Raw genomic sequence first — 69,773 nt, 5'->3', positions numbered from 1 at the left:
ACCTTATCATTAATGAGTCAACATTCACTGTTAATAGCCATTGAACACTTCCAACAACCTTTATAAATGTAAATTTTTAGATATTAATGGTCTCTACCAACCAATGACTCATAACACCATTAATACTAGATTTAAATTATACAAACAACTCATATTGACTCTATTAAAGTCAATGGGTTCAAACCCATAGTTCATATAGACTAAAAATCATCATTCCATCTCAAACCTCAACATCAATCTTCATTAAAATGGAAGAAAAAGGAAGGAAAAGGGTTTTGAAACCATACCTTGGGTGATTAAAAGCTCCACAATGCTCCCAAAAATCCAAGTCCTTAAGCCCTAGTAAAGAACCCTCAAATCTTTTATTTTCTCCTTCCTCTTCTTTCTAATTTTTTGAGTTCTGATATAGTCATTTATCAAAAAAATTGGCCATGCACCGCGATGAAAGCACCACACGTTATGACACATGACACAAAAAAGTCTATCCTCTGTTGCTTACCCTTTGTTCACCATAGCGAACATGCTACATGCCATATCATGTGCACAGAGGCTCCCACTTTAGCTTTTCTCACCTTTTGATGCACAGGTAGCCTGACTTCATCAGACCTGAATTTAGAGTTAAAATTATAATCAAGTGCACATTTTAGAATCCTCTGACCACACACCATATTAATAAACTTAATTATTCTAATTAAACTTAGTTAATTAAGGTTTAAATTTCTAGAATGTTACACCGTTTAGGTGTTGGTGTGTGGAACTCACTCTTTTTTCCTCTTCCCTACTCATAACATTGTTCTAGTTTAAGGGAGGCTTGAAATTGTGTGTGTGTGTGAGAGAGAGAGAGAGAGAGAAGGGGCCTTTAAATCAAGCTAAAATTTTTAGCCTATGAGAATAAGAGGTAGATGCTGTGTTGTATTTTTATTTTTTTTATTGTTGATGATGTTGCTATGGGTGTTTGACAGAAAAGGGGCCTTTAAATCAAGCTAAAAATTTTAGCCTATGAAAATAAGACGTAGATGTTGTGTTTGAATTTTTCTTTAAGCTTACTTGTTTGATGGGAATTTGGCTTGTGTTGAAGAGAGGAGATTTAGGAAACTTGAAAAATTCAAGTTTCAATAAGGGAAACATTGGTTGGAATTTTGAAGATGAAGAAGTTAGGTATTTGTTTAAACATTGGTGCCCACAAGATGTTTGTTAAAATATGTAGAAGGGTTGAAATGGAGTAGTTAAATATATTCAATGTATTAAAGACTAAAATTTGCAATCAAAACTATGTTTTGCTCTCATACCAAGTTGAATATTGTTATGAAATTGAATCCAAAAAATTTTTTTAAGAGCATGTTGATGCTTGAAAGTTGTATGGTTGACGATTTATAAATTTTGGTATTTGTGTAAGATTTGATTTTAGAATGCACATAAAGTGTTTGATGAAATGTTGGAGGAGAAATTACATTTTGATTTAATTGAACAACTAAGTATAGGTAATGAGTCATTTACATTTTAGTATAGAAGTTATTCAATTTTTCCATTGCAAGTTGGGATGTAAGTGTTGGAAGGTGATATAAGATTTATGAAGATTGTTTATTTAATTATTTCTTTTTGACCTGTAGCTTATTGTATTTATTTAAACCTTCAAATATATTAAAATAAATGCTATGGATTCAAGTTATTAGATGTTGGGAAGAGATTAGTGCATATGTAAATAAATGTATTATTTATTTAAAGTATGTTTTAGTGGAATATTATAACTTTGTGTATTGGAAAGAATTGTGGAGGAAATGAATGTTTATTGGAGCTGTATGAAGTAGTCAACATTAAAGAAGTTGTTTGTTTGGTTTTTTTTTTTTTTGGTCTAGGTAATAGAGTAGCTAGGGGAGATTGAGAGAGATATACTTTAGAATAAACAAATTATTATTTTAAGCTTAGATAAGTGAGTAGCGTCTCGATTAATTTACCAAAAAAATTTTCTTTATAAAAATTTATTAATGCCATTTTTTATTGTTTTGTTGTTAGTAAACCAAATTTAGCGAGGAATGTTTCCTTTATTGGATAATTTTGATTTAATTGATCAATTTGTCATGTGGAATTACTCCCCTGATCCTATTTATAAGCCACTTTCAATATATTTCACTAGTATCAAGGAAAACATTAAAATTTATTAACTTTATCTTAAAAATTAATAAGTTTTCAACTTTGTCCCTATTAAATAAACACATTTCAATAATATATTTTTTCTCTCTAACATTTAATGGAGGGTAAAAAAAATTTATGATAAAATTTAATGACATGACTTATAAATAGGACCAAAAAATTTCTCTCTCTCCGCCCTATAAATAGGACCAGATGAAGTATATTATGTTGAATCAATAAAGTATTTACACAAGTTCAAATGAATGATAAAGTCATGCATGGAATTTGTTAATGAAATTATAAAATGTTAGTTATGAAAATTTTTATGTATGTTTAAAAGTTAATTTTAAAAGAAAACTATATGCATAACACTGATTGCTAATAATATTTTATTAGTCCATAGTATTATGATTAATGACTAATTAGTTTAATTTTTGTGAGATTTGTTTTCACATTTATCATTTGTGGGTCTTGTACCTACACCTATTTCATAATTTTAGCTGTATTTTGTTATTTATTATCATAAACTATTTGTCCACGTTTATCTCTGTAAGCCACATTTGCTAGTCCTGCCTTATTTCCAAGGCATGAACGGTAGCAAAGCACATTAGTAAATGTCTACATGACATGTTCGTTTGATTGAACCAGGCCCATAGTATTCTTCAACAGTTCAACGGACAGTAACCTGGTCTTGCCATCTATGCTAAGGAAGGTGGTGCTGTTCTGGTTAAGGTGGTCAGATAGGGCTACTTGAATTACTGATTCAACATCAATCTTTTGCTAGTCAAAGTAAAAAAAATCAATATTTTAATATTTTTATTAAATTTTCTAATCAAAAAAATTAGATTATCCTATCTACAGAATTTTTTCACACGAAAACTAATAAAAGTAGATATATGAAAGGGAGAATTACACATAAACTCTACTAACGATAATTAATTACTTTTAGATTCATTGATAACTGATCTCAAGAGAAGAAAATGACAACCGAAAGTAATTCTCTCTATATGCAAACATATTAGTCACAGATCTTATCAACATCTTCATGATTGATTTGGATTATAGTTTTTTTATAAATCAAACTAACTTCAGAAATTAAGAATTTTCAAGATTTTAAAAAAATTTTGGTTTTAGGCATAGTGTCAGATTGTTGAGGACGGGCTGGGCTGATGGGCCAGCATAAGTAACCCAGTGCCTAAATCAACCAGGCCAAGTTTATGTGTACCACTTTACCCTCACCGGCCAGAGAGGTGCACTATTTGGGCATGCACACATCCTCTGGCTCAGGGCCACTGTCAATGGAGCCACAGACACCATGCCTAACTAAGCTTAGGGCTATTAAAAAAAAACTAAGCTTGGGGTTCCTTACCCTTTTCCAAAACCCCGCATGGAACAACAAATTATCTGATTGGGTTAGTTCTACCACCTTTTCCTTTTTTCCCTGCTCAATGGTCAAACGGACGGAAATCACAACTCATAAATCTCATTTTACCTTAATTTGCGTCAGGTGAATGGTGCAAATTAGATACATAAGCTCTTATTAATGAAATCATAGAGTGGTGGAAATTAGATACACAAGCTATTATTAATGAAACCATGAAGTCAGGGTTTGGCCCCAAATGTCTCTGATGCTCACACCATCAACAGCCACTTCGGTCCCCTGTCCAAGGTTGTGCTTTGCAAGGTAAAAAGCATTTACCTACTAGCCCTATGGAGAATTTAACCTGCCATCTCCTCTATACAAGGGGATCACTTTGTCACTGAGGTAGTGCACCAAGTGCACTTACCCTTCAAACTCGTAAGAGAAAAGTTTCTCTCAAAAAAAAAAAAAAATGGGCCATCTTACTTCTGCTCATAATTGATTTGATTTTGTTATGGATGGGTCCAATAGATATATTGGGCCCAAAACTTATTTCAATGGGCTTGAAGATAGTGGAAGTTAGGGCATGAATCTGGCAGTAAAAGGATGGAGAAAACCCGCGGATAGGCATCAAACAATTTTGTTGAAGCTTGTTTCCTCCAAGTCTCCTTCCCTTCTTCCTGAATATTTCTTCCTCTTCTGCGATATCTCTTCTTCTTGTTAATTTCCCTGTTATACAACTTTGACTTTCCAGAGATGTGCTTCATTTCATTAGTAGAGACTAATACATGTAATTTTCTTGAGAAATTTATTTGTGTTTTGTGTTATTATATTGATTGAAAAGGGTGATCTTAACATAGGTGCTTTATTGAGTGCCCTAATGGTAGAACACACCAATTGGACTGACCACTTTGACCAGACCATGGCATACCTGGGCCGAAACCTTTTGGAGATATCTTGCAGCGTCGAGCTCTTGATTCAACGTTCAGCCACTGGATTTTTATTTCATTAGAAAGCTGAGATCCGGTGGTTCCTTTTCCCTTCATAAAGTAACTGGTTTAAGCAGTGTAATTTTATATTTATAAAAATACATAATTCCCATGGTTTGATTACTTCGTTCTCAAACATTAGATATGCACACGATACAGTAATTAATCTCTACAAAAATTAAAACCTGTATGGATGTTAACTCTACACCCAAAAAAAAAAAAAACCAAGCCACAATGGGTCCAAATTATTTAGAAAATATTGTCTGGAAGATGGAGGAACGTGGAGACGTGGAGTGCTATGTGCAAATATGGTAATGTTGTTATGAAAATTAAGGGATGAGTTAGAATCTAACATTTAGTACCCTTCAATACATTACAAGGCATTAAAGGACTAATGATTAGATTTAAAGTTAAAAGAATGAAAGAAACCTTGAATTCATTAATTAAAAATATGTTATACGATTAAGGCGTTCTAAAGGCAAATGAAGTTTTAAAAGATCTAAAAAAGACTATTAATATATTAGACTTAACCTGAGCTACTTAGGCTCATAAGTTCAACTAGTTTAATTAATATTCTTTTTTAAGTTTAAGAAATTAGTTTATTTTATTTTAAAATTAAATTTAAATTTTAAAAAATTAGTTTATCTTGCTTAATTTTAAATAAGAATAAAATATACCCATTAAAAATATGATCCATCAATTTGAAATATTAAATCAATTAGGATTGTGTCATTTAAGTTTTTAAAAATTTATTTAAAGAAATAAACCATTTATATTTTTAAGACGTGATTGATTTATGAATTAATTTTTTTTAATTATAAGAAAATTTCAATCAATATTTTTCTATAAGATAATACACCATGAGATTTTAAATTATTACTGCAAACTATTTCCATATCATGTTAAATGTTGATAATTTTGATGGGAGAATGGGGAAAAAAAAAAAAGGAATAAGAGCGTGGTAAATATGACAGCCTCGAAGTGAGTGATATTGGAATATCTTAAGATGACAGTACTGTTTGTAGTGAGTGTCAGTCATCCAAAAGGAATATCTCACGGCCTGGGTTTTTGCAGTTCGCACCTGCATCTGCCCGGCCAGAAAACGATGCTAATTAAGACCCGATTAGTTCCCTGCCCCTCCTGCAAAGTCAAAATGATGCTCACTTTCATTTCTCTCCTCAAAGTCAATGCATCAACGCCACCCCTTCGAACCCCGAATCCTATGCATCCCACTTCTTCACTCACCTCTATACATCACATCATTGTACTTTCCCTTCCCTCCTCAAAATCTCAGATTCATGCTCATGATATTCCACATCTCACTCTGTTCCATTCACTCGCCCCTAAATGGGAACTGCATCAGTAAATAGGCAATATATATATATATATATATATTAAGTACATAACCATAACCAGGCTGATGCATTCCACAGGATATACATGGAGATCTAATAAAAAATGGGACTTTCTACAAATCCATCCAGGGAATACTACCACCCGTGTAGTATATAGTCTAGGAAATTTCATTACATTCAGCTCTTGACCTTCTTTATCTGACCGCCAAAATCAAACACAACGGATCCGGGGAACAAAGAATCGATCTCTCTGGACAGATCGAGCAGGATCACCGGACGCGAAGCTCTTCGTTTCCTGGATGGAAATGATTTCGGCTTTCTCGGTGCAGGCGGACACTGCGGGATCTCCGATATCTTGTGAATGGCAGACGTCGGAGTCTTGAAGCCCTCATCACGGCCTTCTTCCTCGAACGACGATGTCGTGGGAATTTTGATCCTCAGAGGAAGGGAAGGACGTCGACGTTTGTCGTTGCGGTTCTGATGAGGGTCAGCGTCTTCTGATGGGCCCGGCACGGTCTCATCAGGGGAAGATCTTAGCAAGACGTCGAAGCGTTCCATGTCGCAGAGATGTTTGTGGGAGAGAAAAACTTGGGAATTGGGGACGATCATGAAGCGATGGAAAAGAAGAAAGGAGAACATGAATCAAGAGGAAATAACAGAGAGGGAAGGAGCAGGGAGGGGAAAGAAAAGAAGGAAGAGAAAGAGATGCATGGCGGATAGAGGGAGGACATAAAGAAACGAGGAATGGCGCATTTTGAAGAGAGAGAGATTATTAGATTCCCAACGGCGTTTGGATTTTAGCAAAGACGCAACCCAATTTCATGTGTATATGACCTCATGACTTGCGACATACGACAAAGAGAGAGAGGGAGGGGCTTTTGATTTGAAACCCCAATTCGGCGAAGGATCGGATGCAAACAAACCCTCGCACTCGCACGGGGAGTCGTCTCTCTCTCCCTCTCTCTGTAGAATTGGAGTTAGGAAGAGTGAGAAAGGGCATGGGTCCATCATCCATGGGACTTCACTCCGCCGGTCAGCCCTTAAACTAACATTTTATTAAAGGGTAATGGTACATTTTTGAGAACCACCGACCGCTTTAAATTATTTGATAAAGTATTTTTCTTTTCAAAGTAACTAACACCTTAAAAATATAAGACGTTATTTTTAAAAAAATTTCTTAATAAATAAATCACTAAAACACACTATTAAATAAAAATAAAAATATAAAAATAGTGTAAGTTTAAAAGTAAGTAACTATTTTATTGAGATAAAATTTGCTTAAAAATGTCTTTCATATTTTAACAGAAGAAATATTTTTTGAGAAAATTGATAAAAAGACCTGATTAGACTAGAAATTATGCTCAAGGACAAAATTAAATTTAAGAACCAAGCTAAATATTTTATCTATAAAGCAATTAGTTTAAATGAATGCAATGCCCTAGTACCTTTAGCCTGGATATTTCCTCACTCTTTATCACGTTAACGCATGGCATTAGAAATCCATTCTCGCTCTTGACCGGTCCACCTTCCATTGTCAATCCTTCTCTTGAAGTTGTCCCTTGTCTTCCTTGCCTTCCGCCTTGTTACTCCTTCTTCCACCATCGCTACTCTTTCTCATGTCATCCATCATTCACATATATACTTATCATTTTGCTGTTTGAATGCTAGATCTACTTATGCTTGACATTTAAATTTTGCTACTGCTAACTAATGCTTTATCCTACCACAATCGCTGCCCAAAATCGATCCTTTTGATTTGTTGTTGATGGTGATACCTAGAATTGCTATTTTTTACATTTAATTCTCATGGAATGCAATTACTTTATATAGACAGATGCATCCTTTTCCATATCTTCCTCTTCAAACATATCTTCTAATAACAACATAGTTCTATGTATTAATAAACTCAATTTTGTTTTGGAGTGGGGAGTCTTATGTGGTTGGTTTTTATTCTTTTTTTATCTAGTTTAAGGATTTTGTTTAATATTTTATTTTCTCTTAACCCTTAGGTTGATTAATGAGTGACTGAAACATTAAAATTCAAAAGTTAATGTAGAGTTGTTCAATAAAAGTAATAACTTATTTTATTTTTTTATTTTAGGGGGTATATTTCTCATAGGTATGCAATAGAACATAAATGTGGTGTGGTTGTCAAAGGACCAAAGTTGAGTGGAAACATATCAGGAACCACTTACTTTTAAAAGTAGAAGCTTTAGATGATTTTAAAGAAGCAAGCCATATTGTAGTTGATGTTAATGAGTTGTCCAAAGAAATAATTAAGATTCTAGTTTCACATCCTATGAATGCTACGTGTTGTAAAAAGGAAGAACATAGCTAGTGTAGTCCTTTTAAGAGGTTGTGATATTTGAATTGAAGTTTGTTATTTAAAATTTTATCATATTTTGTTCACTTAGCTGCCAAACATGAAAGTGTTGCTTAATGGAACCAAAATCTACAACATGATCTATTTGCATAGCCTACTACCTCAGTAGAAGGCACTTAAAGTGAATTATTTTGAGAAAATACTTAACAATATTTAAAACTTGAAAATAATTATGGTGTTGACTATTCTAGTAGAAGTATAGTTGATGTTTTATACCTTAAAATTTATGTTTTTCCGTGCTTTTAATCACAAACTTGATAAATAATTGGATATTAAAACACATGATATTTCATCCCAAATAAAAAAAACAATGTAACATATCTGAAATTGCAATATAAATTTTATCAGTTTTTATTTCATTTGATTTTCTTACTTCTAAGTAATTCTATTTTACACTTCATATCAGCATGAAAATCTCACCATATGTATAGATGATTTTTCTTCCATTATTAGCTTTTGCCTAAAATGAGGGGCTAATTGTGATTGTCTTAGGACTAACATCACAATCTTATGCACATACTTTAAAAAAGTACTTATACTTATTGGTTTTGGTGCATGTCACTCTCGGAGATTAAAAGCAAAAGAAAAATCTAAAATGTGGAAGTGTGTGCATATCTATGTGAAAGTGCCATTGTCTATTTATTATGTGCTCATTTTCTTTTTTGATAGACATGAAACTGAGCTTGAAATTAATTTTAAATATGTGTTTGATGTCCTTTGATTTCCCCTCAAATTTCCATTTCTTTTCAACTTTAAGTGCCACATGGATGTTTAAGTATGTTTCATGTTCAGTAATTTTGTGGACATTGTATATTAATGCTTGAATGGCTTACTTGTGATGGATATTAATTTTCATTTCAGGCATAATGTTTTTGACGCACCAAAGCATAAGGTTTTGATTGTGAAGGAGAAAAAAATAAGTTCAAGCTAAGAAGCTCTTATATGTATATCATAAATTAAGTGAGCTACAAGGAATTACTGATTAGGGGATTCCCTTGGAATATTGAATCAAATTGTGATTGTACTTTAAAGTGTACTTATGACTACCCCCTTATTTATTTATTTATTTTTGTATAGGGTAGGATATAGTTTAACATGGGTATATCATTGTTCTTGACCCCTCATGGTATATTTTTTAATATAGGATGACTTATGATCTTTATTTATCATTTTAATTATACTTAACAGAAAGATAAACTAAACCTAATGGAATTAATGTTCTTTTATTGAAATTATTGTTGTTCATTCTCAATCTTTACATTTATTTGTTTTTTTGAGAATTCAGTTGTCCTCCATGTTACATTTTAACATAGCTTGCTATATAATGTATAATAATTAAAAAAAGATAACTTATTGTGAGTGTTTCCTTATTTATTTTTTGTATAAGGTAGGATGTAATTTAACATGGGTATGATGTTGTTCTTACTCCCTATAATATATTCTTTGATTTGGGGTACTGGATCTAGAGGGTGCAAGATTTTGGCTTAGAGTGTTAGGATTCTGGGTTGGATGTGAATGTTCTGGTTTAGGTACAAGAGGTATGACTTAGATGCAAAGTTTATGGCTTAGAGTGTAAGGGGTATGGCTTGGATGCAAGAGATCTGGTTTAAGTGGTTTAAGGTGTAAAACTCCTAGTTTAGTCATTTTCATGTAATTCATAGTCATTTTTATATAATTCAGGGGTACTGACAATAGTGTGCTCTCTGTGTTTAATTTACACGTAAATTATTTCTCACGCATGCTCATGAATTTCTTCATATATTGATTTACATATAATCCGTAATTATTTTCATGCAATTAAGGAGTATTGATAGGGTGTGCTCTCTGTGTGTTTGACTTACATGTAATCCACTAGTGATTACATGTAAATCATTCATTAGTTATACTCATGAGTTTTATCACATATTGATTTACACGTAATTTATAGTCATTTTTATATAATTCTGAGAGATTGGCAATGGTGTGCTCTTCATGTGTTTAATTTACATGTAATCCACTAGATCCTCAAGCATGCTCACAATTTTTTTCCATATTGATTTACATGTAATCCATATTCATTTTTATGTAATTCTAGGGGATTAACAAGGGTGTGCTTATGTGTTTGATTTGCATGTAATTTACTAGAGATTACATATAAATTATTCCTCAGGAATGCTTGCGAATTTTTTTCTATATTGATTTACATGTAATTATTTGTCATTTTCAATTAATTACAAGATCATTGACAGTAGGTGTTCTCTGTGTATTTGATTTACATGTAATTCACAAGATATTACATGTAATTGTCCAAGCCATAAGCTTTACACCTAAGTTAAAATACGTGCATCCTAAGCCAGATCCATTGCACCCTAAGCTAGATCTCTTATACTCAAACCAAAAGCCTTGCACCCTAAGCCAGACCCCTTACACGCAAGCCAGACCCTTTGCATCTTAAGCCAGCAGTCTTGCACTCAAGTCATAACCCTTCCACCTTAAGCCAAAAGCCTTGCATCTAAGTCAGAACTCTTGAATCTTAAGTCAAAATCCTTCCACTCTTTAATTGTTGAGTTTACATGTAATCCTTGATAATTACATGTAATCAAGGGGTGTTGATTTTTTTTGGTAACCCTTCACCTGCCGATTGGAATTCTAAGAAAAGTATTGTCACCTGCTAGAGCTTCAGCCACCGGATTTTGTGAAATGTGATATATATAAGGGCAAGTATATAAGTCTTGTATATAAGGGCAAATTGATAAATTTAAGACATTGTATCAATAGTAAATTGACAAAGATCAGGAAAATTAAGAGGGTAAATTGATCCCGCAAGATGTGATAATCATAATTAGGTCCTAAAGGACTTCTTTGAGATTAAATTTTTGTGTGAAATTACTTTAACACTAATCAACAACTAATTTTATATGGTTCACAGGTTTAGTATAAGTATTCGTAAGTTTAGTTTTACCAATAACTAAAGCGATTTAGGAAGTCAAAATTTTCTATCAGTAATTTTTTTCAATAAGCAAAGTCCAACTAATTTTATATTATTTACAACTTTGGTATAAGTATTTACAAGTTTGATTATACCAATATCTAAAATAATTTAAAAAATTACAACTTTTTATTAGCAAAATCTAACTACTTTTATATAGCTTGTAAAGTTTGATATAAGTATTTGCAAGTTTGATTTCATCAATGATAAAATAATTTAAAAAAATCATAAATTTTTAAATTATAGAGGGGTATTAGAGTAATTTTAATGGAGATTTAATCTTAAAGAAGTCCCTTGAGATCTTACATTTTGCAAGACCAAAATGTTATTTTTCTATTTTAGAAAGATTTATATGTCATTCTCTCATTAAGACACTCTCTATATAATTATAACTTTTTAAAGTTTTTTGGTCAAACCTTTTTAATTAATATTTACATCTTATCATTTATCAAATTTTTCAAGACTAGCTTTTAATTAAATTGATTTCTTAAAACCCAAGCATTATTTTTCTGTCTTTCCAATTTCACAAAGTCCCCTCTAACGCATATTTTTTCTATGTATTGTCAAAGTAATTAGCATGGAGTGCGTGAGAGAACAGTAAGAGATTCCTAATACGAAACAACAAACTAAAACATACAATATGTGAAAAATTTGAGTTTTTCAAAAATAAAAAAAAAGGACATAAGTAGTAAGAAGTCAAACATCGCCTCTTGTTTTAGCTATGTGCTAAAAATTTAAATTAATTTGGTCTTAAATTTAAAATATGTTCTCATTCTTATCTGTATCTTAAATTCGTATCCTAAATCATAAAGTTTATATATGTATAGTTATTATTGAAATGACATCAGACTGAACGATAGCATAAATGGCGCAGATCTTCGGTAACTTCCCTTATTTTTTCCAGCCAAGGTGTTAATAAATTAAGAATCATTGTTTGGTTACTGGAAATGATGCGGGAATAAATAGACTAAAGAAATAAGGATAAAAATGAACTAAAATATCTTACCTTAATAACAAGCATCTTAAAACTTAATATCATATTATTTATATATATATATATATATATATAAAAGAGAATCACAATATTTTTTATAAATCTTATGAATCAAAACTCTCAACTTAATGAATTAAATTATCATTTTCTGCTCAAGAACATGGTTGATTTATCTCCATGTCTTAATCATTTTATTTTTATCTTTTTGTTCTTTAAATTCATTTCATTCTTTTTCTTTCTAGCAACCAAACAGTCTTTAAATGCTGAATTAGATAAGATTGAACTTTTCAAATGTTTTTGATACCTTCAGGTTTGTGTAAAGCGGCTCTCACTACAGCTCATGGAGATTTGGATTTTGATATACTATCTTCATTATTAGAAGATGATCCTTTCAGAATTGCCCCGACTCTGTAACTAATTAAGGGGTGAATATGATAACTTAACAAACAAATAAAATAGTAATAAATAAATAAATAATATAGGTCGATGGATTCCTTTTCCCTTTCACTCGGCAAAATTGCTTTGCCGATGCTGCCTCCTGAAACCTGAATGATCGGTCTTTAAAAAGCGTCCACACTTTCCTTAAATGTTCCCCTTTATATTCACATGGACTTCACTTGCCTCAATATCCATATTTAAATTAATGCCGGTGTGGTTACTTTAACCCCGGCACTCTCAAAAGCAAAAACATGCCCCCTTTTCTAACAATATGATGACGCATTTATTCAAATAGATTTCATTGTGTTTTGGAGGATGATCATTCTTTAATTTTCCCCCCTGATTGATAATTATCTCTCTATGTAAATATAGATCATTTGTTTAAGTGGTCTAACTTGTGTCGAGGAATATACAGGCACAAAGGACTTCAATAGTAACAACATATTGCAGGCATTTTGTTTTATTTATTTCTTTTTTTTTAAGAAAGAATATATTGCATTTTGTCTGAAGACACACGCATGTCCATGTCATATGTGTGGTATTTGGACAGATGGAAACCTCCAAGACTTGTTCAACAAGTTGACATCAAGCATGGATAGTATATATATAAATCCACCATGCATATGATAATTAAAACAGCGTCAAGTCTTTGATCCCTTACTATCACTAGTAGAAAAAATGGCCTTATTCTTAAAGCAGGTAGAAAGAAAACGATGTAAAAGAAACAGAAGTGGTGGCATTTTTGTAATTAATTGACAGTGTAGTTAGACTTTTTAAGTCTGTTCTTAATTTAACTAGCATAAAAAAAGAGTTTTACATCTCCTCTTTAATCAATTGATGTAGATGGTAGAGTCCTACGCAAAAGCTTTAGTTGTGTTCATTTTTGTCCTTGCGTCCTCTTCTCTCAATTGTCAGGCACCTATCATAAACCCTAGATCATCACTGCCCAAATCATTGACCCCTCTAGCCCCGCATCCTCTTCTCTCATTTGATGCCCACAGAAACCAATAAAACACTGCAACTATAGGGATTGTAATTATAACTAGTAATAAATCAAAATCAATCCTATAGAGAATTAATTAAAATAATAATTAAGTATTAAATTTTTAAATTCATTCACGTTAAGTTACTAAAATTTGAGAGTGGTTTTAGAAGAATTCAAATCAAAATATCAAAGTTCACAATTGAAATAACTTTCAATTTACAAACAAGTTAAAGTCAACTAAAAGAAGAGTGCTTTAGGGTCCTAATCTCTTATTTGCTTCATAATCCTCTCATTATTGAAATTTAGTTTTGATAATTTAGGAATATAAATTAATCTAAAGTATCTTCCGATTACTAAGGAATCTAATTAATCCAATTAAAGCAAAATATCACTTTAATTAATTAATTACATTAAAGACCCTAATCCATGAGGATTACCTAGGTCTATTAGGTACATTCATGTTCTAATGGAAAAATTAGCTAAATTAATTCTAAACTACTAGTTCTCAAAGTTTAATTTGACTTTCATCTTCTAAAGTTTTGTCCAAATGCTTGAATCTCATCTAATGGTGGCCAAACACTAAATAAGAACAAGATAGCTCAAGAATAAGTTATTAAAACTTCATTATTTTTCAACAATTAAACAGTAAATCAAAGGTCATTTACACAAATAAATTCATAGCCATCTAGAATAATAAGTATTTAACTACATAGAGCATATATGAAAACAATGACATCAACAAAAGCTTTGAAATTCATAAGCACAAGGAAGAAGAAGAAAAATTGATTAATCACTATTGTAAATGTGTTTTCTTAACTTTTTCTTTAACCCAAAGCTTCAAAACTCCAAAGCCTACTCTTCTAAGGTTGCCTCCAACTCCAAGGGTTCAAAAATGTCTGTTTTGGCTCAACCATTTGGGTCTTATAGGTTTTTTCTAGACAAAAAAAGAAACTATGCATCTTTAGATTTTTGACAAGCGTCATGGCCCTCTTTTTGAAGTGTTGTGGCATCAGAGAGGTATCCAATGTAATTCCACCGTGCCATGGCACCATAATTGTTGTGCCATAGCATAAGAGACACAACACTCTTGACTTTGTTCTTTCAATATTAGTGCTTTGGCATAGAAACTTTCATGCTATAGCATCAATGAGCCTCCTTCTCCATGCTCTCTTCTTCTATAACTTCTCCTCTTCCGTACTTAAGCCTTTAGTGTTCACCTATTCAAATCAATTTTTATAAGTGAATCACTTGCTTACTTAAATTTAAACAATCTTAAATCATTTTTCTTGAAAACATTACAGTAACATAATTAACAAGTCTTCAATTTAGCATGGAAATACTCCTTATTTTCTTTTATGACTCCCAAAAATGTAACAAAAAATACCATAATTATAACCAACAATAGGGAGTCATCATGCAACGATGCCCTTAACTTTAAAGCTCCGTGGTCTTCCTTCCTTCCTCTCAGTCAAGGTATGGTGTTGGCATCTACTCTGTTTAGCTTCTCAACTACACAGTCTCGCTCTCTCCTCTAGCTTGCATCATGTGCTAGTTCCACCATCCTCCTCCTCCTCCTCTCACGGTCTTCCTCTCATTTTGCATCTTATCGGTGTTAATCTTGTTAGATTCTATCTCAGACATAAGGTCTTGTTCTTTACGGTATATTATATTTGTAAGCTTTCCTCCTCCATCCTTCTTAGTCTTGCAGTTGGCTGGTGCCCTTTTGCTGGTCTAACAGATAGTTGTTGAGTCCTTGTGTGCCATTATGTGTATGCCTTCTGCTTGTGTTAGATTTTTCACATTTTCATGGCAACAAACCAATAATCAAATGTCTCTCTACAAACCAACCTCGACAACATCAAGTGCAAGATCTTTTACTATAAGGTCCTAAATGCCTTCAAAGGTAGTTCTTGCATGATTATTCACTGGATCAAATGTTTGATTGTGTTCCCACTATGGAGACTTTAGATTTCACCCAGCTTTTAAAAATTATATTTTAATATTCAATCAAATATTTGATTTTATCTTAATATTCAAATTTTGCTTTCTATGAGTATTGGTTGGTTTTTATTGCCTATTCAAATACTTAGAAAAGTTGTTGCATTATTCAAAGTGTCTTATGTGATTCAGCAAGATCTCTAAAAAAATGCATCTTCATCCTGCGGAATGCTAGCCAGGAAATACTATAGTAACTTGTAGAGAATGATACTTTGAAAAGTTACAATAGTGTGTTTCAATTACATCAATATCATATTGAAATAAAGTTCTTATAGGTTCTTTAATTATTTTTTGGTTTCTAGTTTCATTTTGTTTTAGATTTCAATTTAGAAAGCAGTCAGATTTCTATGTTTATAAATGCTTCTATTTTTCCCTTCTCCTATTAATGTTCCCAGGATAAGGTTGTGCTTGATGATGTATAAAACACACCCATCCTTTATGCTTCTATTGCTATATTCTCCTATTAATATGCATAAGACTCTTACAAGTTTTTGGTTACTCTTTAAAAGCGTAGTTTCCAATGTGATTTTGATACTTTAAATTTTAGAATGTATGCCTTAGGTTTTTAGCTATATGTTAGCAAAACTACAGGTTTGGATATGAATATTAATATTCAACTTGGTTACGGATGATGCTAGAATGGTAATTTTATTAAGTAATCCTATTGTAATCATGTTTTCAGTGTAGTGTTGTTTTGCTTGATTATGTTATTTGCAAGACAGCAAAGGGTATTGCAACACCCATAATCGATGAGCCAAATAAAAAATTATAATATAGAGTCAGTTGAGTTTGAAAAGTTAAAATTGGAGACCTTACCCTCCAATATTTCCAATTTAGCGCACTTGGATGGTATTGTTACTTTCTTAAAGCTGTTGACCAATGTTTATGAGGCCATCCACACCATTTTTTTTAGTAAACATATTTAATCCTCTTTCCAAATCTATATATCCAATTCTTAAATTTAACTTCAAGTAAGAATAAAAAAATATTGTTGGTCACTAGATTTGACACAAGGAATTGAGGCAACTATATTTTACCGCAATTATGAAAATGAAGAGAAAAAAGAAAATCTCAAAAGAAATTATATGGAGACAGGAGGCTAAAGAAAGGGAAGGGGATAGAGGAATTGCAGCTCCTTTACATCATAACTAGTTTTCTTTTTGGTTCGAAGTTTTTCACTTGGCTACACATACATGATTCTTGTACTGCTGTTGCAAATGATACTAAAAATGTCTAAATCTGTTAAATTTTATGAATTTAAGTAACCCTATATATTGTTATATGTCAAGGGAATCCCTGAAGCAACAAAGTTTGCCATACCAATTGCTTATTTTCTAGGCAGTTACTAACAATATGTGATATATGTGGCCAACCCTTAAAAGATAAATATTAATTCATGCATTATGTATCCTTGGCACTTTTTTTAAATATAATTTTGGATGATATTATCTTTAGCACTTTTGTCAAGCTTAATGAATATAGTAATGTAATTCCTATGAAACACAAGTAAGTACTTATAATAATGTTTTAAGTTGTTAGTGGTAGTTTCATTTTCTTCAAGGTATGGCATATATGGGACAAAAAAGCTAAGACCTTATACCAAATTTTGGGAATGAAGAGTATCCACTTGTGGTATGTGTGTTCAATTTGCTCATATAAGAAATGGAGACGTTGCCATCAAGAACTTGATCCCCTTGATCCCCTTGCTCTGGTCTTCTTTTGTACACTTCTATTCTTTTGAGGAATTTTTTTAATATACAAAAATTCTATTTATATTATTTATTTGTCATTCCAATTCTTTTGTTATGACCTGAATAAATAAAAGTTAGATATAAATTATCATATATTTAAATAAACCAAATATCTCTTTTTTATTTTATAACTATTGAATTTTTTTTTTACATTTTTTATTTGTTTAGGGGTATTTTTCTGGGTTGTCAATCCTCTAATTCAAAAAAGCACCCCTATTTTTTTAAATACTTTTTACATGACTTATAGATAAAACTGATATAGAAACTTTATGATCTTTTTCTATTCCGTAAAACTACGTCACTTTTTGAATTAATATAAACAGTATTTTTTATCACTGTAAAAAAATCTTTTTTATTATATTGTATAGTATATATTTTGTGGTTGACTATAATAACGAAAAGAAACGGTGAAGTGTCACGAAAGTGGAAGCCGTTCTCTGGAATAGAGCGTTATGGTTTATTTGAATTTTGAATACCACATATCTTAGTGCCGGCTAATTCATTTCTGTGGATGCATCATTATTGAATTTATACATGGCATGTGTATACTCCCTTTATTAAAAAATATAAAATATTTTTAATTAAATCTCATCATTTAATAAAGTAGTTACTCACTTTTCAACTAATCCTATCTTTCTATATTTATTCTTATTAAACATCCTACAATAAATATAAAGTCATTATTAATAGGGACACTTTTAAAAAAAAGTAATGATTATGCCTCAAAAATTAAAAATACCTTATATTTTTTAATATTCAATTCTTCAAAAAATGTATTATATTTTTTAACAAAGGGAGTAATACATTTTTTAAAAAGTTGGATGTCAAAACATACAGGACATTTTGAATCTTTTAAAGTGTAATTATTATATTTTTTTTTAAAGTTCTCATATTGATGAATGATTTTATATTTATTATAGAGTGTTTAATAAGAATAAATATAAAAAGATAAAATTAATTTTAAAATAAATAATTATTTTATTAAAAAATAAAATTTAATTAAAAATATTTTATATTTTTAAATGGAGTAACTATAAATAAAGCATGAGCAAAACGTGGATCGTTATACTAGAAACGGATGAGGCGTTAAAGATTTTTTATTTTTTATTTCTTGCTAACTTAACAAACTAACTTCGGGGCATTGTTTGAACTTAGGATTCACAGGTTGGAATTGAAGCAGTTATAAATCAGGAGGCGAGGAGGTCAAGAGATTGGGTAAGTTTTGTTACTTGGGATCCACCGTGGCTCATTTCCAGTTTAGGAATAATGATGATTTGACGGCACATCCTGAGATATATGTGAAAGTGACAGGTTGAGTGCGCGGAAAGTGAAACGATCTCGAGATTTCTTGGCTTTCACCGCAAAAAGTTTAACTTTATTTTTAGGACCACGTTAATTTTCTGCTTCTCCCGTTTGCTAGCTCCGTCCTCCTTTTCGTTGCTCAATCCTTTAATTTTCTTTTTTTCTTTTTGTTTTTTTTTTGTGCTTGCCTCCTTATCATCGCACCTGTGAAAAACCAAACAAACAATTGAATTAGTTAAGATTTAGATGATGCTGCTTCATGATGTAAGAGGTGAAGTCATGATTGATGCAATGGCTTGTATCATTTTTCTGCCAAAGATAGATATCATGGTAATTTGGAGCAGAGAACAGTAGCCAAATGAGGTTGTGACAAATATAAGCAGAAGTAACAGGACACAGGGTATCAATATAGGTAAGGATAATCTAATCAATGGCACAAGTTTTCACTAAGCTGCATATGTATAAGAAAGCAAAAAAAAAAAAGAAACTAAAATTCTGTGTGCAAAGTAATATAAAAGATAAATAGTGTGACAAAGCTTTTAGTGTTTATGTCCATTATCTGTCTTTTCTTTAGCTAAATCCTATTTATAATGCACCTTCGATGTTGTTATGTACAAGGAGCCCAAATGCTTGTGCCAAAATATCCACTCCCACTTGGTATGGGCTCGTGAAATTTGGAACACATCAAGTAATGGTTCTATATTTTTATTTTATAATGATCTTCTTAAGTTATTTTAAGTCTTATAGGTCATATTATTTTCATGACTCAACACTTATTTAATTAAGGAGGTTTCTTTTAAGTAGATCGAGTTGTACTTCATTTGATGACTTATTATGTCTCACCATTTATTTGGCTAGGCCTAACACCTTGCTTCTTGTTATTCTGGGCTTTAACGAAATGTCACCTCATTTTGGGCTGCAACACCTATAATATGCATCACTGAATAATAGGAAATCGGTACTCAATCATATTAAGTATCGCAGAGAATAAATACAAAATAAAATTGAGGTGAACATGTATAATTATATTATTACTTGAAGGTATATGATAACTGAGGCAACAATTCTTTGAAGGAGTAGATGCAGATACAGTAATCTAATGGAGTGAAATAATAGAGAATATATAACTGGGTGGTACGTATTTGCATTGGGAAGATTTAATAATGATATAAATGGGATATTTATACACGCACATACATATAAATGGACAACACAGAAGCAAGTGAATAAAAAAGAGGGAAAGAGGGGAGGAGGGATAAAATAGCGCAGTAAAAAGTGAAAAGAGAAGAGAACACAAACACTGGCTCCCACGGGAAATAATTGCCCCCCACAATGCATGCTCATGCCTCATCATTCTGCTTCCTCCCCTCTCTCATCATCATGTCCCCTCCATCATCTCCATCATCTCTCTTCTCCTTCCTCATTTCATTTTCATTCGCATCTGTGGACAGATTACTGCTCAGCTCAACCCCACGAAGGCTTTATGATCCCAAGTCCCAAGTTTTTGGGGTCCTTCCACTAACTCAGTTGGATACTGCCAATTATGAATTATCTCTCTATCTATATATGCGCTCCTGCGTGCACTCTCCTCTCTTCGTTGCTAAAAGGAAATTACAACTCCGTAAATTTTTTTAAATTTTGTCTGTAAATTAAAAATGTGGACAGTATTTTTATTCCCCATATTTTCTGTGGTTTTTAATTTTGTGTCCTGCTCTGTTTCTATAGATCCGCCACTTCTAGGAGCCACGCCCTAATTGTGCTCTTTCAGGAAAATTCAAACTTAAATTTGGTAATTGTTCTTCTTAGTCCAAAATTAGAAGAAAAATAAACTTCATCCATCAAACGGTCACTCACTCAAGCCTGTGTTTTCTTTTCGAGATTTCTTTTAACACTTTTAGTATTTTATTAAAAGCTTGAGCTAGATTAAAGCGTTGTTATTACTATTACTATTAATAAATATAAAACAAAATGGAGACGCTAGTTTGGGGGGAAAGAGTGGACGATGCATAGTAAATAGTAGGAAAGGTCGAGTTGAGACATTGAAGTTTGACCGCACCATGGAAAAGAGCCCCATATGGAAACGACACGCGTCGGGAGGAACATCGATCTCGTTTCAATTATCGGGCCTCACTGATACAATTCAACAATGTCGTGGACGTGAATGCTCCGACTCTGAGATTTATAAACCCAAACACGTCGAACGCTAGCTTTCATTTGGGCATGCATGCTTTCCGTCTCCTCTGCAAGTTTTTCAACCCAGCTTGGATCACACCAATTCTACGGGATCTTCCGCTGAATTTCTCTTCCGCAACGTTCATCCTTTGCTTTCCCCCTATTTCTTAATTCAGGTTTTGCTTTCCAATTATGTTTTGCCCTTCTGAAACCCAAATCTCAACGTCTGCTTTCAATATCATTTCCTTGCATTATGTTGCTGCATCACAGTCCTGAAAAAGATTATTAAATGCAAATGCGAAGTTTGATTTAGATTAATTAAAGTGTAGTATATGGGGTTGGTTGATCTGTGCCTGGGGCATATGCAGTGAAGTTGAATAATTTGTTTGATTGATTACATATGCCGAAACCTGCTTATTCACGGAAATCTATTGTTACTTAACCTTTAAGAGGGTTGGAATCAGAATAATTATTCCTTATTTTAGCATTTGTCTTAATTGCACGTGATGATTTCTTTCTTTCTTTTTCCGGTTAAAAACTTGATGAAAGGTATTAATAAAGTATATATTCTTCAAGATTCTTGCCACAGTTATATTTTGGTGGGCGTTGCCATTTGCATGGGTTTTGCTGTTTGGCAAGAGCCAATCAACTGTTGTTTCTTCCTCTCAAGTAAATCTTTTTTATTTTCAATTTTTTAATGCGTAGGAGTGTTTGGGATTGCTGCCCATTGAATACAATTAAGAAAGATACAATAGCACAAGGTTACTAAGCTGTGCATTCCAGAATGCACCTAGAGATATTGGGTTGGATGTTACAAGTTTCTAATTTTCTATTGTCAAACTTATCACACGTATACACAGCTATAGGGTCCCTGGAAATGGAATAATTCATGCTCATAACAGGCTAATCCGGTTTCGACTGTCCAACCATTTTAGATATTATATTTCCTGATGTCGTTGGCCACAATTTTCTGATTGAAATTATATAATTGGTCCATCAGGAGATATTAAATGGCGGACGCTGAGGATATTCAGCCACTCGTCTGTGATAATGGGACGGGAATGGTTAAGGTACAATACTGACATAGTTTAATTTCTGAATTTCGCTATTAGTTACTATATCAGTGCAATATGTTATTCTATTTCAACTAACTTCTGCACAAATAATGTTAATGATCTGATTCGATTTCTACTGACGAACTGTAACTGTCACTCTATTGCATGTTGCAACCGTTAGGCTGGATTCGCTGGAGATGATGCTCCAAGGGCCGTGTTCCCTAGCATTGTTGGTCGTCCACGTCACACAGGTGTAATGGTTGGCATGGGCCAAAAAGATGCATATGTTGGAGACGAAGCTCAGTCCAAGCGTGGTATATTAACTCTGAAATATCCCATCGAGCATGGTATTGTGAGTAACTGGGATGACATGGAGAAGATCTGGCACCACACCTTCTACAACGAACTCCGTGTTGCCCCAGAGGAGCACCCAGTTTTACTCACTGAAGCACCCCTCAACCCTAAGGCTAACCGTGAGAAAATGACACAAATCATGTTCGAGACCTTCAACACCCCTGCCATGTATGTTGCCATCCAGGCCGTTCTGTCCTTGTATGCCAGTGGCCGTACAACTGGTTAGTTTTTTTTTTTTTTTTCCAGGAGCAAGTATGCTACATTTTAATAATGTTGAACTGCGCCTGACAGTGCTTCTTAGGCTTTAATTTTCTTATGGAATACTCGTTCTTAGCCAACTCTAGCAATGCTTGCAACAGTGCAAGGTGAAAAGGTAAAAGGGTATTTTAAGGCTTGAGATCGATCTGACATCGGCTAGTCTTACTTCTTTATGACAAATTTTATGCTTTGATTGAAAATTTCATAATATTTAACATTCAGTCAAGTCTTTGAATGATCTAACACGGCCCGTTTTCCTTTTGATTGACTTGTGAAGGTATTGTTCTGGACTCTGGAGATGGTGTCAGCCACACTGTCCCGATATATGAAGGGTATGCCCTACCACATGCCATTCTGCGTCTTGACCTGGCAGGGCGTGACCTCACTGATGCCTTAATGAAGATTCTCACCGAGCGTGGTTATTCCTTCACCACCACAGCTGAGCGTGAAATTGTGAGGGATGTGAAGGAAAAGCTGGCTTATATTGCCCTCGACTATGAACAAGAGCTTGAAACTGCAAAGACAAGCTCTGCTGTTGAGAAGAGCTATGAGTTACCTGACGGACAAGTCATCACCATTGGGGCCGAGCGTTTCCGATGTCCCGAAGTGCTCTTCCAACCATCCATGATTGGAATGGAAGCTGCGGGCATTCATGAGACCACATACAATTCAATTATGAAATGCGATGTTGATATCAGGAAAGACTTGTACGGAAACATCGTCCTTAGTGGAGGATCTACCATGTTCCCGGGAATTGCTGACAGAATGAGCAAGGAAATCACTGCTTTGGCCCCAAGCAGCATGAAGATCAAGGTGGTTGCTCCACCAGAGAGAAAGTACAGTGTCTGGATTGGTGGCTCCATCTTGGCTTCTCTCAGCACTTTCCAACAGGTGCGTGTTCTTCTACTTATGTCCTTAACTGTAGTATGTTATAATGCATTTTGCACTTGATGGCAATTGCTTGCCGGAGAGATTCAGAATGGTATTATTTTCTGGTCGGCGAGTATCCTTGCTCGAAGCTCCCATCACAAGGATTGTGGCTCAATTTCAAAAGGCTCTAGGAATTATAATGGTCCTGAGGCATTGAAGCACAACCTCGATGTAGGATGATAATGATTGGGAACTTGTGTTTGAAATGTAGATGTGGATTGCAAAGGCAGAGTACGATGAGTCTGGACCTTCAATCGTGCACAGGAAATGCTTTTAAGTGGAGCTGGCCTACTACTAGCTTGGTGGAAATATGGCCTTCATTTTTGGCAATTGATGCAAGTGCGCCTTTCAAGGATTGGCAGTTTCTCTTCAATTTTCTTCTTTTTACCGTGTTTATTCAAGGGAAAGTGGAGTTTGTTTGAGGGCGGAGTAAATTCTTTCCTTCTTGTTTTTTTTTCTCCTTTTTTTCACCATTGCAATTTATTGAACAGTTGAAGTTGATATTCAATACTGAGTCGATGCCAGCCTTTCCCCCCGGGCGGGGGATTCTTTTTGTTGCCTTTGTTTTTCCCGGTTACTCATTGAATTTAACACTTGGCGGCGACCAAGTCCAGGATATCAACAGTAGTTACAATCACTATCGATCTCATCATCTCGATAACATGCGCTTCACTCCTTCTTCAACAACTTTGGAATTTTTATTATGTTAGTGTTAGGGTGAAGTGAATGTTTTGTCCTTTTCAATTTTATTTTTTATTTAATTTCATTCAAATTTTATTTTCCTCATTTGTTTTTCAGTTTGTTCAATGTTTTATGGAAATTAATGAAAAATAAAAAATATATTTTAAAAATGGAATACAAAGTAAAATTAAAATTAAGAGAAAATCATATAATTTAAAATAACATTGAAAATAAATATGATTTAAAACCAAAAAATAACTATAGAATGATAAAAACATTCTTGCCACGTCTTATACAAGTTGGTGGTACAATTAGAAATATTTTTTTAATTTTCTTTATAAATCATTTTTATTAATCTTATCAATTTCAATATAAAAAATTTATAAAAAATAAAAGTGTGTAAGATTATAAATATATTCCTATAAAATAAATTTAAAAAATAATGTCATATTATTTTTTTCATAAAGAATAATTTTAAAAATATATTTTAAATATTACTTGAAAAGTTACACTATAATTTATAAATAAAATTAAATAAATTTTTTAAAATATAACTTATAAATAAAATTAGAGGAGGTAGAAATTAGTGAGGAAGGGTGGCAAAAGTACCTTATTACCCTCGACTTTGGTTTCGGGAGGATTGTGTGCGGGCCAGGCCCATCGTGCATATTATTATAAAAATTGGGCCATATGCTCTCAGTCAAGATAGTTGGGCTACGATTTTCACGGCTTTGACGGCAGCTCCAATTTTCAAACTCAATCACTTGTTCCGCGGGGTGATGGGACGCGTTAGGGGTGGGCTATTGTAAAAAAGGAAATGCTCGAGAAGGACCTTTGTAAGGAAAAACCAAATAAACTACACATGTTTACATATAAATATATTTTTATCACAATTAATAATTAATAATATTAATGTAATTATTTGAGTAAGGATTCCGGAATACAATGATTTTTTATTAATCACGTTGATTGATGATTGATAGGGGATAGACCGATACAACTTTTTTAAAGGATTTTTTTTTAATAAAAATTGTAAAAAAAAAATAAATGTACTCTTTTAATTTTATTTATAATATAAAAAAAGAAAAAAATTTTAATTTTATTTATAAATCACATCATTAAATTTTTACTCAAATTTTTTTTATTAAATGTTAAAACAAAAAAATATATTATTAAAAATTTATATTTAATAAGAATAAAATTAAAATAATATTTAATTTTAAAGTAAAATTAATAAATTTAAAATTGTTTTTTGATATAGATAAATTGATTTATAAATGAGATCTGAAAAGTAAGAAACAAGACATTGATATACACTAGACTTGATTTACCGTCGGTAGGTGGAAGCGAAATGAGGTGAATTCTAATTCCGCCGCGTCGCAAGGGGACACCGGCACACGGCTACCCGTTGGAGTCAGCGCAAAGGTCAAGCCTTCCAGTTTGGAAGAAAAGCAACCAAAGCATCTTCCACAATGCTCTCTCCCCCCTTCATAACATCACTTCTCTCCTTCTACCGCTTTTCATGGAGGTCTTGAACCCTTCTCATCCTCCTCAGCATCAGCAGTATGTGGCCGCCAGAGACCCCTTCCATGGCTACTCGCCCCCTCTCACTCTGACTCTGCCCTTCGCCTTCCAGGAAGCCGCCACCTCTCAACTAACCTACCCCATGGCAGAATGCACTGAATCCGTTTACGTTGCCGTCGGAAAGTCGGTGGACAAAACCGTCCATTTGCTTCGATGGACTTTCGGCCGCTTTAGCAACTCACCAATTTGCATTCTTCATGTTCATCAGCCTTCCTCTATGATCCCCACTCTTTGTGAGTCTGACCATCCATCCTTCTGTGTACTTTCGTCTCCGTTTGGAAGTTTCTCGACTCGTATCCTCTAATTTGGGAACTGTCAAGTCTTATCTATATCAATTTAGCTTATTTCTGCTTTGGAATTCTTTGGTTTAATTTTTCGTTCTCGCCAAATTTCAATCCTACACTGTAAATTAACTTCGATTTGTTGAGCAGTAGGAAAATTGCCAGCAACCCAAGCAAATCCTGAAGTTGTATCTGCTTTTAGAAGAGAGGAAAGAGATCAAACCACGAGGCTTTTGGAAAATTACCTGAGCATTTGCCGTGTAGCTAAGGTATCCATATCTTCTCCTATCTGTATTCACTGGTTAAGAACGTTATTTTTTTTTTCCCTCCTTGATTTTTTCCAGATATTGGCATGTCAGCTTTCTTGGTTGGTTTATAATTTTTTTACTATTTTGGGTTGGAATTGCCGAATTGTCTCTCCTTACTCCTTAGTACCCCAGATCTTTTTTGGTGTAAAATAATGAGATGCTCCGCGAAGTAAGCTCCTTTTGTTTATGTGTATGACATAGTGCTAGCTAAGCTGCTTGCACATCGCGAAAATTCACTCATGGTTCCGTTTCTGTACCAAAAAAATTTGTGTGTATGCTTTTTTATCTAGGAAAGTTGGTAAATCTTTCAAGTAAAAGAATTCCACGTACCGTTCGTCAAATACACTCTTTTATTCTTGTTGGATTTGGATTCCCTCAATTGAGGATATTAATCATCAAATCATGATCTACTGACGTTGAAGGGTGAGTTTCAAATTTATTTTCTTAAAAGAAAAACAAAGGTCTTTACCTCAACATCATTAGATCGCAATTTAATGGTTAATATTCCTCAATTGAGGGAGCTCAATTGACAGGATCCAAATCCTATTCTTATATACTAAGTGAGTATTAGGGAATCAGATGCAATCAAATTGACAGTTCATTAAAAAAAAAATTATATTTTCTGATGTAGCTGAGAGCAGTTTGGAGGGAGCAAATTTGATTCTTGGGAAGAGCACTAAATGCATGCCCAACCACGCTTGAAATCTTGTTTTGTAAAGGAAAAGTACCCGACCTTGCATTTTGCTAGACATTTTAAATCTAGTTCTTTATCAACTAGTCACTTTGTTTTAATGCCTTGTGCTTCGAAATATGCACAGTAATGTATTTTAAATTTTATTTATATTTCGCTATTAGAGAAAGTGCAATTCGTATAATGAATCTGTTATTAATGAATTTCTTTAAAAGTTACTTCTTTCAGGTTGAGGCAACAAGTGTGATAGGTGAAGCAGAGCAAGCGCAGAAAGGAATCATTGATTTAATCATCAAGCATGGTGTTAGGAAGCTTGTTATAGGAGCAGTGCCCGACAAGTAAGTAATGTTTTGATTGTAGACCGGTTCTTCGCTGAAAATCGCATTTCTAATTTAGTATTCAAAAATCAAACGAGACTTCTGATTGCCATAAAAAATGATTGGATAAAATGCAGTCGCATGAAGGTGAGAAGGAATTCCAAGAAAGCAAATTATGCTGCCAAGAATGCTCCCCCATTCTGTGAGATATGGTTTGTTCACAAAGGTAAACACATATGGACAAGAGAAGCTTCTGAAAATCCTTGTTCCTTCTCTTCACAATCTCAACCTGAGATTGCTGCCTCAGGCAGCTTGTTAAGTAGGTCATTTCAATACGGTAAGAGTGAATTACTCAATAGATCAAATTCTGCAAGAACTACAATCTGCACAGGAATTGATAGTTGGTCTCAGGGCGAAATCTTGGAAACAGATCCAACTTCTTCATCAAAATCATCCACTTGTGTCAGTCACTGTTCTCCCCAAAATTCTACCGGGGGTTATTTGGAGACTTCTTTGGACGTTGAAGAAGATATACTTTGTAGTCAACTTACTGAAGCCAAAATAGAAGTTGAGGCTGCGAGAGATAAGGGTTTTGCAGAGCTTTTGAAATGCAAAAGATTTGAAGCAGAAGCTATAGAGGCCATAAAGAAGGTAAGCATAACCTATTAGCAAAGAAGCCTATGCTCTTTCTGTTTACCAAAGGGAAACTGGACAGTTGGATTGTTGCCTTACTAGGAGATATCAAATATAACCATTTTCATTATGTTTTAAAGAAGCTTTGACAAATTCAATGAAAAGAGGGAAATTGTCAACAGGATACTTGGCTCATTCGGGCTGTTTCCTAAACTTGTTCAGGTGTAAATAATAGAACAGACCTGGAAAACAATGTATGATTAGTGATAAATGACAATATTAATTGTTCTGCATGATTATATTCTGAGCCCTATGACTTTTGTTCCAACCTAGTAAATTTTTTCAATAAGATACAACGACAACATGGATTGTACGACGTTATTGTACTCTATCATTTATCAAATTTTTAGAAATATTGTTAATTAAGCGTTTTCAATCAACAATTTTCATAAGCATTCTTTTTAGCCTTCCTCTGACCTTCTTAACATGATTCAAAATTATCCATTTCACTCTCCTCATTGGTGCTTCCCGCGCAGTCTTTTTTGTACATATCCAAATCATTTCAAACGATTTTCTACTATTTTTCCTTTGATAGATGCTACAACCACTTTTTTTCGTATATACTCATTTAGGATGTTATCTAGATGTGTATACCTGCACATTCATCTCAACATTCATATCTCTGTTACTCCAACTTTATAATCTTGCTGTCCTGTTAAAGCCCAACATAAATTATCATATAACATTGCTAATCTTATAATAGTTTGATATAATTTTCCTTTAAGTTTATTAGGTACATTTCGATCATGAATAACTCTTTTTGTCTTTTTTCAGTTAAACCACCTAGCTTGTATCTTATGTGCAACATCTTCGTTAATTTTCCCATCATGATGAATAGTTCCTAAATATTTAAATTTTTTCACTTAAGATATCATCTAATTTTTCAATTTCACTTCCAAATGACTACTAATTGATCTCTTATCAAAATTACAATACAAATATTTTTTCTTACTCCTATTTAGGCAAAACTTTTTGACTTAAATATTCTCCTCCATAACTCAAGTTTACAGTTAATCTCTCCTTTTATTTTCATAATAAGAATTATATTATCCACAAAAAGCATGCATTTGAAGATTTTTTCTTGAACATGCTCAGTCAAAGCATCTAGGACCAAACCAAACAAATAAAGGATCAAAGATGATCCCTGATGTAACTAATCTTTATAGGAAAGTCTTTTATTTTACCACCAGACGTTTTTAATACTAGTTATTGCCCTTTCATACATATTTTATAGAGCTCTAATATAGGCAATCCCGACTCCTTACTTTTCCAAGGCTTTTCAAAGTATTCTTCTCTATTAGATATTATAATAAAAATATATGAGTCTTCACAGCAATTTAAACTTTTGAGTTGAATTTGTCTTTGACACTTTCTATCATCCAGGTCAATATGTTTGAATCTGCTCGTGCATATGAAGTAAAGCTAAGAAAGGAGGCAGAGAATGAACTGAGAGCCACATTACAGGAGCAACAAAGGCTCTTGGATGAGAGTGAAGAAGTTGCTAGTGTGCTACAGAGGACCATGAGAAATATTGCCCTTCTGGACAGTCGTGTACAGGAGGCAAACTGCAGGCATGATGAAGCTGCAGATGAGTTATTACTAATTCAAGCATCCATCTCAACCCTGTGGCATGAAAAGCAGCAGATTAGGCGACAAAAAATGGAAGCCCACCGCTGGCTTGACCGATGGAAAAGTCGGGGACAATTTGGAGTTGCACACTGCCATGGGTTCATTGGATTTGCTGATGAATTACCAGAGTTAGCAGAATTTTCACTGTCAGATCTTCAAAATGCTACGTGCAATTTTTCTGAGAGCTTCAAAATTGCACAGGGAGGATATGGTTGTATTTATAAGGGGGAAATGCTGGGTAGAACAGTTGCTATAAGGAAGTTCCATCCACATAACATCCAAGGACCAGCTGAGTTTCATCAAGAGGTCAGTTGTCCGTAGCAGTTTTTCTGATTCTGAAATTATTTATACTGAATGCTTGTATCCTAGAAAGGACCAGAGGCAGAAACGAAGAGATCTTGAAGCTTTTACTATTGTCCATAAATTGTTTACATATGAGGGACAACTGCTACTCAACACCTACACAACCTTTTGAAGCTGATCAGGCGAGAGACCATGTTAGCTTGTCTTAAAAGTGCTTATAAGCACTGGTAGTCGGTAGATGCAATTTACAAATGCATGTCCTTAGAGTAACGTTGGATGCTTCTCATATTTTAGACCTTAAAGCCTTAAATTGTTTCGAGGATGGTTTTTATAATGTCTCAAAACACTGAAGGATGAATGAGTCCTTCAGATATTCACTACAATTAACAGAACTGGTGTTAATTTTTGCTTTGTATCTCATTCCAGCCTATAATCGCCTTCAAAGTTCAAACTGCAAACTTGCTGATAGAAGTAGGAACAGCAGAGGAAAGTGAGAATCTCTGTAATGCTTGAATACATAGGTCTACCTACACTCATATGAGAGTAATTGCTATTTATAAACTACAATTAACAATAAATTAAAACAGAAATCACAAGAGCTAAGATGTGATGCTTTCCTGTCCTGCTTCATGGGTTAGGTGCTGCTACCAGTTGCCAATCCATCATCTCTACCAAATTCTTCCCCGTGTTGGCCATGTGTTACTGCAATTTCCAATCCTCTTCTCCCATTCTCTGTAATTCTCTGTAATAGATTCTTCCATGTTCTTTTTTTTCCCCCTGGGGCCACAGGACTCTCCCCAACTCCCAACTTCCTACCGCGTGTCCTCTTCCTAAAATATGTGATAATGTGTCTTTTATCACTTGCTGGTGTTTTTAGTTTGAGATGTTGAGCTCTTTCTTCCCATTTCCTTGGATGTTTAGCAGATGTTTCGCTTCTTTTGTCCAACTGATGTTTACCGTTGTGTTCCAGGTTCAAGTTCTTGGTAGTCTTCAGCACCCTCATCTATTGACTTTGCTTGGTGTTTGCCCTGAAGCCTGGTCTCTGGTGTATGAGTACTTACCCAATGGAAGTCTTCAAGACCTATTCCGGAAAAATAACAATCCCTCTTCGACATGGAATAGCCGAGCACGTATGATTGCTGAAATTGCTAGTGCTCTTTGCTTTTTACACACTTCCAAACCTAAAACTATTGTCCATGGTAATCTAAAGCCTGAAACGATACTTCTTGACTCTGCACTTCGTTGCAAGATATGTGGATTTGGGTTCTGCAGACTGTTGACAGAGGAGTCACTCTATCGTCCCAGTTTCAGATTCAGCACTGAGCCAAAGGGTACTTCAGCATACACAGATCCAGAGCTTGAGAGGACTGGAATACTAACACCGAAGTCTGATATCTATTCCTTTGGACTTATCATTTTGCAACTCCTCACTGGCAGGACTATTCCAGTTGGGTTAGCTGGTGAAGTGCGCAAGGCAGTCTCATGTGGAAAATTGTCTTCAATTTTGGATTCTTCAGCTGGAGAATGGCCTCCAGCTGTGGCAACACAATTGGTTGAACTAGGACTGCAATGCTGTCAGCAAAATGGCAGAGATAGACCAGAGCTAACACCTACTTTAGTGAGGGAATTGGAGCAATTGCATGTTTCAGAAGATCGACCAGTGCCATCATTTTTCTTGTGTCCTATCCTTCAGGTGATTGATGCTTTTATATTTACGTATACCAACACACGTACATGGGCAAGTGCTATATAGGGCACACCAAAAAAGAAGTTAAATGAGGGAGAATGGCATTTGGTTACTTTGCAAGGAAATACTTAGGTAACCATTTCAAAAGGGCAGTTATTAATATTGTACGACGTGGTTCTAAATCTCAAAAGGGTACTTGTAAATAGATGTGTTGAAGATATCAAAGTGTGGATAGTTTTAACCAAATGTCATTCTTCCAAAAGATAATATTAAATCAAATTGAGATGTCAACTTGGGCTATTAGATCTATGTAACTTTGCCATTATTGTGAATTAGAATTACTAAATTCTTCAAATAAAGTGCAAGATGACTTGCGATGCTAGGCTTGGGTATTCCAAAGCTAAGCTTAATTGTAGAACCTGATTTAGTTTATCGAACAATATGCAGCTATTTTCAGCATTTAACATGGTTCAAATTCTTTGAATTACTTTTTCAGGAAATAATGCACGATCCCCAAGTTGCGGCAGACGGATTCACTTACGAAGGGGAAGCCATTCGTGAATGGCTGGAAAACGGTCATGAGACTTCTCCCATGACTAATTTAAAATTGAGTCACCTCCATCTCACGCCCAATCATGCACTTCGTCTTGCGATCCAAGACTGGCTTTGCAAATCCTGAAGTTCGTATTGACTTATTTATATATTTTGCAAATATCTGTAAATGTTAGTTTTGCATTCCTTTGCTTTACTGCATCCCAGATCCATCAATCTGACATATTGTACATACAGAGTTGCCATGAAAGATTCTCTAGTTTATAGAACTATTTAGCGAACTGGATTGACGTTACTACTACCTTGAGCATATTGCTTTAATCAAGTCTCTCAATTTTAGGGACTTCGTAAATAAGCTGCCGTTATCTGAACCAAGAAATAAATAGGCCTCGCCAAAAGAGCAGGATCCTTTTTATTATGCTTCACTAACGTTGCTGGACATGCCTGTCAACAGACTATTTGAGATGCCTTAAACTGTCCAGTGGCCACTGGCCAGTGAAGGCGAACTTCGATTAAAAAGTAGATACATGACCACAGTAATTGCTCAGTGAATGATGGCTGAAGTAACCAAAAAGTAATTAAGCATACGGCATGCCCACATGCATGAATAGCATCGCAGACCTTCGGCTGGTTTTCTACTGGGAACGAGCAAAATTGCAGAGCTTTTTGTGGCTCCATACAAATGTTTACATTGCTTCAACAGCCCTGTAGTATTCCTCCTCTGGCAGAAAGCAGAGAAACAGAGGCATGCTTCTCTGTTGAATTAAAGGGGTGATCACCTTCCTCTTTGAAGTTACCAAGACTGGAGTCTTGGTTGCTACGATCCAGAAGTGAATTTGATTCCCCTTTCAAGTTCCATTGGCGCAGCTCCTCCCTGTCAGGAGCCACGTTTTCTTTTATTCTTGTTTCAGACTTCTGAAGCATCTGATTTTTAGCCACATCGTTCTGGCCTCTGGTTGAGTCAGAGTTGTGGTTTTCATGGCTGCTGACATCAGAGTTAAATGTGCCAAATGATGCTGATGACGGTGGTGCTTGTCGTAAACTGGTTTGTGCAGATGAGCGTTGGCTGAAACTTCCAAACCCTTGGATGCCTTTGGAAAGCCTGCGAGCTCGATCTCTCTCTTCTTTAAGAACATGCCCTTCTTCTAGCAGTTTCAATATTCTATCTGCTTTCTTTCTGACGTTTAAACCCCAATTGAATCTGCACAATACTCCAAGTGAGCTCACAAATTGGTGCCACGAGTGTCAAGAACAATACAATTCACGAGCTCTCTTTCGCTTCCCGGAAAAAAATTAAATTTTTAGGAAGATTTCATAGAGAACTTTTGGCATAACATTTTTATTAGTTGACAAGACGTCCCTGTATTTTTATGCTTTGGGGATACTAATGAAGCAGACCAAAAGATTACAAAAAACGCACCCCGTTTCATCAACGTACTGAAAGCCGATCATCTGACAGATGACATCTTTGTCATCCTGGAGTTCTTGTGCAAAACTTTCAGGTCCATGAGTCAACAGGTGCTCAATCACGATCAGAGAATTATAAGAGGCCCTCCAGTTCTTCTTTTCAAATTTAACCAGCCTGTTTCAAAATCATACCATTCAATCATCCATTATCACTTTTGTTTTGTTTTGTTTTTTGGGTAAGAAAGGCAAACTGCAAAACTTGAAGAGATTACAAGTCACTGATCAGAGGCCCAGGGAATAGAAAGAAAGAAAGGAGGAAAGGGCGATAAACCTTTTGTGCAGAATCTCCACAATCCTCCAATAATCATCGACTTCAAAAGCAGCCTTCGAAATTGATCTGAGTGTTGGGGAATCTGGGGCCCACGGATTCCCATTTGTAGCCTCTTCTGTCATCCTGCGAATAAAAAAACATCAAACAGGAAGAAAACCAGAGATCTATAGCCAGAACTAGAGCCATCTTTGATTATGGAGGGGACTAAGAAGTGATCGATAATAGAAAATTAATTGGAAGAAGAAGAAGAAGAAGAAATAATCATACAGTTGAGCAGGGGTAACATCCGTGAGAGCTAATCTGGCAGTCTTGATTTTCTCCTTGAGGAAGAAAGAAGCTTGTTTCTTGAATTCATGAAGCATGGGTGTGCCCATTTTGCTGTTGCTGTTAATTTGTCAACAGGGTGGACATTTCCAAACTTGATGCCGCATCCAAGTTTTATGAATCAAATGAAGTGGGGCTTCATCAATTATTAAAAAAAAAATAAAGAAAAGAAAATAGAAAACGGGAGTTGATGATGTATGGGAGGAGAAGAAGTCAAAGAGGAATTATGTAGAATATTTATTTTCAAATGATGTTTTGTCCAAATGCTATTTGTTTTATTTTATTGTTATTAATATTTTTCAGTGTTTGAAACAGTAAATCCATGAAAACTCTAGGACGTTTAAGGTCAACATATCTAACTCAAGTAATGAGTGGGGGCACCGGGGTTGAATTGTGAGGCGCGTTAATTGCCTTTTTTACAGAAGGAGTTTTGCTCTACAAGTGGGAGCCCAAACAGGCCATTGATGAAAAGATAGAAGTTTTGGAAATCTTGATTGTAAGCAAAGCTCTGATAAAATTTAAAGCATGTTTGGTTCGAAAAAAAAAAAAAAGAGGAGAGTGAAAGGAAGGGAAGGAGAGGGGGAAGAGGGGGAGGGGAGGGAAGCTCCCCTCCAATTTGAAGGGGAGGCTTTGGAGAGGAGGGGAGGAGAAATTTTAAAAATAACCCCTCCTCTCCGGAGCCCCTCCCCTCCTCTCCCTCCAACCAAACAGGCTCTTAAAGTTGAGAATTTGGACAGAAACTTGAGGCACAAAGCGTCATGGGATCAACGTGGAGCAGTAGATTATTAATTTCATAGTTATAGGGTCATAAGTCATGAATCATAAATCATAAATAATCATTTCAGTTGCACAGATTGAAAGCTCCGCCTAGTTGAACAATGACTTCCTCAACGATTGCATCGTGCGACACCTGGAGGTTAATATCAAATTCCCTTCCCTTTCATCCATTTAGAAAAATGTCTTTGAATTGACTTGTTTTGTTATCTGATCAATCATTTTCTGAATATCGATTTTGTAGTATGAAAAAAATCAACAGCCTATAAAAATTTCAAATACATAAATAATTGACACATCTTTCTCAATTTGTTTTGCTATCTTTAATGCTTCTGTTTTGCCCCCCCTTTTTTTGATAAAGTCGCTTATTTTCGCCTTTTTATTCATGGGCCTAGCCCACTACCTGGGTTCCCAAACCAGAATGAATGCTGGTCCTATACAACAAAGTGAATGAGGATAGTAGTAGCCGAGGGTTGATAAACGCAAAGCCCAAAAAATATTGGGCCTATGAAGAATTACAAGGCTACAAAACTTGATTGACTCTCCCTTCGGTCAGTTCAACATTTGCTGCCATAACGACACCGTTTGGAACTGAGATTAAGATTAACTCTTAATGCACCCAAAGAAGATTAACGCCAAGCCCAGCAAGGCTAGGGTTTTGTTTGTTGGCCGTAAAGCCAGCGGAGAAGGTTGGGTGACCACGCGCGCATAACAAAATCGAGGGAACAGGGTAGTACACGAAGAAAATCGTTCTGTCAGTGCGATTCGTCGGTGGATCAAACATGGACAAGAGCATGCTAGGAGATCTGGAAGCCCTTCCAGAGGAAGATAAGCTCAGAATGTCCGCCATGATCGATCAGCTCCAAATCCGAGACAGGTTCCTCTACTCTCGCACAAATATTTTCCGTGTGATTGCACCTTACGATTTCATGTATTTCGTGTATGCAAGTCCATCTTGTGAAACGAGTTCGGGGCTCTGATATTCTGCGAAGATGGAATAGCCTAAAGTTAAGTCTTTGTCAGTTTGGCGGTATAGACCGTCAGATTTGGACTTACATTCCGATTCTGGGGCTTCGTATTACTTTGTAATTCATGAGTACCAGACATCTTTTAATCCTTGTGGTGCTCTTCCTGTGAAGCCAGAGCGAAGTTCTCCTTAAAACCAGATCAACATGTTCATGTTGCACCTGGACGTTTTGGGAACAACAATTTGTTAGGGGTTTTCCTTTTCTTTTACTGATCTTAGATGTTATTAACCAGTCTTTGCTAGCAGTTGTCCTTGAAATAAATTCTGATCCAATGTACCTAGAAGTCGCCTTTTCGGTGCGCAGGATGTGCCCTGTTTTGATCCGTATAATGTACTGTCTGGGTCATGCCTTGTATCTTTTACAGCACCTCTGGTGACTGATCAAAGGAAGATTGAATATGTGATATTTAGTTTACCACATTTCTGTCAGTGCAGGCCATGGTTTCGGTTTAAGTATAAAATTCTATACGGTTCTATGTGTAGCACTTTTTTGTTTGTTCATTTCCATGTAGTTTGATTCGACTGCCCTCTATGAGAAATGCAATTAGTCAAATTTATAAAAAATTAGTGTCCACAAAGAAAGGTAGGGCGATGGTATAAATATGCTTCGATTATTTTTATGCTGCCATTACGATGTGGCTCTTTCAATGTCTTGTTTGCTCTTCTTGTTGAAGCATTGCTTGGTGTGAGGTGTCAGGTGTGAGTCTAATTGTAATAACTTGGTTGCAGTCTAAGAATGTACAATTCACTGGTGGAGAGATGCTTTAATGATTGTGTTGACACCTTCAAGCATAAATCCCTGCAAAAGCAAGAGGAAAGCTGTGTTCGAAGATGTGCAGAGAAGTTTTTGAAGCACTCCATGCGTGTTGGCATGAGGTTCGCAGAGCTCAATCAAGGAGCGGCCACACAAGATTGAGAACTGCAATTAGACCAAGTCGGGTTTCAGCTACACTGTATTTAGGATTTTGTCAGACATCGACCACAGGCCCCTTTAAAATTCAAAAGAGTTAGAAACTCAACGTTGTCTGTGATAAGCTCTTTTGTAAAGCATCTTTTCCGGAAGATTATCTAATATTTTGCTTGTCCAATTATATTGTGGCTGTTGCCTGTTTGACTAAAAATTCGTAATGAATAAATTTTGGTACTGTTTTCTTCTTGTTGGTGTGAAGGTTTTAGCGTTGCATGGAAAACCGCCCGGTTGAACCCATGAATCAGCCTCTACACCAGTCCGGTTTTCCATGTAACCCATTCAGGATGTGACCTGGTATAATCTGGATAACTTGACAGGTTACATGGGTTGACCAGGTTACTTAAAAAAACTGAAAAATACAAAAAATGAACTTGTGATCAATTTTTGTCTCAAAGTTGAACACTCACGTTCAATTTCAAAATCCCACCAGTCATCTCTAGCTCTAGCCTTAGCCCTAGCTCAAGTTAATCATTGCTCTCTTTGGCCTTGCTTGGTTGATCCCCAATCATCTACCATCATTGCTGTCCTCTCTACTATCATCACTCTCCTAGTTCAAACTCTTCTCATCGGCCGTTGCTCTCTTGGTTTTTAAAGAGATAAACCATATGGAATTTGGATGGATTGAAGGAAAGGGATAAAAAAAACAGAAAAAGAAAAAGATGATAACATATAAAAAATGATGAAGGAAAGACGAGAGAGAGCAGATGAAAGTGACTTGCATCTCCGACTTGTTGGTGTGGAGAAATTTTCTAAGCCCCACCAATTCAAGACAGGGCACCTAAGAAAGAGAGAGCAAGAAAATCGGATCACTTGAGACTTGAGAGGAAACTAAATATGCCTATGTTTGGTTAGAGGGAAAGAGAAGGAAAATACGCTCCCCTCCCTTTGTTTAGTAAGGTGAAGGGGAGGGAAACCCCTCCAAAACCTCTCCCCTCCTTCCTTTTCCTTTCTTCCAATCAATTATTGTCTAAAAAATGAAGATGTAAAATTCATTGATACATGCATTTTTTACCTTTTTTGGACTTGTTACCTTTTTTGACTTTTCAATTTTGACATTAATAATTAGTGTTAGTCACATCTTTCAAAATTAAAAAATAAAAAAATTAGTGTTAGTCACAAGCTTTTCAAAAATGAACATTTAAAATATTATTATTACAAAGTATCAGTTTTAAAGAATATTTTTAGAATAAGTGGTTTTTATTTATTTAAGTATTTTTTTCATAGTCAATAAATATATGTTTGCATGTTTTAATTAAATTTTATTATTTTAATTATAATCAGTCAGACCCCTAATTAAACCACTAACTCTTGAACCGTTATTTCGACAGGTTTAATGATCGATTCAATTTTCAATATTTTGAGTTTTAATTTTATTAAAAATAATAATAATAATAATAATAAATAAATAAATTTCGGCACTCATCCGCGCAGGTCTTTGTTAGCCCCTCCTTCCATCTCAGACACAACTCGATGATTACGTGCGAAGAATGAAGCGATTTTACGTGCACCCACTGTTCTATTTTCGTCATTGCTTGCTTGGGACTCAAAGATCAGCTTGCACAGTTTATGACGTTGATCATCAGAAGACGGAACCTAACTCAGTGATTCGATAATATTTGGGTGTAACGTCATCATCAAAGTCGGAACTCAGGGAAACTTATTCAATAGTAGAGGCTTGTGGCTAGCCAGATCTTGTGATCGTAGTCTTCGCTCTTCCGGCTGCTGGTAGTTGAGATCTCGTGATTCAATGGGTCAAACCTGAAATTTGTGAAGAGAAGGGCTAGATTAGCGAATATTACTCCAGGCATTGATGTAGATGCTAGACCTGTTCAGACCATATATCCGAACATTTTCAAACAAATGACCCGTTATCCTACAACGTCTGTCACTGCTTCTATCACATGATTTAGAGGTTTTTCTGGAAAGGGAGAAAAAAGGAAGGAAAAGAAATATTGTCCTGTAATCTCAGTGGCGCTTCTACTTTCACGCAAATGAGAAGTGTTTTGGCGATCGATGTTTTGGATATTGTGGTGGAAACTATTGACATTTAAGAGGTTAAGATATACATGGAACAAGTGGTTCGATGAATAAGATGTCTTCACGTTTGGTTGTGGTCATTGGATATTGCCGGTTAATTAGATAACTTTTTTGAAAATTGGTTTAAATATTTTTTTGGCCAAAAAAATTGGTTTAAATGTTGCCACACGATTACTTTGTTGCATATAAGTTGTGGATGGTATGGACCATGGGCATCTAGGATTGCAGCCAAGTGTTTTTCCCAATGTAACGGTTCACGGTTTGCATGCCTCATTAAGTTAGATTAATGATTAAATTAATAATATAATAGTTAAATTTAAAAATTATATATATATATAATAATTTAAATATAATAAATAAATATGAAATTATTACTTAATTTAAAAATAAAATTAAGTATTTTAAATTTATCATGACTTAATAAATCACATGATATAATATAATATCAAATAATTAAAAAAATTGATCATTTTTTAAAAAAATTTGACAAAAAAAATAAAAAGAGACATTTTTTGAATAGTTTTAGTTTTTGAAAACCAAAACCAATTTTTAGCTTGATTTTAGTTCCCGATCTGATCGTCAGTTCAAAATGACCTAATTCGATCCAACTTTTTAAATTGTTTTTTTTTTCTTAACCAAACTGTTAGCCTGATCAATCAACAGTTTAATCTTTTTGTTCAATTTAGTTTTTTAAATCACTGGTTCTCCCTTTTTAGAAACAAGTCTTTCTTCAATGCATTTCTATTCCATGCCTTGCTCTCATGTAATATCTACCCGTCGTTTTCAGCCTCAAGTGGAAATTGGTTTATCCTCAATGCATTTCTATTCCATCTTTTAGCCTCGCCTATTTTAATATTTACATCAGTATGCAAAATATCTTTTATTATTCACGAAAAGAAAATTGGCTGCATTTCTTTTTTCATTAACGTACTTCTGAAAACAACGGGTTGTTTTGACCACATAAAAAAAAGGGAAATAAAAGAAAAGTAGACGAGAAAGCCTTGGATTTGGACTCTGGAGGAAACACAAGTCCTAACTCCTAACCCTAAACTTATTCAGTAATTTGCACTATAAAAGGCTTCTTACCCCTTTCACGCCTGTCACTTGTATCACGAGAACATCGGCGGAAGGAATTGAGTTCATCGGTGGATTCGAAGCTAAAAGAACGATGGGCAGGAAGTTTTTTGTCGGTGGCAACTGGAAATGCGTATGTTTCTAAGTCTATCGTCTCTTCACTATCTCTACATCTGTATCTGCATTTCTAATTTTTTTGAAAATCTTTTTTATATTTATAATTAAAATTGGTGAAAGGTGGGAGTTCGTCACTATCAGTGGCGATCATTCTATAAGTGTTGTCTTCGGGTCACCGGCAATCAGATCGGAGGATTGATAGTGAGCTTGGGGTTCATTTCTCGTTTCTGAATTCATTTGAATCGGGATCACGTGATCTCTGAATCTCAGATATCCTTTCCCCGATCGAATTACTACTTAGCAGTTACACCCTTGGGATCGAGATATGCTCTATGAAAATTGTTGATTGACCTTATTGTGATGATATCAAGCACAAGCACAGCTCCGTTAGTGTTAAACTTTAGTGCGCTTTTGTCTGAGATTACGGGATTGATTGATTGCGTCAAATTTCTTGTTTAATGAACGTGTTTTTATTGTACTATGGATGCAATGCAATCAAATCAACGCCTGTTCTTAAGTAGCTGATGTATAGAGTTGTCAATATTGCAGAATGGGACCAGTGAAGAGGTGAAGAAGATTGTTACCACTTTGAATGAAGCTCAAGTACCTGGGGAAGATGTTGTTGGTGAGTTTTAGCCAGGTTTTCTTGGGCTTCTTTATTTTTGCGTCAAGCAAGGTTTATGCACATCTCAATCTAAATGATACTTGGCATTTGCCCAGGCGGCTTAGGAACTTCCGCTCTCTTATGTGGTTGTAGTTTGGTCTGAGAACTCTAGTCGTGTAGATATACAGTTCCAAAAAGTAACGATTATTTCCATTTTCAGTTGCTTATCTGGAATCCTAGATAACAACATTTCTCTTCTAGTTGCTATAATGATATTCAAATTTTATAAGTGATCTCCTGCTATAACTATCTCGTAAAATAATTAGGAATAGAAAACCTCTCTTAGATATTCGGGCATATTTGAAATTAATTTCATTTTTTTCTCTTGTGCAGAAGTTGTTGTCAGTCCTCCCTTCGTTTTTCTTCCTCTTGTCAAGAGCTTATTGCGGTCTGACTTTCATGTTTCGGCACAAAACTGTTGGGTTCGGAAAGGTGGTGCTTTTACCGGAGAGGTTAGGTATGCAATGAGTTAATTCTTCCCTGTTCTCACATCAATGCTTTTCATATAATGTCAATTGATTTTCTATCAATGTTGGAAAAACCTGATATGATTTATTGCTCATTTTCTCTTCCCCATTAGACGACCTAAGAGTGCCCATCTTATTTTTCCCTTTTCTAGTAGTAAAGCATTGTGTGTTGTTAATTATTGGGAGTTTCTGTGTCACAACTACAAGCCCTCTGGGTGGAACTCACCCTCAAAAGGCACCTTATAGGGGGAGGGTGTCTAGCTTACTTATAAACCACACTTCACCAATGTGGTCTCCCAATGTGGGACTCATGACATAGCCCACCTCTCAAGAGCCAGCGTCTGTGACGGCTCATGCTCCACGGCGCTTCACTCGGCCTGCGGCCAGTTAGCCTCTCTGTGGGCAACTCTTTCTGCAGACGGAGGCTCTCAATGAGAGCACCAATGTCACGATCACAAGCTCTTGGGGTAGAACTTACCCCCAAAAGGATGTCTTGTAAGGGGAGAGTGCCCATCTTACTTATAAACCACATTCCACGAATGTAGCCTCCCAACGTAGGACTCATGACATTTTGTCTTTTAAGTATATGTCTATTGCACTTTTTTCTGTGTGTTGGTTAGTGATAGGCTTGTGTTGCTCCCTGCCACCAAACAAGAAGTATTTTTATTCCACGAAGTAGGGTTAGTTAAATGGATCATGCACGCCATTATGTTCTTGACCCTTTAAAGTCAAATATTCATTATCATATAACATTGTTGGTCTTGGAGCAATTCAATAAAACAAAAAAAAAAAATCTTTCACTTTAATCTTTTGGGATTTAATATAGCTTCGGTGTTTGTGATGTGTCAGTGCTGAAATGCTTGTTAACTTGGGAATCAATTGGGTCATTCTTGGTCACTCCGAAAGGAGGCAGCTTTTAAATGAATCAAATGAGGTACAGTGTTCAACTTCTTTTGTGTATCGTGTGTAAGTGTTTCTTTTTTGTTAGGATTTTCCCCCTTATTGTGCTAACCAAGTGTAATATTGCTCAAAGTTATATTTCCTACTTACTTCAGTTTGTGGGAGATAAAGTTGCATACGCACTTTCTCAAGGTCTGAAAGTTATTGCTTGCATTGGGGAGACTCTTGAACAGCGTGAAGCTGGTTCGACAATGGCTGTGGTTGCTGAACAAACTAAAGCTATTGCAGGTGCCTGTATTTGTAACATTCTCAATGATGGAATATTCTTAATATGTTTTACCTGAACTTCTTTTCTACCAAAGATAGGTTAATTCAATACTGTATATCTTATTTGACTGATTTCAATTCTGTGTGCAGCTAAAGTAACAAATTGGGATAATGTTGTTTTGGCATATGAGCCAGTTTGGGCCATTGGGACAGGGAAGGTTGCGACTCCTGCTCAAGCACAAGAGGTAGGCCTTCCTCTAATTCACCACCAACGTAGTTGTTGATACCGAAATTCCCATTTTAATGAAATGTTTGGTGTCAGGAACTCAATTAATGATAGAAGTGAAATTTTTAGTCATACATGAAAAAGAAAACAATTTTGCTTGATCGCTTTTGTTGTTCTTGATATTTTTTGGTTTGTTATTAGCTTTGTCTGAAACCTTTTGTTTATTTATTTATTTAATTGTTCCTATCACAATTAGGATGTTGACGTGTCTCCTTTCCAGCCATGTACTTGTCTGGTATCTCATTTTCTGTAAAAGCATATGTTGAATACTAGTTCTTACAATGTGTTGGATGGTTGGGCTATAAGGTCCATGCTGAATTGAGGAAATGGATCCATGGCAATGTTAGTGCTGAAGTTGCAACATCTGTCCGAATTATCTATGGAGGTACCCCCTCTTATTAAACTTCACCTCATGTCCGTTTTGTTTTGTGCAATCAGGGAGATGTTAAAGAATAATCATGTTCGTCTTCCATTGGAGATTGTTCTGAGCTTTTCATTTTCATTCCTCTCTCTTTTTCAATGGAGAAAAAATAAAAAATGAGGCTTTAATAGCTGAACTTACTGAACGCAGGTTCGGTAAATGGAGCAAACTGCAACGAATTGGCGGGTCAGCCAGATGTTGATGGATTTTTGGTCGGTGGTGCTTCTTTGAAGGTGATTATTAATTGTCAAGGCCTTTTGTTATTTTTTGTGATTGTTTCTTGCTTTACTTTTTTTTTTTTTTAAGTGGCTTCTAAGTTAGATTGTTTTGTAATTAGCCGGAGTTCGTGGACATCATCAACTCTGCTACCGTGAAGAAGAATTGAAATATATAGTGAAGAAGCTTTATGGCAAGAGCGCCGTAATGTGCGGTTGGTGGTCTATACTCGGAGCTTGTGTGTAGGCAGCACGAATGCTGAATAAATAATGTTTTCTTGGATCTCATGAGTAGGGCGATCTCATGGATTTTGGTTAATGGTTAAATTTGTGTCTAAAAATGGTGTAATCACCCAGACATTTGGCGGGCAAATAATGCGGAACCTCCCTAGTTTTAGCATAAATGGGAACATCGCCTATTAGTGTCGTTTGAAACTGCGGTTTGATGTGGGCTCCATTCCGTACTTCGTTCGGAAGAAGGTGGACGGAATGAATCTTACGTTGAGGTTGTCTTTCTAAACATTCTAATTTCAGAAGATATTCTGGTTCAATTAAAAACATAATTAGTGCATAGAATGTAGCATTTTACAAGGGTATAGTACATCGGACGTCTGTAAAATACAAGGACAACGAAATTGTGGGTACAGCCAATTACTCTTGCCTCCACAATTTTTTATTTTGGAGTCTTAGAAGCTTTTATATTATTAAAGAATTAATATAAAAAATTAAATTGTTGTGGATTGAAATAAAAATTTCAAGTTTCAGAACAGATATTTTATGTCCTTGATTTGCAAGTTTTGGTTTAATATCTATAATTTTTTTTAATTTGCAAGAATTCAATTGCAAGTTGCAAGTTTATATTTGAAATTTTGATATTTTTTAAGTGTTGCAAATATCAATTGATTTTTTCAAGTTTTGTTTTAAGATTTATAATTTTTTTTTTAAATTCACAAGAAGCAATTCATAAATTCACATTTAAAATTAATTTTAAATATTAATTGTTATTTATAAGTTTTTTTAATATTCACAATTTTTTTTAAATTACAAAAATTCAATAACAATTTTCAAGTTTGTAAGTATCTATTTTGAGATTTGGGATTTGTATTTTAATCAAGAAAAATTTGGTCTTTTATATTTATTTCTTAATGATAGAAAAGTCCGTAAGGATTTAAAAAAAATTATGACATTTTAAAAGATCAAATGTCATTTAGATAGTTTAAAGAAATTTTAATGTCATATTCCCAATTGGCTTTGCGTATATTTTATTTTTTGAAAAAATTTGAAAGAAGTCAAGTTAGGATTTAGCCCCCAGAAGAAAAAATAAGGCAATAATTAACATTAGAGATGAAAAAGGTATCTGATCCCTTGGTGTGTTGAAGTGGGTAGGGTGGTCCCCAAGCATTTAGAGGGTTATTGGCCCTTGGAATTTCATCCATTGAGAGAAGCCTTCCTCTCCACCTCTAATCAGATTACATTTTGATGATTTCGATTAATTTTAGCTCTCTTAGACATAGATTTGGATCGTCTAGACTAAATAATATAAACGATACAAATTTAATGTTTTTTATTTTTATTTTAAATTTATTGAAATAAAAATTTACAAGACCATTCATATGTTAATCTAAACTATATAGATTAGAGAATAGGTTTATTAGTTTTCTTTTACCATTTATATAATTTTTTTATTTTTAAAAATAAAAATATTAAATTTAAGTTTAAATTAAATTTGAACAATTTATATCTATACCTCTCTCATGGGTGCTAAAAAGGAGGAAGGAATAAATTGACTTTCTAAGATTGAACATTAGTACCCTAGAGGAAGTTCCTAATGATTTTTTCTATTAACTTAGAGCAAGATATCAATAGCATGGTTGTTTGTATTGCATAATAAAGGATTGAACTTAGTGTAGCTTTGGCAAGAGTTATGTGACTTACAAGAGAAAGGGAGGTAGCTTTCCAACTTGTAAGCTTCTGTTGAATTGTCTCTAAGATATACCCATATGTGTCTTTAGCAACTCTATTGTGAAGCACAAGTACCATTAGGTAATGACCAAGACATTTTGTACATTTGAGTTTCAATATATTGCAAACCTGACTTTGGTTCCTTCTTGAAACATTTCTTGAGAAGTGGATACGTGCTTTACTTTGGCTAACCCTTTGACCTGATGCACCATAAAAGTCTTTCATAAATTTTCACATCAGAAGAATTTGCCTTATGGAGACTTTTCTAAAGAAGAGCATGTCTGCGAAGAAGAGGTGTGATAATGGTGGTCCTTTTCTACCCATCTTAATGATATTCCAGTTGCCTTATTAGACTTATTTATGGATGGCTTAAGATGATATTTCTATATAAAGCATGAGGATGTAAGGTTATACGGTACCCCCGACCTTGCCGGTGCTTTAGAATGGCTCTCATTCCTAATGCTTGCATTACAACTCAAATGAATTTGATAAGGAAGCTAGCATCTATGAGTATATCTTGAATGACATTCCAGTTGAGCTCATCGAAGGCTTTCTCCAATTCTACTTTGATAGCATACCATTTCTTTTTGCATTGTTTGCTCCTCATGGAGTGGATTACTTCTTGTGTGATTATGATGTTTCACCTTTCATAAAACTTAATTGGTAGGGGAGGATGAGGTTTGACATTACTAATTTAAGATGGTTGGCCAGGACTCTAGTAATGACTTTGTAAGCTTCAAAGCATAAGCTTATAGGTTAGAATTCTTTGATGTTTGTTAGGTTAGGAATTAGGGATATAAGAGTGTTATTGAGTCTAGGATCTATAGGTTCTCCATTGAATACATTGTGCACCACTTTGAATAAAAATTGACCCACAATATCCCACTCACTTTGGTAGAATAGGGCATGAAGTCCATCAGGGTCAGATGCTTGGAAAGGCTTCATATCAAACAGAGAAATCTCAACCTCGTTAAGTGACACATCAACATTTAAAATGGTAAGAGAAGCATTGAATAAGGGAGGGGACATACCTCATGAACCATAGGGTTTCACTAATGTTAAGTATCAGTGTAGAGACTAGCGAAGAAATTGCATGCCATCATTTTGAGTGATGATTTGTCGAATATCCATGCTCTAATGGAGTAAAATGTGCCAACCTCTAGCCAATAGTGGCTGTAAGATCAAACTCATAGAAACACAAAATCATGCCTTCCTCTTTAAAGCTACTTTCAACTTCCTAAGTCAACCAAACAAGCTTTGGGTTCAAGTTCTTCGTGCCAAGTATAACTGGTCAAAAAGGAATAAGTATATCTTCCATACCCAATTTGCTTCTTACTTCTAACACGAGATAACCAAAGTCTAGCCGGACACAAAACTTAACTTGACTTGGCATCTGCGTAATGGTAATAGTGTCCATTTCTAGCAAGATAACTGGATTGGCGATATAGGTCCCCTCAAATTTCTTGCACATGCTAACATTCTCGAGGCTAACCTTTAAAGGCCTATAAGCGACTACATGAACGATTATAGGAGTTAGAAATGGTCACTTCTTTGAGGATTCCTCCCACCTAATATTGGTCTTAAACTTGCTACAACAACTCTCCTCACAAGCTGTGCAATCCCTGAACACTCGGTTACTTTTGCATATACAGCCATATAGGAGTTTAACTGGAACAAACCTGAACACTACTAAAAGTGGGTATGGTAATGGTCTGGCTTGCAACAAATTTGAACATTCCTTTGGCTTTTAATGAAAAACCTTCTCCTCGCAAATTTAGAGAGACAATAGGCCTACTTGAAATTGTTTTTATTTTATTATTTTGAGAATTAGTATTTTGTAAAATATGTTCTAAGAACAAAAAAATAATATGTGGTTTTTTCTCATTCTCTTTTATTTTCTAGAATAATAATCATAAAACACTTAATATTTTCATTTTTCTATTAAATAATATTTTATTTTTTTGTTCTCCAAAATATTTTTGAAAACATATAATGAAACATATTTTTTTGTTTTTTTGTTTTGGAAAATAGAACATTATTCCCAAAACAAATTATCAAATTGGCGTAACATCATGGGATGACTAATGATGCAACTTGCTTGGATTGTGATGTTGACATTGAAGACATTAACCACATCATCCGCCAATGCTCTATTGCTGGTGCTTGTTAGGGGCTGGTCTTGCCTCTGAAACTATAGCCTCATCAATCTATACCAAGCCCTTCAAGGAGTGGATGCTTGAAAATCTAAACCCATGACTTATGGGTGTCCATCGGAGACTTGGATTTGGCATGCTCTGCTAGAAGCTCTAAGCCAATACGAACAAAAGGATCTTTGTGAATGAAAATGAGACTCCCTATACTCTAGTCATTTTTTGTTTGTAATTTAGCTTATGCCACTATTAAAATGCGTGATCTGATTGATATCATTGATCATGTGGTCTAGTCTTTTTACTTTTTCCGCATGTAATTTGTAAATATTTGTTTGGTGATATTTCACTTCCATTAAAAAAAAAGAGGAAATTCAAGCCCTTTGTATAAGTGGCTTCCCTGATCCAACATGTTGTTAGGGGTTATTTTATAAGGGTATGACTTATATATCTAGCCTCATATACTTAATATACTTATATTTAATTAAATTATGACAAATAGATCTTAAAATTTTAACTAAATTAATAAAAATTTATTATAGAATAAATAATTTATAAAAGATATACATATCTTGATTTAATTAAAAATAACTATATTAAATATTTTAAAGTTATATTTAAAATTTTACTTACTTTTATTTCTTATATTTTTATTGTATTGGTATTGAAGAGATTGATAAAAATTTAAAAAAAGTATTAATCAAGGAGAGTAACATTCTAAAATTTTATTGTACTTTATTAGTTCATAATTGAAATTTATTTTTTTACATAAAATTATTAAATTGCTCTTAAAGTTTAAAATAATTAAAAAGGCCACCCTATTGTTACCGGCATCTCGAATTGCCGATGGTGGCAAATTTGTCAAAGCTCTTGTCGCTGTTGGCCACTTACTAAAACTTCAATGCTGGTGACTAGTGGTAAAGCCAATACTTGAGATCGGGGGGTGTGAGATAACAAAATTTAAAAATTAATAGTTTTAAAAATAATATAATAATTGTAAAAATAATTACATTATGCACAAAATATAATAACATAATTAAAATCATGCACATTTTTATTTAAGAAAAATATATTGAGAATTTATTATGGTAAAAATATGTTGAAAAGGTTGATATAGAGCTTAGGTTTGAAAGAAAAGAAAATTATTACCAAAAAGATGACTTATTAATGAGTGGTTGGATTTTATTATAAAATAAATAGCTCTCTTGATCCATTTTTCGTAATAATATGTCTAATCAGTTTAAATTTTTTGATTTGAATTTATGCAATGGGTTAGAATATCATATATTTAAAAGTTTTGAAACTTAAATATTATAAAAGGTTCAAAATTTTAAAACTAGATGTGCAAGATTGTAAATTTTACATATTTCATATGTAATTTTCCTTATGTGATGAGGTGCATTTGCCTCCCTCACATATATGTGGCCACCATTGGCGGTGACACTTTTATTAAAGGATAGTTGATAAAGATAATAAGGGAGGTTTTATCTCATGACCTTTTATTCACTTAAAAAGTTTTATGGCCAAGCTACTAAACTTATTTAATTATATATGGCAAAAAATTATATGTAATAATCCAAGCATGTAAATTACTTTCATATTATAATAAAATAATGTGTTGTTAATTCTAAAACAACACATGTTATTTTACTAATGACATGGTCAATTATAAATTAGGAGTTCTTAAACTTTATACATTGTACTTGTTGAGGTTTGATTGTATTGATGTTAATCACAAAGGGGTCATTATCAAAATTTGAATGAATATTTATTAATAAATATAAATGATCAATACTTGTACAATTAAGTCCATCATATTAGTTTTTCTAACTTATTAAAACTCAAATGAATTATTGTTAATTTAAAATGAGTTATTGTCAAGATTCAAATGGACACTTATTGATGAAGAAACAACACTTGTGCAATTAAGCTTATCATATCCACCCAAATAGATTATTATTAATTTCAAATGCATTAATTGTCAAAACCTGAATAACTTATTGCTTATATACTTATTTTATTAGACTTGTGCTTTCAATTATCAATAATAAATATTCAGTTTTAAAAGTTAAAAACCTTGACTCGTTAAATTTCTAAAGAAACCTTAACAAAAAATTTAAGTTAAGGTTTAGTTTTTTACAATAACAAATACGTCCTTTTGCAAAACAATATTTAATACAAAATTGATGGATTCTTGTTGTGATAAATTCATTTAAGAGGGCCTTAAATATCACTTTAAAAAAAAAACTAGTGTCAAAGATAGAACACTCCACCTTCCCACCTTGTCATCGCCATTGTTGGATAGCTTGTTTTTTTTAATTATTACTATTTGGTGTTGGTAAACACACATGCAGTGTCATCAAAGATATGAGTTGGCATTCAATCCAATAGATAGAGAGGGGCCAAAGGGGGAAGGCATGGGTTTTAGGTTGGTTGCACAATTATTTTTGGTAATGCACACTCTAACTCTCCATTGCATATATTATTCTTCCCTTTTGTCTCTTTCTTTGTTTTTCTCAAGGAAAATTTCATCCAGAACCCTTTCACTTGACATAATAAGAAAGCCCCTAAATTTTTAAAACCTCACTGCAAGTCTAGTGTGTTGAATTGAATTGAAATATAGTAGGAAATGATAAGATTGTCCTCATCTCTTTATAAGTAATTCAGTTGAAATAGAGCATTCTCTCTCCTTGGAGAGTCGCCAACTTGAGTGACAACACTACCCTTACTTCAGACAAGTTGTGCAATTCACCAATCCGACAACAAAGCTCCTAGTTGAAAAGCAAGAACAAGATCCAAGAGAACAAGTGTGACCACCTCATCACTATGCTTTTCCAATCATTTCTCTTTTATTTCAGTCTACAATGGAGGATTTTGAGGAAGATGATAAAGAACAAGGGAATAAAAAATGAACTAGAATTTCATTGGACTGTAGATATATTTGTTTATGTCCTTACTAAGTTTTGTTCATTGTTCATTTCTTTAGAATGGAATCGTTGCATTATATTAACTATGTTATAAAGTAGAAGCTCAAGAAAGATTTACAATTAAAGGCTACATTTTCTTAAAGCAGTGTTACAAACAAGTCCAATAGGTAAATAAATAACATTTAGTAGGAAAATGAACAACAATTTAGAAGCAAATAGATAACAATATGTTTGAATGACTTGTTTGTCATCCTAGTGTATGTGGTTCATTACCCTAGGCTAGTTGTTAATTTCCCTGCCGCATTTATTCATTATCATACTAACTTGAAAGAATTTCAAGTATTGGCATACCAATAGAACATACTTATACTAGTAGGATTCCATGTTTGAATGACTTATTCATCATCCTAGTATGCGTGGTTCATTATTCTACAACAATTGTTAATTTTCATATTGCACTTGTTCATTACAACTTTGACTTGAAAGAATTTCAAGTATTCATTTCATATCGATAGAACATACTCATATCAATAAGGTTTCATGTTTAATAACCAAAACTAAATTCCTTTTAAAACTCAGTCAAGGAAGATTCTTGGATAAGAACTCTGGTGATAGAGATGTCATTGATATTCAAATATCCTAGTTCAAGTATTAGAAAGTAGTTTGGGAAGCTTCACTACGTGTGTCCTTCAACTTCAAAAACCAATTATTCATGATAATCTTAAGTTGAATATAAGTTGAAAAACATCCTTTTATATTGCAATTACTAGTTGTACATCTCAAATTTTAGTTTTCACTTTCTCTTGAATCTTATTGTTGGCTAAGAAATGTTTGAAGCCTTGTCATTTAAGATTATCGACCATGCATTTAATTTTAGAGCATCCTTCAAAGTGCAGAGAGGCAAGGACACTCTTGTCATTTTTCAATAAATTTTAATTTCAATTAAGTACCCCAAACTCATAGTGAGGTTTTAAAAATTCAAGGTTTTTTTAATTATTATTATGTTTGCTCCAAGGGTCGTCAATAAAATTTTTCCTTTTTCCCACTCCAGTTGCTTCCCCGCTTTACCCCTTAGCTTCTTCATTTCCTAAAATGATCAATCGTGCTAGATTTTAATTACTATCCCTTCAATTCATTCACATATTCAAGTCCCATATCCTCGAACAAGTCTTGCTTGGACAAAGTTGACTGCCTTGGTGTCTTTTTTCCATGTATACAATTCATCCATTAGCCGGCATGCATAGTACTGGTGCCATTACTAGTTTGTATATAAATCTAAATAGTATGTACTGTTAAAATCAGTCGTAGTGATCAAAATAACCCAAAATATTATTGGCGTCAAATCCACATAAATGCAGAAATTTTACAATTTCAATCAATATTGATATAAAATAAAAGAATGAAGAATAACTGAGTGGAAAGTTAAATGAGAAATAGCAAATTTTGCATCCGACCTTGAACATGTCCAATATGTATGCTTTCTTCCATTGCAACCCTCTCCAAATGTTTGATATTCGCTGCAGATAAATTTTTGGTGTCCTTACCGATGGAAGCTCTTTTTATTCGTGGCTTGATGCATCGGTCCATTGCAAGGACAATTTTATTCGTAGCCGGATAAACCTTCACTTTAAAAGTTCCGTGTTTTGGGCCCAATTTTCATCCAAGTTGGTCACTACACCGTCATTTCATCGTCAAAACTCACCAAGTATGCAAAAATAACACATTTAGATTAACATGACATCTTATTTGACACATTTAAAAGCATTAAGGCATCATTTCCTCCATCGTCGTTATATAAAAACTGCAATAAATAAAATAACAAGTGCGCATGACTTTGTTCTCTGATATATTACTCCTAATACGAGTATGATATCTGTAATTGAAGGTGTGGGCATTTAGAAGAAGAAAATATCGTTTGTCGAAAAGGAAGAAAATAAAAAATCCATTTCTGATAAGTTCTCCCCAGCGGTCAACAGTAGGGTCCAAGGCCCATCCAAGTGGCCGAAGCTAGAAAGCTCAGTCTTGTCATAACAGACAAGAAATGGCGGGCAACTCAAGCCAGCCGCCAGATCCATGAGATCCAACGGCTCGCAGCGTGGGGAACTCTGCTGGCTAATCGTTCTTCCCCTCCCACGGTACCATTCGTAAAGGTTTGAGCTTCGTACATTGGACGAGAGAGGGTGGGCCCTTCAAATCTGACAATCCCCACCTTCCTCGCTCATCGCTTTCCCTCTGTCTTTACTATACAGTTCAGCCAAAACTTTTCTGGTTTGATTGTTCAACTTGCTTAAAATTTTGGATAGTCTTGCCATAGCCTGTTACTCGCACCACGACAAGCGTTAAACCCTTCACTTTCTCCTCCGCACCCGGTCCCCTTCTTCCTTCTCTCTACTATCCTTCCCATGAGCCCGGCCTCTTCTTTCAACCTCACTCCAAACAGGTGCGTTTCCTGAATTCTTGATTCCTGTTATTTTGTTGTCGACCTCTGAGCTTTCTTTATCCCTCTATTCAATTCATTCATCGTGATTTCTAGAACTTATGGGTAAATGTGTTCGCAGGTTTTAGTTTATTTCTAACATGGGAAGTTGTTTGGGCACCCAAATTAAAGCTGAGAGCCAGTGTAACTCAGGTATTTCTGGTTTTGCTTGCTCTTTGGTGCAACCCTGTTGTCGGGTGACCATGCTATTGATTTCTCGATTCATATCCTTGTAGGTATGTTGATCAGTTCCTTTTGTGATCGACTTCTCAGATGTATATTTTTCTCTTCCTCTCTCTTTCGCTTTGCCTGGCTCTACTCTTTCTTCCACTTCTTCTTCCTGCTTATATAACGCCTCTAATTTGTAAACTTATCCCTGTTTCTGCTCATGAGATTAAATTGAGTTACTTGAGTAGTTCTGACAACTCAACTTTTTGTCTTTAATTACTCATTTTACCGTCGTTTGATGCTAACTTATCTCGTCCATATATGTGGGGGGAGATTCGACTTTTGTGTTATGAATGTGTTTGATTGTGCTAATGTAGTAATGTTGTTAATTTCTACAGGGTCGACTTCAAAACACGTGAGCACAGATGGAAGTGATCTGCGCATCACGGGTAGCGAGGTTTCAAAGGCCTCGGCGACTAATACTAGTCTGAGTATGGGTGAGATCTTGCACTCAGCCAATTTGAAGAGCTTTACTTATGCAGAACTGAAGGCGGCCACGCGAAATTTCCGGCCAGATAATGTTTTAGGAGAAGGTGGTTTTGGATCAGTTTTCAAAGGGTGGATTGATGAGAAGTCCTTAACTGCTGCCAAGCCTGGCACTGGCATTGTTATTGCTGTGAAAAGACTTAAACAAGATAGTATGCAAGGTCACAGTGAGTGGTTGGTAAGTGTGAATCTTTTCTTTGCCCCTGGTAGGGAGTTTGATATATGCTCAGGTCATGTGTGATAGTTATGTTTTTACTTGACAGGTAAGACATGATTAATAATTCAAGAATCAAGTAGACTTAATTAATTTTGTTACTCTTGTAAGGTAAACTGAGTGGAGTTGGTTTGCCCTGTTTTTCCTTTTCTCTTCTAGGCTGAAGTGAATTGCCTAGGACGATTTTCTCATCCCCATCTTGTAAAGTTGATTGGGTATTGCCTTGAAGACGAACACCGCCTTCTGGCGTATGAATTTATGCCTCGAGGCAGCCTGGAGAATCATTTATTCAGGAGTGAGTTCTTCATGCCTTACCACTTTTTCAATTGGTTTAACTAGAGGGTCGTGTTTACCATTCATAATACTGTCGTAACAGGGGGCTCTTACTTTCAACCTCTCTCTTGGAGCCTCCGTTTGAAGGTCGCTCTAGGTGCTGCTAGAGGGCTTGCATTCCTTCACGGTGCTGAAACAAAAGTGATATATAGGGACTTCAAGACCTCAAATATCTTGCTTGATTCAGTATGTGCCATTTCAACCATTTCCCTCTCTCAAAGAACTATATTAATGGCGTGTCTGTAAACAAAACCTTCTGTGATTTGGTCACAGAACTACAATCCAAAACTTTCTGATTTTGGGTTGGCCAGGGATGGACCAGCAGGGGACGAAAGTCATGTCTCCACTAGAGTATTAGGAACCTATGGATATACAGCTCCTGAATATGTAGCCACCGGTATTGTTTAGTCATGTTACCGATCAGGTTATGTTAATTCATATCACTCCCGAATATGTTAATTCTTGTTTAGTCATGGCAGGTCACCTGACTTCAAAGAGTGACGTCTATAGTTTTGGAGTAGTGCTGGTGGAAATGTTATCAGGTCGGCGAGCAATGGACAGGAGTCGACCATCAGGACAGCGCAACATGGTGCAGTGGGCTAAGCCATACCTGGCAAACAAACGCAAACTTTTTCGTGTGCTTGATAACCGTCTTGAAGGCCAGTATACAATAGACGAGGCGTACAAGACAGCTACACTGGCATTGCGATGCATTTCAACGGAATCCAAGTTCAGGCCAAGCATGGACGAGATTGTTTCTGAGTTGGAGCAGCTTCAAGTTCCCAGTGGAAATGGAGGCAAACAAAAGCCCGCTGTTAATAAATCCAGTGGTAGAAGAAGTGAAGGCGATGCTAAGAATGGGACGACCCCCACGGTTTATCCCCGTCCCTCTGCGTCCCCACTCTATGCTTGAAACTCGATAAAGCTCAATGCTGCAAATCCATAGCTATCCAGATTGTACACATCTAATATCTTATGTCAGTTAATATGGGTGACATATGTATTCTCTGTTTTGTTTGTAAAGTGCTTGTAGAAAATAGATATAGTTGTGAAAGCAGGATGGGATGCAAGTGGTTTTGCATGACCATAGAGTATAGTTGGCTTTGTTTTTTTATGTTTTGTTTTGTTTTTTGCTTTTTGCTGCCTTTTCCTCCCTGTTGTGGGCAGTGTACTGGAATTTGCTGAATCCGAATTAATATACCATTTTCGTGATAGGTTCCCCTGCAGGATGCATTCATACTTTGAAAAAAGGATGTGTGATTTTTCTATCCCCGTCTTGATGGACAACTTCTGTAGAAGTTTTGTATTTAAAATATAGAGAGAGAGGGAGGAGGGGGGGTGCTTCTTCTATCCTTTTCAGAAACAAGAAATCTTAATTATAGTATTTTAAGACAACAAGAGACGAAATGACATCAAGTGTAGACATGAAATAGATAATTGTGGGGTGCAAATTCCCCAAAACGAGGAATGAATTTATTAGGAAGCATTGGTGGGGACTGGATCTGGACAGGAGGGAGCAGTGGGTAAATAAGGTTATGTGTCAGTCACATTTTTAAGAGTTGATTGAATAAAATGAGTTGAAAAATTTAACATAATTTATTTTCTATTGGGTTAGTTCACAAAAATTTATCAATTTTTTTTAATAATTTAAAATTTATAATATATATATATATATATATATTTTATATTTTAAGATAAATTAACAATTAAAGAACTTGTAAATAAATAAATGAGCATGAAATTCAATCAAACAAGTTCATTTTATAAGAATTTTACTATTAATCATCTTCTCGCCTAAAAGTGTTATCTTTCTTATTAAAAAATAAAATTTAAATATAAATTCATATTATTTTTTTCAATAAATTTATATTTATGATTTCAATAAATAAATCTTATGAGATTAATAAATAATATATTTTTAAAATATTTCTATAAAAGCTAATAAATTATTGATTTACAAATTATAATAAAAATTTTATTTCCAAATTGTAAGAAAGATTTGCATTATCTTTCAAATATAAATAACATATTTGGAAGTCACAAATTATATATTTAAAAAATATTGTCATTATTATAGATTTATAAAAATGATATAATATGATTAAAAATAAAAAAAATTTAAAAAATATACTAGCCCATGAGCCAACCTGTTTTAATCAATTAGTTTGCAGACTGAGTTAGCCCAGCCCATTTTAAAGAACAGGCTAATTTGTTCAACTTGTTAAATTTAGCATGTTAAACAGATTAGTTCGCGAGTTCAACCTATTTTTTTAGCTCTAATGAGGGGTAATATTGAAATCTTGAAAACCAATGAACGATAAGCGATCCCGCTTAAGATTGGACAAGCAGGCAGTAGCCAAACAACGCAAGTCAAGAATGTGATGTTGTCCCATGTTCAATATTATTCCCATCCAGTCGAAGCCACCAAGGCTTTTGTTTGTCATGACTTGTTCTGAAATCAGTTTGAGTGATAGACTTTGTACTCGTGTTTGGTTTATGTTTGAGCTTTTCCTGCTACATAACCAGAACCAGCCGTCCTGAAAACGACTAATAATTGAAACACCTACAGTTTGATCTTCCATTACAGTGTTTTCAATCACCGTACCCCTGATATGTATATCCCTTTCCCATGGAATTAGGTTAATTTGATTTCTCTGTTACTTCCAAGCATCTAATCTCACGCCCACTGAAAAATAAATACACCTTTGCCTTGCCCTTGCTCCTCATTGAAAATGTGATAATCCACAAAATTCTCTACCCAATCCCATTACAATTCCCATTCATTTAACGATATTGTCTCTAGCCTTCAGTAATGGTTTCGGAGCACAGGTAGGCCTTCCCCACTACCCCCAATAACTCATCTGGAGCATTCCATGGTTTCACACCTACCCATGTAGTCTCAAAAGCATAGACTGGGAATCAAGACGGGTCCAATCCTTATAGGCTGACTTTTAAGGGCTAGAGTTCTAAAGTTTAATTATTCAAAAATTGACTCAATTTTAAAGCCCAATTCTTATTTATAAGTCTTAGGGTCGAGCTCTTATGCCCTCTTTTTTAAAAAAATTTAACATTTTAATTTAAACAGAATATTCTAAAATTTAACATAAAATAAATTAAAGTCTCACATAAAATTTAACATAAAATTCAACAAAGATTTAAAATTTTAAATTTAAGATAAATATTAAAATCTTCATTAATATAAATTTAAATCCTCCTCGTCATCATTTACAAATAAAATATTAGATCCTTCATATGTAGGTCCACTTATTGAAGGTGGAGGTAGAGATTTAATGTCAATTATTTCTGCAACTTTTTATTCATTACCTGCAATAAATATTAATCAAATTGTGTCATTATTAGTGAAATATATGTATGTGTGTGTGTGTTTAACTGTTTATATATAACATAATTCAATTTATCAGGGCTTGAAGGGCCGCCCACAATCTTTTTTCACAGAGCTTATTAGGGTCATGCTCTTGAGCTCGATTATGTTAAAAAAATTTAATTTTTAAAATCCAAATTTTTATTTAAATAAGGTCATCAATCTTGACTCTAACCTCGTGTCTGGCCTCGGCTTGTCCAGCCTCTTCTATCCTTCATCTCAGCATTCACGTTGTCACTTGTCAGCCATGTAGGATCCTGACTCAGCATTCGTGACATGTGATTCGGGGGAAGGAGAAAAAAAGTAGCTTGTGATAATTCATGAATTTGTACCTGTCCTTGTCCCTTGAAAATGTTGTGGGTTCTGTTATGAATCATGGTGGATGATAGAATCGGTTTCGGTGCTCAGCACCCAAACACTGCCAGTTTGGTAGTGTTTTTTTTTTCTTTTTTAAACTATAAATTTATTATAATAATAAAAAAATATTATAAAATTATTATTTTAATATTTAATAAACAAATAAATATTAAGATGTTAAAATTAAATATGAACAAATTAACTCATTAAAATATGACTTGAACAGTTCATATGTAAATTTTGATCTAAACAATTCAGAACTGTGTTGAAAATATTAAAATTGAAAATAAAAATATTTTTTTATTTTATTAATTTTGCACAGTTGTTTATCTATATGAGATAATATCATTCAAAGCATACTCAAATATTAAATATAGGTACTTATCTTAATAGGAATTCAAACATTGATTTATTACAGTATAAGAAACTAGCTCATTTTGCTAGATTCAACTCCTATTTTAAATTGTTTAGATCATTTTTTATTTTTTCAGTACAGTTCTCAATGCTCAAACTAAAATTTTTATTCAAACTATTCAGGTTCAATTTTAATATCTTAATGTTTATTAGTTTATTAAATATTAAAATAATAATTTTATAATAATTATTTATTATTATAATAAATTTATGGTTTAAAAAAAAAAACTATCAAACGGTGGTATTTTGGTGTTGAGCACCACGGTGTTCATTCGAGTTCCGTGGATGATAGTGTTGTGGGAGTTAAAATTGAAGAAATGAGGTGTCTGCGCAAGTGGCAGGACTCTTCCACTTCATGATCTCATGTCATAGATTAGTTTATATGAAATGGCATGTAAATTGGTATGTCTTTTTTTAATATGACGTGATAGAGAGTTGAAAAATAACTTCTAATGTGAAGAATAACAAATCCACGCCCAACAAGCAAAAAATTTTATTATAAAAAATAAGAATTATAAGAATTATTTTATTTATGAAAATGAAAACTTAACTATAAATATAATAAAAATATGATAAATTTTAAATCAAGATAATATATAAAAGTAGCCACGAATGATAAAAGAAGATTTGAATCACAATTTCAACAATAAACCTTATTTCTAACTTAAAGATATATAAAAATTTTCATATGACATATAGATATATAGATTTATCATTAATTAAATATCTTGACTTCTTTTAATCACAATTATGGAATGTTTCAATTTCTCGCCTATTGAGTTACTTCAAGATAGTCCATTTGTCCCTCAGTAAGATTCTTATAATTATAAGAATATTGGAATCCACGATTTCATAAGAGATTGAATCAACAACTTTTTCTACCAACTAGAGCAATGACTGATAGTTTGTTTTGGAATTATTAAATTAATAACACGATAACATTTTAATTTCATATGTATTTAATTCCATGTAAATCATCAACATCCAATAGTATTGTTTTTTTTTTTTGGCTTGAATGCATGGACCCATAATTGATTATTATAGAATATCGAAACAAGTTAAATATAAAACACTTTTAATTAAATTACATTCTTAATTAATTAGTTAATTATTTTTAAATAATGCACTTTTTTATATTTATTCTTATTCAATAAAATATTCTAATTAAAAAAATATTATTAATTGTACCTCTATATTAAGGATTTTTTTAAAAAAATCCATTAATTGAATATTAAAAAACCCTAGATGGTCTATATTTTTAAACATCAACCTAAAAAATGTTTTATCTTTTTGAACAGGAAAATCTTTCCATGGTCAATGGCGATGGAGGCAGAGACGAAGAAAACTGCCTAAAGAAGCAAAAAGCGTGAAGGACACGCAACCACGTGAAACTAGAGAACATCCCTCTCGGCCCTCGCACTCAGCGCCCCTGGCTATGGGTATCTCCACTCTCGAGCCTAGTTTACGTCCTTATGATGATCAACGCTCTTGCCGGTTCAGATTCAAAAATTTTATTTTATATTTATGAAAATAAAAGTTATATCTCCCTCATTTTTTTATAAATTATTTCTATCAATATGATCAATATTAATATAAAAAAATAAAAAAATATAAAATTTTAAATATATTTTTATATAATAAATTTAAAAAATAATATTATATTATTTTTTTTCTTTCATTAAGGATAATTCTAAAAATATATTTTAAATATTAACTTATAAATAAAATTAAATAAATATTTTAAAATGTGTCTTATAAATAGGACTTAAGCAAATGAATATTAATAAATATATTTTATTATTAATCTAAACATTAGATATATGCATACAATTTAAATAATTTAATTTAATATTAAATATTTTTATAAATTAAATATTCAGATATATTCAGGTCAATTTAAATTTAAAATTTTTAAATTTCAATTTTTTTTAAATTTTAGTTTGAATGTTATCGTTATTTTTATTTTTTGATATTATATTTATTATAATAAAAATCTATAAAAAATTAATATTAAATCCAGATTGTCTAGAATTCATCTAGACATTCAACTTATAAAAATTATAAAAAAATATAATAATAAATTGAATCATCTAACTTAAATATGTATTATATAGGTTAATAATAAGATTTATTTATTAAAATTTTATAATTTTTTATAATAAATATAAAAAAACTTTAATCTGGACAATTCAGCGGCGAATTTTTTTTTTATCTATGAGCTATGAATTTAAAAATAAATAGTAAAAGGGTGGGCAATAGGCATTGGAGCGAAGATATTAGGTAAGGGTGAGCATTGATTAGTTCAATCTTAAAATGTGTAAAACTGATTGATTAAACAATGTTAAAAATATGAATCAAATTGAATAAGAACTGAACTAAAATTTGATAATTTAATTCTAGGCTTTATGTTGGGATGTTAAGATTTAGGCCAATTTTATTATTATTTTTTTTAATTAAAATAAGCAAGGTATATATATAAAATTGATCTATCCAGAATCTCTGGAGTTGTGGGCTGCGGAGGGGTCTTTTGAGATTAGCATGGAAATTTGGAAGGGGGTTTTATCCTCAGACTGACAAATGGTGATGCTCTATCGGCTGAATGTGCTTGGGATAAAGGCTTAAGAGAGTGCATGTTGCTGTGTGATACTGTTGAAGCAATCTCTGCTATCTCACTATAGGAAATATTCGATCTACATGGACATCATAATTTGGTTTTGGAGGCTCGAGCCATCGCAAAGGGACTGGAATGCCATAGTTCAATTTATTCTAAGAGATGGTAATCTTGATGCTGATTGGTGTGCTAAGATGGCATTGAACTCTGCGTCTCTGCCCCTGGACTTCATTTTCTCCAACCCGAGGAGATTTTTAGTGACATATTCTTTGACCTTCCTTGAGCTAGTGTACCTAGTTTTTTTTTTTTTTTCCAGCTTTGTTTTGTTTTTCTTGTTTATCCCAAAAACAAATTGATCTTGTAAAGTGATAGTGATCTATTCTAATGAAAGGTTAGGATTTTAACTCAACAGATTATATATATATTTTATTTAAGTATAAAATTTAAAAAATAAAATAATTAATAAACTAGATATAATTTATAAATTAATAATTAATAAAATATATATAAATTATAATTCTTGATTAATTTACTCGATGTAATTTTAAATCTTATTTATTAATTCAAATAGCATTTTTTAAACAAACCAAAAAATATTAAATAAAATAAGTTAAATAATAAAAATTCGATTGAATTCGATTTTTGAATTTAGGTCGGTTTTGCTAATCCTTACATGAAGGGCCTGGCCACACGCACATGGATGGCAACGTATCCGCACCGGGGAGACGAGACGGCTCCCTGTACCTTCCTCTGCAAGGTTGAACCAAAATTCTCTCTCTAGTCTCTTCACGCTCTTTTGATTTCACTGTTGTCTGTTTGAAGCCCTTCACACCTCAGCCTTCCCTCTCATTCTCTTGCCGCTCGTCAAGACGTTTCACGTATGCAAATTTGATTCTGCAATGTCTAGAGTTTTGGTTTTGATTTTTCAATGCCTTTTTTTTTAAAAAAAAAAAATCCGATTACCATACCTGGATCTTCGGCCTTGCTTCCCGCTTCATAATGTTACTTTCTTTTGTCTTTCGTCACCTAATGAATCCTTTTTCCAATCGTCGTCTTTTATTTTGAACAGCTCCGGAACGCTTTTTACCATCGAGGAGATTTTCCAAGCTCACAGTTACACACCGTCAGATATATTATGTTCAACTTTTCTATTTCTTCACTTAGCTTGCCTTTCCCATTCTTCGGCCTTTTCTTATCATACAAGTTTTGCCTGGCATTCTTGGGTTGAAGTGTGCCCCGGCGTTTCTGTGTTAGCGGGCCTTTCTTTTGCTTTTCTTCAATTTTTTCTTACCTCTGATAGCATCAATCTCTGGCTTAAGGGGGTGGCCAGCACGGAAAACCAAATTAAGTGCACCCAAGGAATCCGCGTAGACCTGCCCTTTAGAGTAGTCAAGATTTTTGCATAACACTAGGCCAGTTTTGATAGCCCAGAGTTCCGCTGCCACAATTTTAAGTGATCCTAGTTTCCCTTGAAAATCCAGTATCCATTCTCCAGACAACGTATTGTTGTCGCTAGCGTTGGTAGTAATTAATAACTGGGGGTTCTATTGATCTAGTATTTAAGCTAAATAAAGATGTTATTCTTATTTTTCCTATTGCATTTCTTCTTTCATTAATTTAATATCGCGTGCCTGGGTCGTTTTTATTCATTTCAATTGCAAATGTCCAGTATGTCAGACCATATGAGTCGATCTGAGTTGAAGGATTATGAGTATAAATACTATAAAGGATTGAAGGCTGGTGAGTTTCGACTCAAAGTCTCCGATTCAAAATATAGGTGCCCCTTCTGCCATTCGAGCGGAAAGAACGATTACCACCTGAAGGAGCTTTTGGAACATGCGTCGAGAGTTTGCTGCAAATCAAAGAGCTCGAGTTTAAGAGTAAAAGCACGGCACTCGGCTCTTGAGAAGTACATCGAGAGACATCTTAAACCTGTTCCCAAAATTGATTGTCCTAAGCCTGACAATGACCAACTATTTGTCTGGCCTTGGATGGGGATTGTGGCTAACATTAAAACTCAATTGAAAGATGGACGGCATGTTGCTGAAAGTGGTACCAAATTGAGGGAAGACTTTTCCAGAAAAGGATTCAATCCAGTGAGAGTTCATCCATTGTGGAATCGTTTGGGTCACTCAGGTTTTGCTATTGTAGAGTTCGGCAAGGAATTTGATGGTTTCAATAATGCTATGGATTTTGAAAGGAGCCTTGAAGTGGATCAATGTGGTAAGACAGATTATATCAAGACAAGAAACCGAGGGGACAGATTGTATGGATGGGTGGCTCGTGATGATGACTACCATGCGAAGAGTATAATTGGTGATCACCTTCGTAGAAATGGGGATCTAAAATCTGTTACTGATAAACAAGTAGAGGACGAGAGGAAGGAATCCAAGCTTGTCCAAGGTTTGAATCAAACTTTGGAGAAGAAGACTATGCAATTGAAGGAGGTCCAAAGCAAATACAATGAGACTAATGATTCCCTGAGTAAACTGATGGGTGAAAAGGAGGACCTGATTAAATATTTTAATAATGGTGTGTTGAAACTTTGAAACTTATTTTTTTAGTTTTTATGATTAATTCTTTGATGGTAGTTTTCCTTATATTTTACTTTCCCCATTCAGAGATAACAAACATGCAGAAGATGGCCCGTGATCATGCTGAGAAGATCCTTAGGGATCATGAGGAAGATAGACTGCGTTTAGAAGCTCAGAGGAAAGAATTGGAGAACCTTGAGAAGGATTTGCGACTCCGACAAGCACAAAATGAAACCGAGAGACAAAAACTACTTCGCCAGAAGAAAATGGTATACTTTTCCATTTAAATTTGTGGATAAGCTGGTTTCGTATTGATGCTGTGATCCTACCTGCTGCCTTACATTAATAATTCAAGGTATGATGAACTTCATTTTCCATCTCTCTTCTGCAGAATGAGAGGGCAACGAAGGAGCAAAAGTTGGCTGATCAGAGAGTGATGCGTTTGGCTGACAAACAAAAGGCATGCATTCCACTTTTTTCTATCTATCCATTCCTTTGAATGTGATTGGGTTCTCTCTCTGTTTTTTTTTTTTTGGGTTCAATTACAGATAAGTGTTTCAGTTTTGTTTTGCTTATGGTTTCTGCCAATCCATCAATTTCAAATTCAATGGTCTTACATTGCAGAAAGAAAAGGAAGAACTGCATAAAAGAATTCTTGATCTGCAAAGAAAACTCGATGACAAACAAGAGCTGGAATTGAACATCGAACATATGAGAGGAGCTCTGGATGTTCTGCAAGAAATGAATCACATGGGTGAGGATGAGGACATTAAGGTGAAGAAAGAAATGGATAAAATTAAAGAGGATCTGAAGGACAAAGAGGAGGAGTTGGAAGCAGTGGAAGAACTGCAACAAACCCTCATAGTCAAGGAGCGTAAAACCAATGACGAATTGCAGGATGCTCGCAAGGAGTTAATAAATGTACGTATAATTTTTCTCGCACAAGGAAGTGTGAATGGCCTAGCTGGTGTTATTACATTTTTTGGCCTTCTACTCCCATCAAACGTGCTGATGCTCAACATGGAAATTCCATTTTAACTAATTATTTGCCTGGCAAACAACAAAGGACTAAATTTGTGTGGAATATTAAGACAATCTCAGAACAATACACTTTTGAATTTTCAACTTGAAACTTGTTTTGATGAAATCATTTCATCTGTAATGAAGTATAACATCTGGGGTAGGGTGCTAACAAAGACCATCCATATCTCTTTTTGTGTGTATGCGTGTGGTTTTCCAGTGAGGAGGATTTTGATCCTCTTGTTTTGTCATTCTTCTTCTTTTAAATGAGTTTTCTGTTAGTCTGGAAAAACATGTCTTACAATTCTCTTCCATTAACAACTAAATGTTGTTGTTGCCATGTCTTTTTCTTTTGTAATTTGGTTGAAGTTATCTAACTTCCTTGTTCACAGGGGATAGAACATTTGAGTACTCGCCCTGGTAATAGTAATATTATTGTGAAAAAAATGGGAGAGCTGGACCATAAGCCATTTTTAACTGCAGCCAAGGGAAAAGGTCCAGATGATGAGGTGTTAGCTCTACAGTTGTGTTCGCAATGGGAGGTAGATCTAAGAGATCCGAGCTGGCATCCCATTAAAAAAGTAGAGGATCAACGTGGGAATCTGAAGGTACAATGAGCCTAACTGTCAAAATAATGTTTGTTGTGAAATGGAATTTCTTTTTAAGTTTATCATGCCATATTCACTGAAATTAGTCTTGAGAACATTGATACCTAGAAACGAGAATTTAGATTGTATTCATATCTAACATCAACAACAACATAACAAGAGTTATACCATTCGATGGGGTTGGGCATGTGAATTGTGCGAGACTATTGTGTTCTATTAACAACTAAGTCTTTAAATATATTGTTAATCAAAAAGTTTTGTTCAATAATTTCATTGAGTGTTCTTTTTTATCCTTCTCTAATCCACCCTCCTCAACAACACCTCCAATGGCCTTCTTTTATGTGTCTGGATCACCTTAAATAATTTTCTACCATTTTCTCCTCAATAAAAGCTATACCAACTCTCATATGTTTTCATTATGAATCTTATCTTGTATGCTCACATGTCCATCTCAACATCCTTATCTTTGCTACCCAAATGTTCTTGTCATTTTAAAACTGTATTCATATCTAACATCCTTCAGTATATTATTTTTGTTAAGGATTGATTTTCGTTTTTGTTTTTGGGTTGACACAAAGGGACACTGATCTCAAAGAAGAAGCATGAAAACTAACACGGGAAAGGAAAATTCCCACTCTATTTTAGCTAAGAAATGAACTCAGGAATACCATGGTTGCATTCTTCATTGACGCTGTTGCTGGCTGGATCACCGAATAGAGGCTTTGCATGGTCGATGACAGTAGTTCAGGACAGTGATATGTCCAAAACGCCCACAATGAAAGTAGAGCATGTGAAATCACTCATGGTCAATCACAGGATTCCTATTCTTTTGCATGTAACCTTCTCCGGTTTGGTGTGAAGTTGCTAGACCTACGTTGATAGTTCTAACGATATGTTATTTATGCTATGTAGTGTCCATTTATCGTAGCATACTAGTAGTAAATCTTGGCAGATGGACCCAAACGAGGAATTCTTCAGTTGATGCTATCATGAGACATGGATTCATGTCCGGACTCCATTCCCTGACGGGAAATTGTTTGCCCAAAAGCATCCAGTTTAGTATAAACTCTGGGATACCTAGTTTTACTCGAGTGCTCCACAATAACCGCTTCCTCTGTGCACAGACCCTCATCTTTTTTTTTTTTTTTTTTTTTACCAGCGTGTATAGAACCCCATCTAAACCATTACAGATTCATCCTCCTAGAGGCCTTCATGATCAATGCCATCATCTCTTGGCTTAGATTAATCTTATCATCATCTGAAGACTGACTTTGGAGTGTTTTGCTATAATAACGTAGTCTTGAGGTACCCTGGAGGTCCTCATCGTAATGGATAAGACCTATGTCACCACCACCATGAACTCTGATCCATGCTTTTAATCTTCTTCGTGCTTTTTTAGAGTTGGAAGATATTAGACTTGTGAACTCAGAACGAGAGACCCATTCCAGCAATTTTGCGCTTGTTTTGCTTATACCTTTCAAACCATTTGCAACAGGGCTGAGGAATCTGTTCCAGATATTTCATTAAATAAATGTTTACCATAACTGCTTTCAAGAGCATTCAGGATGATATTGCAGACGAAAAAGTAAGCTTTGTATTTTAGTGGTATGATATTTAATTTATAGAAGCCAACCATGAAAGTCGGTATGTATTGGTTAATATGTCTTGGTGCTAGCTACTGGTTGCTGACGCATCGTCCTGAAGTTTATTTGCATGTAACGTATCTAATTCACATTGGATGTATTTTGCAGGAAATTATTGATGATGAAGATGATAAACTGAAATTTTTTAAGCATGAGCTTGGGGATGAGGCATTCGAAGCGGTTACTAATGCCCTGATGGAGTTGAATGAGTACAATCCTAGTGGTAGGTACGCAGTACGCGAACTCTGGAATTCGAAGGAAGGGCGGAAGGCCTCGTTGAAGGAGGGCATTAGGTATTTACTTACCCAATGGAAGAATAAGAAACAAAATCTCAAGCGGAAGAGGTCTCAATTCTTTCTTTGAACCAATTCATGATTTGCAGATTTGTAATTCGTACTGTACAGAACTAGAGTTGGTTCGTAATTTAACGAGGCCCATGCTTGGGATGCTGAAACCTAAAAGAATGACATACTGAACAGCAACTCTCTCATGCCAAACTTTGATATCAGTTTTGGTATCCACTACTTTTCACTGCCATATATGCATTCTATCAGCTGGGATTTTTCCAGCAAATGAGTAATTGGAGGTTAAGGGCTCCACATTTCGTGAGCCAACAAGTATTCGAGAACTGAAAATGACTTCGAGATCATTTTGACCCAACAAATTAAGCCTAACCTTTATAGGTATTATCTATTTTTTCATTAGTCAAATAACATGGGGCCAGTTTTTCCACTCCCATGGCATTTAACCTTCCTTGTTGGAAGATGTTAAATAAACTTAATTTGTTGAGAGAAACATGCTTGGCAAAGCTGGGAGACAAAATTCTTCAGAGTAAAGGATGAATGATAGAGTTTGGGGTATGTGAAAGTTATATTATTTTAAGAATTTAAGGATGTTTATAAATGAGAAGGGTGAATGTATTTATAAACTTTTATTATATAGCATGTTCTCACATTTTCAATGGATGGTGAAGATTAATTGGATCTTATGGTTATTTGTCTCCCTCTAGAACTCTTTACAAGATATTTTGCAATAAATATTTAGATATTTATAGTGAAAGTTCTAGAATCTATTCAAGACAATTAAGCAAAAGTTATTTAAGTTTCTCTAAAGTTGTCTTGTATACTCTAGCTTTCTCAAGGTTATTCAAGAGTTTTTTAGAGGATTTTGGAACATTTCAAATCATCCTAATCTCTTATAAATTCACAAAGCGTGACACAATACACTTTTATGATTGCAATCTCAACTGGTGTTCAGATCAATCTCAAAATCTATATTAAGTTAAGTAGTTGATTTTGAACTTGAAAAATGAAAAGGAGAATTTTAATAAATACTCTTAAACCATATTTATTTAAATTTAATGCCTCTAAATTTATGAAATTTTATTGCAATTCAGAGATGTTGATTTGATATTAAATTTTTAAGAAAAATAAAAAAATTACTCTTCATTTAAATTAATATCAAAACTTTCTTACTTCACTTAGTCATTGTCCTATTTCACTTATTAATTTACTTATGGAATGTTGTTCATTATTCTACTTAACTTGTTTTTATTTTAGGTGTTTAAATCATTTTAAAACAATTTATTATTTCCTATACTGTATGCTATTCATTTACTTACAAACTATTATTTATTGTCAGACTTTCACTTGATTTTATTTCAGAAAAATGAACAAATGAAGTAAAACAATTAACAACATTCCGTAAGTGAATGAACAAGTGAAATATAAAAGTTCTTATATTAATTTAAATAAGAGGTAATTTTATTATTTCTTTTATAAATTTAATATTAAATTAATACCTTTAAATTACAGTAAAATTTTAAAAATTTAAGGATTTTAAATTTAAATAAATATGTTTCAAGTGCTTTATTGAAATTCTCCTCAGATGAAATGCTTTTCAACTTCTATGCCTCATCTAGGTTCTTTATCCCCCCCCCCCCCCAAAAAAAAAAACGCCACCTCTATCTCTCGCACACATTTGATTTGGGGATGACAATGAAATCGGCATAAAAGGAACAAACCTTTGAGAGAACACGTGTGTTTGGCTGGCTGTTTCGAGAGCTAAACTGACTGTCTACAAACTCAATTTATTATTTACTTGTTTGAATGAGTAAAAACTAACTTCTGTAAAATGAAATATTAACGCAAAACATACGTTTTGAATTTGTTTATAGGAAATTAAGTTTGTAAACTGGTAGCACGAGCAACATAGGCCATGGGTTTAGATAGGGGGGGCTTGAGCTAAACAAGATTTAAACTTGGGTTAAGATTATTTTTATCCTTGAATTAACACAAAAAATCATAAATGCCTCTAAATTTAATTATAGATCAATTTTATCTTTCAATTTTAAATTTTTTTTTTCATTACCTTATCATTTTCTTGCAGTTGATTGTTAGTAAGCCTTACATTATTTTTTTAATAATTTTTTTATTATAAAATATTTGATTTAAGAGGCAAAAATGACTCTTCGAATAGAAGTTAAGGGGGTAAAAATAACTATTAACTTGATAAAAAATATCAAAAAAATAGTAAAACTTATTGATAACTATAGAATGTTAAGTGTTTTTAACATTAAAGTGATGATGAAATGAATCTTAAAATTAAAGGACGGAATTCACTCATAGTTAAATTTAAAGACATTTATGACCTTTCATATATAGTTAGTTCAATAATAAAAATGACCCTTTAACACTTTAAAATAATAGAATTCTTAGACCCTGGATCAATTCAAAACAAGAACCGGTCAGGGTTTAAATGGGGAAAAGGGTAGGAAAGGGATGTGCTAAATATCCTAAGTTCCTAACCCAACCCTCCAATAATGTTAGAATTTTGAGATTTTCAGACCCGTTCGGCAAAGGGCAAATCCGCTAACCAAACATGAAAATTATTGAGGCAGTTCACTGTCTTCAAAACTCAAACCACAACTGTACTTCAGTGATAGTAAAATCTTGAGTTCAAATATTACAGTGGGAAAAAAAGACGATGCTGAGCTTCTCGTC

At 34.1% G+C, this 69,773-nt stretch overlaps 8 protein-coding genes across 18 annotated transcripts; 6 read left to right on the top strand and 2 right to left on the bottom strand.

Moving 5' to 3' along the window:
* Positions 1-5,838: 5,838 nt before the first annotated feature.
* LOC129314633 (cyclin-dependent protein kinase inhibitor SMR3-like) lies at positions 5,839-6,809 on the bottom strand. Its single transcript, XM_054958115.1, has one exon. It carries the CDS (start codon positions 6,471-6,473, stop codon positions 6,012-6,014), a length of 462 nt encoding a protein of 153 aa, XP_054814090.1. The 5' UTR covers positions 6,474-6,809; the 3' UTR covers positions 5,839-6,011.
* Positions 6,810-20,706: 13,897 nt separating this feature from the next.
* On the top strand, positions 20,707-23,975 carry LOC129313144 (actin). Of its 2 annotated transcripts, XM_054956090.1 has the most exons (5): positions 20,707-21,001; positions 21,826-21,895; positions 22,062-22,455; positions 22,770-23,383; positions 23,634-23,975. In XM_054956090.1, exons 2-5 carry the CDS (start codon positions 21,836-21,838, stop codon positions 23,697-23,699), a joined length of 1,134 nt encoding a protein of 377 aa, XP_054812065.1. In that variant the 5' UTR covers positions 20,707-21,001; positions 21,826-21,835; the 3' UTR covers positions 23,700-23,975. The 2 variants fall into 2 exon arrangements, with proteins under 2 accessions (XP_054812065.1, XP_054812066.1); XM_054956091.1 differs by having other exon boundaries at positions 20,707-21,895.
* Positions 23,976-25,429: 1,454 nt separating this feature from the next.
* On the top strand, positions 25,430-32,429 carry LOC129312791 (U-box domain-containing protein 33-like). Of its 6 annotated transcripts, XM_054955514.1 has the most exons (9): positions 25,430-25,920; positions 26,119-26,237; positions 27,196-27,305; positions 27,422-27,510; positions 27,592-27,621; positions 27,715-27,935; positions 29,361-29,912; positions 30,880-31,602; positions 32,093-32,429. In XM_054955514.1, the coding sequence occupies exons 1-9, from the start codon at positions 25,626-25,628 to the stop codon at positions 32,273-32,275; spliced, it is 2,322 nt and encodes a 773-aa protein (XP_054811489.1). In that variant the 5' UTR covers positions 25,430-25,625; the 3' UTR covers positions 32,276-32,429. The 6 variants fall into 6 exon arrangements, with proteins under 6 accessions (XP_054811489.1, XP_054811490.1, XP_054811487.1 ...); XM_054955515.1 differs by lacking the exon at positions 27,592-27,621; XM_054955512.1 differs by having other exon boundaries at positions 27,592-27,935.
* Positions 32,430-32,527: 98 nt separating this feature from the next.
* On the bottom strand, positions 32,528-34,630 carry LOC129312793 (epsin-3-like). Its single transcript, XM_054955517.1, has 4 exons — positions 34,154-34,630; positions 33,887-34,009; positions 33,569-33,730; positions 32,528-33,349 (listed from the first exon to the last, which is right to left on the bottom strand). The coding sequence occupies exons 1-4, from the start codon at positions 34,258-34,260 to the stop codon at positions 32,845-32,847; spliced, it is 897 nt and encodes a 298-aa protein (XP_054811492.1). The 5' UTR covers positions 34,261-34,630; the 3' UTR covers positions 32,528-32,844.
* A 987-nt stretch (positions 34,631-35,617) lies between these two features.
* LOC129312794 (mitochondrial import inner membrane translocase subunit Tim9) lies at positions 35,618-37,167 on the top strand. Its single transcript, XM_054955519.1, has 2 exons — positions 35,618-35,861; positions 36,741-37,167. The coding sequence occupies exons 1-2, from the start codon at positions 35,767-35,769 to the stop codon at positions 36,925-36,927; spliced, it is 282 nt and encodes a 93-aa protein (XP_054811494.1). The 5' UTR covers positions 35,618-35,766; the 3' UTR covers positions 36,928-37,167.
* Positions 37,168-40,053: 2,886 nt separating this feature from the next.
* Positions 40,054-43,864, top strand: LOC129312353 (triosephosphate isomerase, cytosolic). Its single transcript, XM_054954907.1, has 9 exons — positions 40,054-40,225; positions 40,759-40,834; positions 41,207-41,330; positions 42,190-42,274; positions 42,396-42,528; positions 42,658-42,752; positions 43,100-43,178; positions 43,365-43,447; positions 43,552-43,864. The coding sequence occupies exons 1-9, from the start codon at positions 40,187-40,189 to the stop codon at positions 43,597-43,599; spliced, it is 762 nt and encodes a 253-aa protein (XP_054810882.1). The 5' UTR covers positions 40,054-40,186; the 3' UTR covers positions 43,600-43,864.
* An 8,781-nt stretch (positions 43,865-52,645) lies between these two features.
* On the top strand, positions 52,646-55,416 carry LOC129314282 (probable serine/threonine-protein kinase PBL10). Of its 5 annotated transcripts, none has more exons than XM_054957675.1 (8): positions 52,646-52,905; positions 53,024-53,094; positions 53,178-53,216; positions 53,508-53,833; positions 54,029-54,164; positions 54,246-54,388; positions 54,476-54,599; positions 54,673-55,416. In XM_054957675.1, exons 2-8 carry the CDS (start codon positions 53,043-53,045, stop codon positions 55,113-55,115), a joined length of 1,263 nt encoding a protein of 420 aa, XP_054813650.1. In that variant the 5' UTR covers positions 52,646-52,905; positions 53,024-53,042; the 3' UTR covers positions 55,116-55,416. The 5 variants fall into 5 exon arrangements, with proteins under 5 accessions (XP_054813650.1, XP_054813652.1, XP_054813651.1 ...); XM_054957676.1 differs by having other exon boundaries at positions 52,648-52,905; positions 54,682-55,416; XM_054957677.1 differs by lacking the exon at positions 53,178-53,216 and having other exon boundaries at positions 52,647-52,905.
* A 6,245-nt stretch (positions 55,417-61,661) lies between these two features.
* LOC129312927 (factor of DNA methylation 4) lies at positions 61,662-67,672 on the top strand. Its single transcript, XM_054955721.1, has 7 exons — positions 61,662-61,723; positions 62,636-63,498; positions 63,588-63,769; positions 63,892-63,960; positions 64,125-64,421; positions 64,913-65,128; positions 66,880-67,672. The coding sequence occupies exons 2-7, from the start codon at positions 62,637-62,639 to the stop codon at positions 67,132-67,134; spliced, it is 1,881 nt and encodes a 626-aa protein (XP_054811696.1). The 5' UTR covers positions 61,662-61,723; position 62,636; the 3' UTR covers positions 67,135-67,672.
* The last annotated feature ends 2,101 nt before the right edge of the window (positions 67,673-69,773 follow it).

This window comes from Prosopis cineraria, unplaced genomic scaffold (genome assembly GCF_029017545.1).
Source record: "Prosopis cineraria cultivar Desert tree isolate PC_DT_omini unplaced genomic scaffold, ASM2901754v1 PC6, whole genome shotgun sequence".
Lineage (NCBI taxonomy): Eukaryota > Viridiplantae > Streptophyta > Magnoliopsida > Fabales > Fabaceae > Prosopis > Prosopis cineraria.
This window is presented reverse-complemented; position numbering and strand designations above follow the sequence as displayed.

Coding starts and splice junctions, on each gene's coding strand:
- LOC129314633 (XM_054958115.1), bottom strand. CDS start 6,473: ATGTTCTCCTTTCTTCTTTTCCATCGCTTCATGATCGTCCCCAATTCC.
- LOC129312353 (XM_054954907.1), top strand. CDS start 40,187: ATGGGCAGGAAGTTTTTTGTCGGTGGCAACTGGAAATGC. Junction 40,835..41,206: donor ACCTGGGGAAGATGTTGTTG/GTGAGTTTTAGC, acceptor TCTCTTGTGCAG/AAGTTGTTGTCAGTCCTCCC. Junction 42,753..43,099: donor CTCCTGCTCAAGCACAAGAG/GTAGGCCTTCCT, acceptor TTGGGCTATAAG/GTCCATGCTGAATTGAGGAA.
- LOC129313144 (XM_054956090.1), top strand. CDS start 21,836: ATGGCGGACGCTGAGGATATTCAGCCACTCGTCTGTGATAATGGGACG. Junction 21,896..22,061: donor ATGGGACGGGAATGGTTAAG/GTACAATACTGA, acceptor TGCAACCGTTAG/GCTGGATTCGCTGGAGATGA. Junction 23,384..23,633: donor CTCTCAGCACTTTCCAACAG/GTGCGTGTTCTT, acceptor TTTGAAATGTAG/ATGTGGATTGCAAAGGCAGA.
- LOC129312793 (XM_054955517.1), bottom strand. CDS start 34,260: ATGGGCACACCCATGCTTCATGAATTCAAGAAACAAGCTTCTTTCTTC. Junction 34,010..34,153: donor GATGTTACCCCTGCTCAACT/GTATGATTATTT, acceptor TTTTATTCGCAG/GATGACAGAAGAGGCTACAA. Junction 33,731..33,886: donor GTGGAGATTCTGCACAAAAG/GTTTATCGCCCT, acceptor ATTTTGAAACAG/GCTGGTTAAATTTGAAAAGA.
- LOC129312927 (XM_054955721.1), top strand. CDS start 62,637: ATGTCAGACCATATGAGTCGATCTGAGTTGAAGGATTATGAGTATAAA. Junction 63,770..63,891: donor TACTTCGCCAGAAGAAAATG/GTATACTTTTCC, acceptor TCTCTTCTGCAG/AATGAGAGGGCAACGAAGGA. Junction 64,422..64,912: donor CTCGCAAGGAGTTAATAAAT/GTACGTATAATT, acceptor CCTTGTTCACAG/GGGATAGAACATTTGAGTAC.
- LOC129314282 (XM_054957675.1), top strand. CDS start 53,043: ATGGGAAGTTGTTTGGGCACCCAAATTAAAGCTGAGAGCCAGTGTAAC. Junction 53,217..53,507: donor TTGTGATCGACTTCTCAGAT/GTATATTTTTCT, acceptor TAATTTCTACAG/GGTCGACTTCAAAACACGTG. Junction 54,600..54,672: donor TCCTGAATATGTAGCCACCG/GTATTGTTTAGT, acceptor ATTCTTGTTTAG/TCATGGCAGGTCACCTGACT.
- LOC129312791 (XM_054955511.1), top strand. CDS start 25,626: ATGGAGGTCTTGAACCCTTCTCATCCTCCTCAGCATCAGCAGTATGTG. Junction 25,921..26,118: donor CTCTATGATCCCCACTCTTT/GTGAGTCTGACC, acceptor TTTGTTGAGCAG/TAGGAAAATTGCCAGCAACC. Junction 27,936..29,360: donor CTATAGAGGCCATAAAGAAG/GTAAGCATAACC, acceptor TCTATCATCCAG/GTCAATATGTTTGAATCTGC.
- LOC129312794 (XM_054955519.1), top strand. CDS start 35,767: ATGGACAAGAGCATGCTAGGAGATCTGGAAGCCCTTCCAGAGGAAGAT. Junction 35,862..36,740: donor CAGCTCCAAATCCGAGACAG/GTTCCTCTACTC, acceptor ACTTGGTTGCAG/TCTAAGAATGTACAATTCAC.